General features: G+C 34.1%; 1 protein-coding gene across 2 annotated transcripts; it reads left to right on the top strand.

Annotated features, from left to right (window-relative positions):
* The first annotated feature begins 208 nt into the window (after positions 1 to 208).
* On the top strand, positions 209 to 54122 carry CA5B (carbonic anhydrase 5B). 2 transcript variants are annotated; one of them, XM_074192373.1, is made up of 8 exons: positions 209 to 288; positions 13577 to 13755; positions 23133 to 23330; positions 34804 to 34922; positions 36836 to 36931; positions 37061 to 37123; positions 46640 to 46795; positions 48787 to 54122. In XM_074192373.1, exons 2-8 carry the CDS (start codon positions 13626 to 13628, stop codon positions 48964 to 48966), a joined length of 942 nt encoding a protein of 313 aa, XP_074048474.1. In that variant the 5' UTR covers positions 209 to 288; positions 13577 to 13625; the 3' UTR covers positions 48967 to 54122. The 2 variants fall into 2 exon arrangements, with proteins under 2 accessions (XP_074048474.1, XP_074048473.1); XM_074192372.1 differs by lacking the exon at positions 209 to 288 and having other exon boundaries at positions 13235 to 13755.
* Positions 54123 to 54904: the final 782 nt, after the last annotated feature.

Genomic DNA, 54904 nt, shown 5'->3' with positions numbered 1-54904 from the left:
GCCGTGAGATTTAATTACACTTGAAGTGATTTCCACGGAGTGCCCATTAGAGGTCCGGCCTCACGGCCCCGCGCGCGCCCGCGGCCCCCGCGGCCCCCGCGCGCCCGCCCAGGCGCGCCCCCGCGGCGCGTGCCCATAGGCGGAGGAGGAGGCGGGGCGTGGCGCCGCGCGCGGAGGGCGGGAAAGGGGCGGCGGCCGCCAAGATGGCGACGGCTGCGCGGCGGGGGCGCGCCTGCTGTTAGGGAAGGGAGCGCCCCGGAGCGCGAGCACGCGCCGGAGGAGCGCGAGGTAACGGTTTGGAAAAAGGGCGCAGGTGACTGGGCGGCCGAGCTGGGGCGGGGGGAGGGGCGGCCGAGCTGGGGCGGGGGGAGGGGCGCGGCCCCAGCTTCTTCCCTTCCCCCTCACCCCTCCCCTTTTCTCCTTGGATCCCGACAGGAGGAGCAGAGCCGGAGGGCGGTGACAGCGCCACCTATCGGAGCCTGTGGCCGACCCTTGCAGAACATTTCTCCTCCCCTCTCCTTTATGTTTAATTCCCACCTTCAAGTGTCTGTTGGGGGCAAGGCACTATTTTGAGTGTTGACAGTGTGTCACACACACACACACACACACACACACACACACACACACACACACCCTCTATCTTTCAGTCTCAATTAATGGGTCATGGGAAATGAGCAGCACCCATCTCTTGACATTACTAAGGATCAACTAAGAAAATGCATGTAGAGTGCTTTGCAAACTTGAAAGTTCTGTCATCATTGCATATAGAATATCTTTTAGGAATCCTGTGACATCTTACTAGTAATACACATTTAATTGCTTGTCTCATGTCAGCATCACAAATATTGTTACTCGAGCCTATGAGATTATAACTTGTGATATAGCTCTGTTTGGGGGGGAGGGGAGTTTCCAGTTTTCTCAAAGCCTCTCTTCCAGTTCCTTAAATATTATTTATTTAATAAAAAAAATTTCCAATCTTGGGAAAACAAAACAAAATAAATGTTTATTGTTATTAATATTCCAGAAGTCAGTGGTAGTATAGAATATGCTTCCAATTAGCCAAGCCACAGGTTAGCTATATATTTTAGTTTTGGAGGGTCGATTCTATCACTCTCCATACCTCCCCTTCTACCAATCTGGATTTTTATTCTTGGCTTCAAGAATAATAGTTGTTAGGGATCACTATTAGTATTGTTATTAGGGCAACTAAGATGACATAGTTGGATAGAGCTCCGTATTTGGAATTATGAAGGTCTTAGATAGGGCTAGCTGTGGGACCTCCATGGACAAGTCCTTTAATCTCAGTTTTCTTTTCAATAAAATGGTGATAATGCTAACTGATACCTACTTCTCTAAATTGTTGCGAGGATCAAATGAGATATTTCTTACAAAGCACTTAGTACAGTACTGTGCTACATAGTAAGCACTGTATACTTGTTAGCTATTACTTTTTTTTGAGGTTTTTGCAAGGCAATTGGGGTTAAGTGGCTTGCCTAAGGCCACACAGCTAGGTAATTATTGTGTCTGAGGCCGGATATGAACCCAGGTACTCCTGACTCCAGAGCCAGTGCCCTATCCACTGTACCACCTAGCCACCCCTAGCTATTAGTTCTTAATGGTGATTGTGTGTGTAATAGTAATTTAAAAATAACTTATCAATACTAGCTATTGTTAAAGGAAAGGTATTACATTTTAGTAAATGTTATAGTATTTTTATAATTTATAACACATGTTTTTCATTAACCCCATTTGACAGAAGAAAAAACTAAGGCATAGAACAGTGAAATTTATTGACTATGATAATTTGTGCTTACCCTTGATTTTTTTTTTCTGGTAAGATTTCTTTAAATGGTACTAAATACTGTATTTCCCATATATAAGATTCACTTTAATTCTGGGGACAGAAATTTGAAAAAACAAAGCATTGCATAAAGTTATTGAACTCAGGTTTTATCGGTCATAAAATTCATACAACTCCTCATCACTCTCAAAACTCCCATTAGCTTGTCCTCGTCTGTGTTTGATGTTGAATCACTATCTCAGGATAGTCTTAGACTGCTCTCCTGTGCTCTAGTCTGTGGTTGACCACAAGCACTCCCTGGGCAAGTCTGATGCATGGACACATGCTCAGCCTATTCAGTTTCACGAACCTGAAGCACCAATTGTGACCTCCTTTGAAATCAGTAACTTCTTTTTCATCAGCAATTCTTCTTGCCTGAACCATCTTTGTGGATACAGGAATTCCAATTGCCCTTTGCTCTTCAATCCATCTCTAATTCCCTTTCTAAATCAGACCATTTTGCTGCTTTGCCTCTCATGGCCTACTTCTGCCCTGGTGCTTTCAGTAGGGCTTTTTATTCCCATAGTCAGTCTCAGATTGTTTTCTCAGTTGGAGAAGGACCAAACTGACATTCAGTAGCACGATTTCCATTCACTTTTGCAAACTGGATCACTTTTAACTTGATTCAGCACTGTATGAAAATCTTTTCTGAGCCATTTCTGGGCAGAACATGGTAAAAGTGTTACCTTATGACTGGTAACAAATGGGAAACAATGAGCACAAAGACAAGAAGTGTGAAAAATTGGGAAATGCAAGTAAAAAACTACAACTATTGTATAAGACACTTCCAGTTTTTATACTCCAAATTTTTCAAAAAAGTGTGTGTCTTTTACATGGAGAAATGTAGTAATGAACTTTTCCTTTCAGTACTAGTTCATCTTTATCCTTTTTTTTTCAAGGCAATGGGGTTAAGTGACTTGCCCAAGGCCACACAGCTAGGTAATTATTAAGTGTCTGAGGACGGATTTGAAGTCAGGTACTCCTGACTCCAGGGCCAGTGCTCTATCCACTGGGCCACCTAGCTGCTCCTTGTCTTTATTCTTAATGGGGGAGAAAGTGGATATGCTCTTTGGTTGTTTTTCTCCCCATGTTTAAAAAAAATCATTTTCTCAATCAAGTGAATTTTCTAGATTATGTAGCTATTGTTAATTAAATACTATTTAATGAACTGAAGTTTGAACACATTGAAACTATTTTACCAAAGAAAGAGTGGTTGTTCATATTTATTTTATATCAACAATCTCCCAGGCTTAAATAAATATAAAAGTGACTGACTATACAATTTAATAACATTGTACCTAATAATACCAACACAAATACATGTTATTATTTATAGTGTTTCGGTTGTGTGAAAGATCACCTCAAGTCACGTCAAACCATCACTGTTACTGTTTTTCTTCATTTATAAAGCATAGTCCCACCATACAGCTCTCAAAATTTGAGCCAAAGTTCCTCAAAAATTCTACTATTGTTTCTTCAAAAAGTAATAGTTCAATGTGTCGATCAGAAAAGAAGTTTTCTTTGTTCTTTCTCTTTGTCATCGCACAGTTTCTTTCAGACTTTAATGTTTGGTATGGATGATTTCTTCTGAATAACAATGTCATTCTCCTTAAAGGCAACACTTAAAATTCAAACTGTTTTCAGATAGCATTTAAAGTTTGTGTCCTCATAGATTTCTCATGGTCCAAAGTTAAAACTAATGCACTTTACACTCCAGGAGTGTTTTTCTTCTGTGAATAACATTTAAACTGTCACCATTAAAGATTTCAAAGCCTTAAAATTACAGTAATGTTATCTGTAGTCACTGTGGGAGAAAATGGTTTCAGGTTCTAAATTGGTGTTACAGAAATATAAGTGAAATTCACAGCTGTTGTTATCTCTGGGTATATTATGTATATTATATGTAGATTCAGATATGTATCTACATATAAAATGCATATATGTTGCCTATATAAGATATATTCAACTATTTTCAGCTCTTCAAGACAAGACCAAATGAGGCACAAAAATATAATCTTTAAGTATCAAATAAAATTAAATAAGTTTTACTTCAGGCATCTCTTCAGATCAATTCTCCTCATTCTTTACCTCTTTAGAGTGAAAGGATCAAGTCTGCTTTGCAATTCTCTGAAAGGATAATTCTGGGTCACAAAGATATTACATGGTTTGACTGATGGAAAACTATTCCCCTTTTCTCTATCCACCTTTGTTTAAACTTAAGATTTCCTTGAGAGATAGATTTTTCATCTATGGCTGTTACCACAGTTTCCAAAATAAATTTTCAGTATTTCTTTTTGACTAAGAGAATATAGAAACTGGCAGAAAAGTATTTCACCATGTTTCATCTGTCTCTTGATCAATTGCTATGGGTCTTTTCTCCCATTGGTTACTTCTTCCTAGCATTTCCATTTCCACCATATACCAACAGTTGACTATCCTGTGTCCCCCTTCCCCTTTTCTATGTTATCTTTTTTTCATTAGCATGTCTCCTTAAGCAAGGTCCTACTTTTCTTTTTGCTTGTATTATATTTAGTATTTGATACATTTTATATAGTATACATTTTTAATGGATACTTGTTGACTGACACGTTTTGGTTTGTAAATTCTGTGAACAAAAGTTTAAACTTGCTTTCAGCTCAAAATGAAGGAGTTATTACTAAAGGGAGGGATGTGCTGGAACCAGCTCCTGGAGTCAATCATTAAAATTTCAATGTGAACATTTTACATCTTGGAAATAAGCAAATGTTATAAATCATAATTTAATTTTTTGCTTTGTTGATTGTCTAGACTTTGAAAAGTGATGGAGAAAATGCTAAACATGTGGATTAAACTTAAAAATGTGTTTCCCATGTGTCTTTTCCCAGAGAACCAGTTGTTAAATACTATATCAGCATGGATTGATATGGGATTAGTAAATATCAACCAATACTGTAAAAAAACATTTATTTTATGAAGTTCCAAAAATCAACACTAGGATCAAAGAATAGAGGTTATAAAAATTTAGACAGATGTGATAAAAAATGAAATAAATATTTAATTTTTAGTGTCAATGGGAAGCCATTGAAGTTTGTTGACCAAGGGAGTTAAACTTGTACTTTAGAAAAAAATAATTTTGACAGCTCTGTTGAGGATGGATTGGATAGGGAGTTACTGAAGCAAGGAGATAAAATAGGAGGCTACTTCAGAAGCCCAGGCTTTATGTTATGAGAGTCTGAACCAGGATGTTGGCTTTGAGAGTAGAGAGGATATCTGAGATGTAGTGACAATAATTCTCTATTTTGTAATGGTTGAGTTTGTGGGTTGAAGTAGTCTGAGGAGTTAAGTATCGAGGTTGTGAACCTGGGTGACTGTAACAATAGTTGTTCCCTCAACAGAAATATGAAAGCTCTGAAATGGGGTAGATTTTGAGGAAAGGTATAATAAATGTAATGCATCTTGCAAATATATGGGCTGCTGTTTCAGATCTACCTCAAGTGGATGGAGTTCCCAGTTATAAAGTCCTGATCTCAAGGTTGTTTTCAACAGGTGGGTGGCTCCATTTTGGTGGATTTGGGAGGGTGGAAAGTAGTTCTGCTGATGATGTTGGAAAGTTCCTCCCCTGAGGCAGGACCTAGGAAAAGGTGTTGGAAATCATTGAGGACTCTGGAGGCAGCAACTGAGGCTGAAATGATGAATTGGTCTAGATATTCCAAAAAGTTACTAAATTGTACAAACACTTTGATCTTAAATGCTACTACTAGGTCTAAAAGAGAACAAAGAAAGAAGGAAAGGTTCTATATGTGCAAAAATATTAAAAGCAACTCCTTTTACAGTGGCAAAAAACCAAAAAACTAACTGGAAACTAAAAGAGTACTCATCATATAGATAATAACTGAACAAATCATAGCATAAGAATTTAATGTAATGTTATTGCACTATAGTTATCTCCCACTCAGTTGTCTGTTATCTTCAGTAACCCATTTTCCTTCAAAAATCAAATGAATTATGAAACTCACTCCTCCTCAGTAGCCCCTGGCCTTGGGGTCCTTGACTCACTATGAGAAGAAACTAAGTTTTCTTATTCCAGGGGTATTAATAATGAAACTGGCAGGAGAACAATAAACAGATAAAAAAAAATGGAACAGCTTTGTCAGCATTTCTATAGCAGTCGATTTTTGTCATCAATAACAGTGAAACTACATTTGAACTCTTAAATCCTTATTCCCCAACATGCTATATGTAAATAAAAAAAGAATAAAAGAGAGAGTGGAGGATAGACAATGGAGAATTCTTCCCAAATCCTCCTTTTAAGGGAGGACCCAATGCCATGTGGAGCAGAATTAAATGGTTGGGGTTGTCCATTGTAGCATTAGTAAATCAAGATAGAATGGTCAGGGATGAGAGATTTTGAGATTGTGACAAATGCATCATTAGCATGTCAGATAACGGTTTCTTAACTGAAGGGTAGGATTGAGGGTAGAGGTGGTAAGAAACCAAATTAGCCAAAACAACTGGAAGAATAAGGAGGGGTTAAGGGATTGATAATGACTCTTGGGGGTGAAGAAGTAAGAGCAGTGAAAGCAGTGAAAGAGGTAAAAGGATATAAGGCTGTAGTTTTAGAATGGAATATCAAATTTCACGATCTTGGAGTTTTTAATGCAATTCAAGGTGTGACATAGCTAGTGTGTAGCTGAAATGGACGAGAACAAAAGAAGACACTAGAGTTGAAGAGGTCAAGAATCTTTGTGATCTTAATGGTGGAAGGATGGTTGACATGAGTACTAGAGACCCCAGAGTGAGGACAATAAGATGATAAAGAACAGAAAATCTTGAACCAAATGATTCTTTGAAATCATGATACTAGGTATAAAGTGTTAATCTTTTATATTTTCCTTATATTCTTGGTTGGATTTAGTTGCATTTTATCCTGTGGATTTCTGGGATGATTTAGAGATGATAATAATAATAATGGCTTATATTTTTATTTACTTTACAATATACTTCATTTTTTCTTCAGTACTTCTTATATTGAGCTATTTATCAAAGGGAAAAGTGATATATTTTGGAAAAAAGAATGCTATTGGAGATAATCTTTGTTATATATTTCCTGGACAAAGAATATTAACCACAAATAGCATTTCGAGGTTTGTAATATGCTTCACATGTTAATTCATTTGATTCTCACGAAATCCTGGTTAGGGACATAGATTCTGACAATTAAAGAGCAATCATAAATGAAGATGAAGCATTTCCAAGATGATAATATAAAGTATTAGGAAATATGAATATATAAAAATCGATTAATAGATCTTCTAAACATTATATCCACTATATAAAGTATAATCACTTGCAACTTTATTTTACTACATTGTTGTTGAGGGCAAATTTTAAAATGCTTAGTTTTGCATTTCAGAATTTAGCTGTAAGCTTGTTTATAACATTTGTATCTATTTGACTTTCATAATTTATTTACAAAATCATGATTTTCAGTATCTGTAAATTATATATTTTAAAATTTTATTGATCCTTTTTGTCATTGGTACCATTGTTACACTTCAAGGAGGAAGGGGTATTGCTTCCTAAAACAGTGAAAAGCAGTGAAGGTAAATAAACAGATCTACAAAAGGATTGACTTGAGATTCAACTAAGTTTTCTTATTCCAGGTAAGAAATAATAATAATGAAACTGGCAGGAGAACAATAAACAGATAAAAAAATGGAACAGTTTTGTCAGCATTTCTATAGTAGCCCATTTTTGTCATCAATAACAGTAAAACTACATTTGAACTCTTAAACCCTTATTCCTCATTGTGCTATATGAAAATAAAAAAAGAATAAAAGGCCTTTAAGAAGTTGAAGTCAAGAAGCGGGGCTAGATTAGATCAAGTGTACACTAAGAAAATCCATGTTGGAGTCATCACAATCTTAAAAATCAGAGATTACTGAGGAAGTTGAATAAACAATCTGACTTGGTCCACTAAATTTTTTGTTATTTTATCTCAATTTGATCCACACTCTTCAGGGAAGTCTTTTCACTATTCCTGATTGATCCACAACTTCTCTTCTCCAGTTACTTATGCCACCCATCCTCTCTCTCAAAAGACAATCTCACCCTCTTGTTTGATGCCAATCATCAAGTGCTCTCTCTCCTCCTAGTTCCTTACATCATATATAACTCCAGACCCTGCCCCATTATTTTCCCTTTTTCTCCAATCTCTGCCTTTCAATTGATTATCCTATGAAAAGCTTCTATTTTTGCAGTTTTAATTTTTATAAATATCTTATTTTTATGTGACATTTGTTTTGAAATGCATTCTTTGCTTCTCCTCTATTCAGCCATCCTTTCCGATAATGGAGAATAAACATGAATGAGAAAAATATCCTTTCAGCAAAATTAAAGAACATTATCAGTCTATTTTGACAGAATATGCATCATTTTATATTCATACCTTTGCGAAGAAGGGAAAAATGTGCATTTTCTTTTCCTTTCCTTGGAAATCATTTTCTTCTAAGACCGTTAAAAGTCATAGATTGCTTTGTAGTATTGCTTAAATGTCTGTGCCCTTAATCACAGTCAGCTGTTTCCTTCCATCTGCATTATGAGAACTAATTAAATTCAAAGTTTTCAACTCATGAAAGCTGGGTATGGGGGCTTCTGGCCAGAACATTATTGAATGGTAAATTAGGTTAGAGTTGCAGTTTGGAGGATAGAGTGGATCTGACCAGCAATATCTGTTCTGAAATAATTACCTTGTGGTGATTTGCTTCTTTTTGTTCTTGTGTTGCTGTTTTTCATACTTTGTCACATTTCTTCACAAGGTGGTCAGGGGCAGGACTTAGAGCACCCTTGCACTCCAGATCTTGCTAGAAGTTTCTTTGATTGTATTTGTCAAAGAATCTTTTTGTGACATTAATATATATGCATGAAATGCCTTGTGGGAAGAAAGTCTTTTAAGTTGAATTTGGTTTTTAGGAGGCAAAACTATTTTGGTAATGTTTGGTAAATAAACATCAAAACAATATCTTCTGTGTTGTTGAAAAGTATTTTTCGGGCAGCTATGTGGTTAGAAAGAGTCAGTCTGCTATGGAATATTGTTTATGCAGATCTTCCTCTTCCTTTTTTTTCATATTTTCATCAAATATATCCTTGATGTACATTCTCATAAAGATGTGAAAGGCTTTTCAATTGTGAAGACTATTTTTCTGTTTTTGTTAGTGAATAGGATAGGACTAAAATGAAAGCTTGATATTATAGAAGAGCTACTGAAGGCTTTTCTTTTTTAAAAAACATTGAAGAAGTCTTCATATATTTATAGGCAATGGGAAGAAACAAATGTAGGATGAGAGATTGAAGATTAATAAGAAAGATGGAGGATGATTTGGGGAGTAGTTTTCAGGTTGGAAAGGATAGATTTGTAAAAATGTTATTAACTGGCAGGGGAAAGGATACATCTAAGATGAAAGGGAAAGAAAAAGAGAATGTGTTTTTAAAGATATTAAAGAGCTTCAAGGTATGAAGGAAATAAATTGAAGTAACTTTTCTTTGTTGAACTTAATATCAATAAAGTGTAAGGATTGCATATGATCCATAAATAATAATCAAAGATTTATTCTTGATAGTACTATTAGAAAATGTCAACTTCTTTTATAGCCTTATTTAAACATCTCCTAAGCCCCCCTTGGTTTTGGAACTCCTCTATAAGTTTTCTAGTGAATTACAAGTACCAACACATTTTTGTGATTACTAAGCAGTAATGTTAAATCATGCAATGACATGCCTAACTGAATTACAGTTCAAAACTTGCAAAATTCCATTGGACTCTCTTGCTTTGTGATCTTAAGAAGGATCTATGAATATTGAAGAAAGTGCAACATTTACATTAAAAAGTAGATTAGTACAGGTAAAACACTGATTTACTATGTCAAAGTTCTCATTTCTATTCATAGTTCTACACATTTTTTAAAAATCTTGAACATTTGCATGCTTTTTTTCTCCTTTTTTACTGAACTAGTACAGAAGTTTTTACTTTCAATAGCTAATTTTCTATGGAAAATAAATGATGGTTAAAAATTAAGTAAAGAATTGATTTACTATGAGAAAGAAAATTCAATCACATCTTTGCTCTTATCTATAGGACTATGTTCAGTTCAGGGTGCCACAATTTAGGAAAGACTTTGATAAGTCATAGAACATACAGAGAAGGGCAACCTGGCAGGGGTGGTGGTGTTGAACGGCCTTGAGAGCTTGCTATGTTAGTATCATTTAAAGTAACTAGGAATGTTTAGCCTATAGAAGAAAAGGTAGAGCAGGTAGAAGATTATCCTCAAGTATGTGAAGGATAGTCAACTGGAAAAGATTAGAGTATTCTTATTTGCCTAATTTATTCTTAATTGCCTGGGGCAGCTATATGGCACAGTGGCAGTCCTTCTGATTCACATTTGGCCACTGGTCCCAGATGGCTTTGGAGGAGAAAATGAGACTGGTGATTTAGCCCAGGAACCCCTCTCTCAAATCCAGCTCTTGTTCTTGTCATAGCATCACCTCCTGTGATATCATGGTTTTCTTCGAGAATGAAAGACAAGCATCATCATCGTCATCATCATCATCATAATTCTTATTTGCCTAGAACCCTGGAGTTAGGAAGACAAAACTAAGGTCCTTAGTTCCCCAGAAATATTATATTTCCTCCACAGCTTTTGTCATTAACTTGCTGAGTGATCTTGGGTAAATCTTTAGCTCTAGTTTCCTCATCAGCAAAATATTAGAGTAAAAATTGGATCATGTTGTTGCTAACATGTCTTCTAGTTGTGAAGTCCTTTGACTTATATATTTATTTTTGAAATTTAAATGAATTCAAAAAAATTTTAGAGCAAATTTCAATACCACTATATTCAAAAATAAACTGAAAGAAAATTAGAGACACACTGGGGCATGTGCTGCTTTAAATACCAATAGACTAAGCACAAAGTAGTAAGTTAAGCTGATGCAGGGAAATAATATAGAGAATTGTGAACTAGCAGAAACATACTCTCAAGCAGATGGAGGTCTCTTCTCTTGAAATTCTGCCTCCCTTGGACACTTTGTATTTCTACCTTGACTCTGTTAACCTTGGTCTGAACACTGTTGGGCAGGGAATGATGAGTTAAAACAGGACATCAAGTACCTTGAGACAGGAAGGACCAGCACATAGATTGCCATTGGAAGTTACCTGCTTTAAGGTGAAAAGACCACGCCCCAAACACCACCTGTCCAGCCTACAATGGAGGGGTATTTAACAGGATGCTTCCCCCTTCCAGTTTCCTGTTTCTTCTGCTTCCCATCCAGAAGGATGGCCTTCTTCTGGCTCTTCATTAAACCATGTGGAGCTCCATGGGCTTTACCATGTGGCCTGGTTAACCCAAGCCTCATGGCTGCCTGTTCTCTCTCTCTCTCTCTCTCTCTCTCTCTCTCTCTCTCTCTCTCTCTCTCTCTCTCCCTTACCAAACTTCAGCTAAGCCTACCAGCTGATCTGCCAGTTCAATCAGCAACCCACATAGTGGTCTTCTCTTTAAAATCTTCTTAATTTTTCTAACACTTATGTGTTGTAACTTCTTTTAATAAATCTCTACTTCTTCCACGCCTGAATTCTTGGGTCTGAAAAGTGATTCTTCACATGGCAGTAAACAGAACTCAGGTATACAAGCGGCTACAAAGTTTTTGATCGAGAAATGGCCTTCATTTGTGTCAAAATCTCCTATTCAGGAAACTCCTTCCATCTCTGCAAATGAGCATTAGTTTTGCAATTTACAATTTTAGAGAGTTACCTCCAAGTGCAGTGAGGGGTACTAACTAAGCATTCTATGTGTCAGTAAGAGGAAAGACCAGAACTTAGGCCTTCTTACCTTCCAGAAGATCTTTGAACCAGATTCCCTCTTCATCTTCATTAACTTATTATAAAATGGTCATCTTATTAAACAGAGAGATTTACTTACTTTAATTCCCTAAGAACTGTATTACTGACAAAGTTATGCAAAATGTCTAAAACTTCAATGATTAAATGGATCTTTTTTTTTTAGATTTTCACAAGGCAATGGGGTTAAATGGCTTGCCCAAGGCCACACAGCTAGGTAATTATTAAGTGTCTGAGGTCACATTTGAACTCAGGTACTTCTGACACCAGGACCAGTGCTATATCCACTGTGCCATCTAGCTGCCCCAAAGTCACCTAAATGGATCTTTCAACAAAACTCTAAGAAAATTTGTATACTCTTAATCCAGCTTTCTAGGAGTAATAGAAACTAAATCACACTAAGGTATTTGTAATTAATCGGCTGCCTTCCTCAAGATTGCAAGGATCTTAAAGTTTGACCTTAGAATATTAGGTATTTGGTAAAGAGGAAGGTAATAAAAGAAACTGGAGGTGAGAGGATACCATATAAACATCACCAGCATGATAATTTTGCCAAATCACATACACAAACTCATTTGCATCACAAAAGAAACACTGAATAGTGGATAGAATCCTTAGAGTTGGAGTGAGAAAGACTAGGTTCAAATTTTATGTTTGATACCTGCTAGCTATGTGACAGGTGGAGGGGGGGGGGGAGTCATTTAACCTCTATTCCTGGAAAAATGCTTTAGGGCTTAATCTGCTAAATCAGAAATCAAATGGAATCTGCTTGCTTCTGCTTTGCAGAAGAAAATTTCCTTATTAGGACTAAATCATGGATCTTTCTCATGTTATAATAATAACCCAGTAAGCTATCATTATTTCTATTATAGAGATAAGGAATGTAGAACACAAAGAAATGTGTTTGCCTAAAGTAAAATTATATCTTTTGGGTCCATTTCAAATACTACCTGTGGGCAATGAGAAAATCTTTTTTGGAATCACTGTGAAAGGTCAGAACTAGAGTTATAATCATAACACATCTTGTAACATTTCAAAAACTACTTGTTTTATGAAAAAAATTGATTTGTAGCTATCTTGAGTGTTTAAGGAAAAATGCATTCCATGTATATTAAATTTACAGTGAATTTTATGATGTCTATTATGTCAAAATAAATTGATTTTAGCAGTTTGTCTAAAATGAAGTATTTTTGGTAGAAAAACAATTTGTACAAAAAACAAGATTTTTTTCCTAGATAAATTGGAAGTTGACAGGATTGATCTGTTTTAGAGTTTCATTTTTCCAGAGGCATTTTAAAAATCTTAAAACTATTCAAAAGGGACATTTGCAATTGCCTCTTGTACAACTATTTCAGGAGAGAAAATTACATCAATATTTTAATGTAATGAAAATACTTATTTTTTAATATTTCAAGAATATTATGCCCATTCAAATTTCAAAGAGAGGATTTTAGTTTTTGGCCTTTTCTTAAATCCTTAAAAACCAGATTGAATAATTGATAGAGTATTTAGGCTTATAATAGAAAAAAATAAGAAAGAAACTTATTTGAGTAATATAAACAATATTTCCTTTCATATGACAGAGGCTCTTTTGTCGGAGCCCTTACTCTCAGTATCTGCAAACCCTGAGGGAATGGCAAAGCATTTCATGGGGAAATCATCAGTTAGCCCTGCCCTCCAATACATTTAGCCAATGAGTTTTGTAAGACCAGAACTGGATTAAACATTAACTTTCGTTTTAGGTACTTTTTCCCCTTGTGAGAAAAGGGTTGTAGATTAATAGTCTGATTTTGATTTCTTTGTTATTGTTGGTTGTCTTAATCTCCATTTTTCACAGCTTTTCTCATTTACCTCCTTTGTGTTATTAGGTGAACTTATTGAAACTGTTTTGGAACTGATAAAGGCTTCAAGTTAAAAATGATTGTGTTAAATAACTTGAGGGCATTTCCATACAAGCTGTTATGGAAAATGACCCAGAATCAGCGGTCTGTGCCAGTGAGAACTTGCAGCTTGTATACCTGCACATACAAAAGCAGGAATCGGGCCAGTGAGTATATGTTACTTTTCATGTTGTTGTTTTTTAATTATATTCTTAAATATCTGTTGATTTGATGTTGCTGTATGAAGTTGTAATAACAATCTTCTAATATAAAAACTATAGGTTAACATTTTTGTAGACAGGTCAAAATGGTAAAAATGATAAAAAAAAACTCATGTTCTATGATCTAAATAAAGGTGATACAGATTTTAATTATTTATTATTAGGATAAAAGACTTTCTAATTTTTTTCTTTTAGGTCTGATTTCTAGCTGTAGGCTTCGACACCTATCAATATCTGGAATTCATAAGAAATATCTAATTCAAATACTTGAAGAAGAATCATAACATTTTAAATTGTAGGTTTATTTTGTTTCCTCTAAAAAGGAATGTGTCATGAAAATAGACTGTTCTGACTCATAAATTTCTTTAAGCTGGGTGTGGTTTCTAGCATGTTTGCCTACATTCATGTTTGCCTCATTGAATTTATTTAAGAGACTGGTATCTAAAGGGGGAGATGAGGAGCCACATTTCTTTAATTAGAAATATGTTATTGTTTTTTTCTTTACTAAAAGTAGAAATTTCAAATTTAGGATCTGTTAGGTATTAGAACAGCTGTATTATTTTGCTTTGAATAAAAGGGGATAAGCAAAAATATTTTTTCTAGTTGTTTTAGAAATTCAGACAAAATTCTCTTTTTTGTTAGATACTTAAAAATACTTATGGCAGCTGTATTTCCAATGTATTTTCATATGTTTACACTTGTCTTCACATTTCCTTATGGCACACCTGAGACATGTTTTTGGAGGCAGTGCTGCTCTTTATAATTATTTTAAATTTATATTTCTTTTAACTTTTCTGATAATCCCTAGGAATCAATGGTAATTCCCTAATGTTTCTTCCATTTTCATCTAGTAGCCCATCACCCCAAGTAGCTTGGAACCTTTTTGGAGTTGTAACTCTAAGCATTTAGCTACTCTTCCTTTCTGTAGATGCAGTTGTTCTTGTTGTTTGTCCTTCATTTTTTTAGGATTTTCAAGGCAATGTGGTTAAGTGGCTTGCCCAAGGCCACACAGCTAGGTAATTATTAAGTGTCTGAGGTCGGATTTGAACCCAGGTACTCCTGAATCCAAGGCTGTTGCTCTATTCACTGCACCACCTAGCCACCCCTGTCCTTCCTTTTCAAAGAGGACTATGACATCAGGCATGTGATGCTATGACATGCAAGTGAATTGGATTTAAGTTAGGGAAGACTGTAAATTATCAACTTCACTTTCTTTTCTGAAGCCTTCTGGATCCAGTCACCAGATATAGATCAGGGCAGCTGGAGATGACCCTTGATTCAATAAGAGATGTTGGCCTTTTTATGCTAGGACTTTACCTTTATGTGTTATGTTTTATAATTAGTAGGGCCAGCTAAGTAGTGCAGTGGAAAGAACACCAGCTCTGGAATCAGGAGGACCTGAATTCAAATCTTGCCTCTTGACAGATACTAGCTGTGTGACCTTGGGCAAGTCACTTAACTCCAATTGACAACTCCAATTGTCTTGCATCCAAGACCATCGATAGTTGTCTTGATCTATATCTGGCTATTGGACCCAGATGACTCTGAAGGAGAGAGTGAGGCTGGTGACTTAGCACAGCACCCCCTCACTCAAATCCAATTCATATGCAACACCTCCCTGATGTCATAGTCTTCTTTGAGAATGAAGGACAAACCACAATATTATAATTAATATTTCAGCCTAATACAATAAACATGAATTATATCTTAGTGATACAAAGAAAAAAAAATCCAGTTCCTATCCTCAAGAAGTTTATATTTAGAATTGAAAGAAAACTGTAGAAACTTCATTTCATGCTTGGGATGCACCATTTAACAACTCTTAAATACTATATGAGTTCCCAGATATCAAGTTACTTAATAATATTGATTTTTAAGCCTATAGATTTAGCTCAAGATTAAGGAAAATTCTCTTTCAGTATTATACCCCCCCCAATTACTGAGAATTAGCCAAATTGCTACAGCTAGTATAGAGTGAGGGAAAAGAATCAACAAATATTTAAGAATATGATTAAAAAACAACATGAAAAGTGACAAGCATGACTGCTTAACTCCTAAGAGAATAAAAGTCAGGTTTTATAATATCAAGTCTTCATAAATTAAAAGTAGGGGATTAAGAACAAAATGTCTTTTGGGTGGGGAATAATGCAGAGAGAGATTTATGTTCTCATAATTTAGGATATTTCTGTTCCTCCTTTGTATGTGGTAAAATGTGTCAGTCATTGGTGATATACATGAGAACAATGCAAGTTTGCTTTTTGACATATTTAAAAGGATTTTTTTGACAGCACTCAAATAAGATAGACTCATTGCCCTTAAAGTTCTCCTAAAAATCATTCTGTTTCATAGTCTGTAAATGTAATTGTTTTGCTAATATCCTTAATAGAATGATGCAGATAACATGGCACAAAAAAAATCTCTTGTTTTTGTCCTGGTTTGACTTTTAACCAGCTATGGGGCTCTGAGTAAGTTCCTTAAACTCTGGGACATTAGTTTCCTCAGCAGTTGTTTTCTTCAGAAATTCCCATGTGGAGGAAGAAAAGGGAAGTTGTGAAAGATGCCTAAAAAGAGTTATTTAAATTCACAGGGAATAGAAGTAAGATAGTAGCAAGGAGGACAGGTAGGATTTTAAGGGCAATAAAGTTGAATACAAAATCATGACAATGTCCGAAAATTAGGAAAATCCATGCTCAGAATGAGCTGATGCTGGCAAGGAATGATAAAGGCAACAGAAAGGATTTTTGGTGATACTGAGAAAAGGAGAAGGATTAAAGGAAAAAATAGATCTGTTATTAGGTATTAGGGTGGACAAGAGAATGGTAATGACAATAGAGAAAAGGCATGATTGCTTAACTCCTATTTTTTTTTTTGCCAAGGAAAATAAATAATCTGTAGACTGTAATGGTCAGAATAAGAATGGTTGAGAGTTAAAATACCCGATGAATAAGGGTATGAGAAGAGAGAACACAGTTTCCTTGAACTTATTACTTTATGTTACCAGACTTAGACAAACTATATCAGAGGGTTGTGAAAGAAATGAGTAATGTAATTATTGAACCACTGTCAGTGATGTTCTTTTGAACATAGTAAAAGATCATAGTAAATGGGAAAGATGCCACCAGACTGAAGAAGAACATTTTTTATCTTACTTTTCAGAAAACAGAAGTGAATCTAATCTGTACACTATAGGATAGGGAGTTAAACTTTAATTTAAAAATGTAAGAACAAATCACTGTAACCAAGATCAAAAGAAATGTAGTAAATTGGAAACAATTTTTACAACTAAGATTTCTGATAAAGGACTTATTTCTAAAATATACAGAGAACTGAGTCAAATTTTCAAAAAAAAAGCCATTCCCCAATTGACAAATGGTCAAAGGCTATGCAAAGGCAATTTACAGATGAGGAAATCAAAGCAATCCATAGTCATATGAAAAAATTGCTCTAAATCACTACTTATTAGAGAAATGCAAATTAAAGCATCTCTGAGGTACCACCTCACAACCTCTCAGACTGGCCAATATGACCAGAAAAGGCAATGATCAATGTTGGAAGGTATGTGGGAAATCTGGGACACTAATACATTGTTGATGGAGCTGTAAACTCATCCAACCTTTCTGGAGAGCAGTTTGGAATTGTGCCCAAAGAGCAACAAAAATGTGCATACCCTTTGATCTAGCAATACCACTACTGGATCTACACTCTGAAGAGATTATGAAAAAGGGTAAAAATATCACTTGGACAAAAATATTCATCGCATCCCTGTTTGTGGTGGCAAAGAATTGGGAATTAAGTGAATACCCTTCAATTGGGGAATTGGCTTAACAAACTATGGCATATATATGTCATGGAACACTATTGTTCTATTAGAAACCAGGAGGATGGGGCAGCTAGGTGGTGCAGTGGATAAAGCACCAGCCTGGGTTCAAGTCCGGTCTCAGACACTTAATAATGACCTAGCTGTGTGGCCTTGGGCAAGCCACTTAACCCCATTTGCCTTGCAAAAAAAAAAAAACCTAAAAAAAAAAGAAACCAGGAGTATTGGGATTTCAGGGAATCCTGGAGGGATTTGCATGAACTAGTGCTGAGCAAGATGAGCAGAACCAGAAGAACATTGTATACCCTAACAGCAACATGGGGGTGATGATCAACCTTGATGAACTTGCTCATTCCATCAGTGCAACAACCAGGGACAATTTGGGGCTATATGTGATGGAGAATACCATCTGTATCTAGAGAAATAATTGTGGAGTTTAAACAAAGACCAAAAACCTTTAACTTAGGAAAAAAAACCTGTTATCTTTATGTAATTTTGCTATCTCTTATATTTTATTTTTCTTCCTTAAGGATATGACTTCTCTTTCATCACATTCAACTTAGATCAATGTATACCATGGAAACAATGTAAAGACTAACACACTGCCTTCTGTGGGGGGTGGAGGGAGGGAAGCAAGATTAGGGGAAAATTGTAAAACTCAGAATAACTAAAATCTTTCTAAAAAATGTAAGAACAGTTTGTTGCAACCATCTTGAAATGAAGTGGTAATCACAAAGTGATCATGACCTTATCAAGGAAAGGTTATATCAGACTAACCTTTTTGTCAGGGTTGCTAGACAGTCAGATGAGGAGAATCCTAAAGAAACACTTTCATAAGGTAGAATTTAGAAAAGCATTTAATGGAATCCCTTATGCTAACTGAATACACAAGATGGAAAGAGGTGAACTACAGTTCCATCAATACAGAGTACGTTCAATGAACAGATCTAACTGAAGTCATTAAAGGACTGATATCAGTGTGAAAAGTAGCTTCTATAAAGTGCCTCTAGTATCTATTGTTTTGTCATTGCTGTTTAGCATGGTACCTGATGCATAAAGATATAGATGTTATACTTCTCAAATTTATTGAGTTGTATCCTGGAGATATAACTTTTGAGTTGAATGGCATCAGTTATAAGATCTTTAAAGGCTAGGGCAATTAAGCCAACTTTCCACTTAAGCCATACTACCCCTAGGCATGACTGTTCAGTTGGAAAAGATTTGAGGTTTTTTTGGTAGCACTTCATATGGTTTCCAAAAAAACCTAATGCAGTCTGAGATCAATGATACTGACCAGTATTTATATGGGGGCAGTTAGATGGTGCAGTGAATAGAGCAACAGACCTAGAGTCAGGAAGACTTATCTTCCTGAGTTCAAATCTGGCATCAGATACTTCCTGGTTGTGTGAACCTGGGCAAGTCATTTAACATTGTTTATCTCAGTTTTATCATCTATAAAATGGCAGATCACTCTGGTCTCTCTGCCAAGAAAACTCTAAATAGGGAAACAAAGAGTTGGATCCGATTGAACAACAAAGCATTTATATAGTGCTTTGAAATTTGCAAAATGCAAAATATTTGTTCAATTCATTCCTTCCACAAGCCTATGAGTTAGTGCTATCGTTATTCCCATTTTACAGATGAGAAACCAAAAATTAAGAAAATTGAAATGAATTGCCCAGAGCCACACTGAGAAGCATGTGTTTAGCATAGTATAATTTTAGTCTATCTTTACTTTACCAATTCAAAAATCCAATAAAATTTATTAATGTTTTAGTGATATATCCAGGCACAGTGCTAAATTCTGGGGATATAACCACTGAAAGTAGGAAAGGGGAGGAGAGCTTGTTCCATGGAGTTGTAATCAGGCAGGAAAGCAGATACAAAATGGAGTGAGCTGAGTCCAATTTCTGCCCTCTGTAAAGGAAGGCATTGGGAGGAGTTTATTACTCTTCCTATAGATCTCCAATCAGAAGGGAGAAGAGACAGAAAGGTCCTTTCAATCTGGGCTACATGAACCACAGGGTGATGGATTAGAAATAATAAGCTTATGCTGGGATAGGTATTTTAATTTCTGGAGTTGAAGCCAGACAGAGCTGCAGATGCAAACTCTTCTTCTAATATACCACTTCTAGAATTATTGTGTTCAGTTCTGGGTACCAGTCATTGTAGGAAGTATATTGACAAAATGAAAAATCATCCAGATGAAGGTTATTTGAATCATGAAAGACCTCAAGTTCAGGCCATATACAGACTTGTTGAATCAACGGGGGACACCTATCTTGGAGAAGATAAAACTTTTAGGATATAAACAAGCCCGATTTGAGTATCTAAAGAACTGCCTCATAGAAGAAGGCTGACCAGGGATATTTTTGGTGCAGGAGGACAGTACTAGGTACAGTGAGTGGAGGTTTTAGAGATGTAGATTCCTAACAATAAGAACTATAAAATAATAGCATGAGTTGTCTTTGGAGCTGGTAGACTTTTCTGCCAGTTGAGGGCTTCAAAGAATGACTGGATGATTATTTGTTGGTAATACAATTGAGGGGATTCTTCAGCAGATATAGGTTGGACTAAATGTCCTTTCCAGCTCTGAGATTCGATGATATTAGATTTGTGGAGTGGGTGGGGAGGGGTGGGATGAGCTTTGGAATAGTTGATCTCTAATGTTCTTCCAAAGTCTAATTCTGTAATTATTGCTAATAAATATTGTACTTAACTATATTTAAGTTTTTGAATTTTTCAATTTTTTTTCCTAATCTTGCTTCCCTCCCCCCACCCCCCACAGAAGGCAGTCTGTTAGTCTTTACATTATTTTTATGGTATGCATTGATCCAAGTTGATTGTGATGAGAGAGAAATCATATCCTTAAGGAAGAAACAAGGTATAAAAGATAACAAAATTACATAATAAGAATTTTTTTAATTAAAAGTAATAGTCTTTGTTCAAATTCCACAATTCTTTCTCTGGATACAGATGGCATTTTCCATTGCAGATACCCCAAAATAATAACTAAAACTATGAAAGCTAAAGAGATCACTGAGGGAAAGTGTAGAAAGCAATTAGAAGGCAGTAAATGGCAGTAGAAATGGGAAAGGAGTCTAAAAAGAAGCAATAAGATCAGTAAGAGGAGAATCAAAAGACCACCTTCACCTAATAAGCATAATTATCTCCTGAATATATCAAATCATATGAGAAAATCCAAAGATATATAATGACAGAAATCATGTTGCTGACCTTCTGGTTGTTCATATTCAGTAAGGCATAAAACAGGGAGATGTATATTTTCCAAAATATTGGGTCTGACATGAATGATGTCCAGTTAATAATGCAAATCAAAGAGAGGATTCCCTTTAGAAAGGGAGGCTCTCTAGACACTCATATTTATGGACAACATTGTGCTAATTACATCAAACTCTAAATACATTTCATAATCTCCTAATAATTTCTTGATTCTTAACCATTTAAAATAGTTCTACCTTACTCTGCAAAGCAATTGGATGAAAAGTGCTTTCTATCTATGACACAATATAGAATTGAATAATTAACCTATAGTTATGGACCACTCATACCTATATATGTCTTTGAAAAATATAAATAATTGACAGTGAATGGGGCCACAATTTCATATGAATAAGAAAGAAAGTTGACTACCATTTCACCTTGGTCCCTCCTAAGATGGCCAGGATCCTTAACCCAAGAGCCTTAAGAATAGCAGTGTCCACTAGACCTGCTACCAGCAGAGTTCCACAGCTATCACTGAGGGAAGAAATGATTGTGGAGAAGTGGTCTGTCTGCCTTCTCCATCATTACCCGGAACAACTCCTGACCATCTGCCACGAACAGGCTGGTGAGCAAAAGAGCCCTCTGGTGGTAGCACCTGCCGGTCTTGCTTCTAATCTAGTTCTCCAGGGAAGCAATTCCTAAGAAGAGGAGACCCAACCATCCCTATCAACTGTCAGTCAGCTAGCTGAAATGGTATGGCCCTCAGAGGGAAAGACACAGGTGGCATTTACCTGCCTGGGCAAGTCAGACCACCACTACCACCATCTTGCCCATCATCTCTCTTTACATGTATTTGAATGTCAGCATTTATAAGTGCCAAGAACCATGCAAACTACTTTAGAAATGTTATCTCATTCCATCCTGAAAAATAAAACTATGTGGTGCTAAGTAATTTCATAATTTTGAGGTAGGAGAAATAAGTGTAGATGAGAATAATTTGCATTATATTCCAAGGTTTATTGGAATCTGGAGTTCAGATGCTAAACTGAAGATTTTACTTTATCTTAGAGATATTATTAGGAAGCAACAGAACTTTTTTGAGCAGGAAAATGACATAAAACTTGATTTTAGAAACATTATTTTGTCAGCTATATGGAGGATAATTTGGAGAGAGGAAACCTTATAGTTGTGAATTTGGAGGCAGGAAGGTGTTAAGGGAATTGCTCAGGGTCACATGGCTAATAAGTGTCTAAGTCAAAATCTTCATGACTCCAGGCCCAAGGCTCCTTAGCAGGCCCTGGCTCTTAAGGGTTATTATGAACTTGAAAGCAAGGACTGTCCTATTTTCTATTTGTCTCTTTAACACAGGGAAGCTAAGCAGCACAGTAGATGGAGTACTGGCCTTGGAGTCAGGAGGATCCTAGTTCAAATTTGATCTCAGACACTTGACAGTTACTAGCTGTGTGATCTTGAGCAAGTCACTTAACTCTGATTATCTCACATCCAGGACTCTTTCAAGTTGTCCTGATTCATATCTGGCCACTGGACCCAGATGGTTTTGCAGGAGAAAATGAGGCTAATGATTTAGCACAGCAACAACCCCTCATTCAAATCCAATTCTCATGCTTGTCATGGCATGATCTCCCCGATGTCATGGTCTTCTTCTAAAATGAAGGACAAATATTATTATTACTTAGCACAATGCTTTGCACATAGTAACCACCTTAATAAATGCTTCATTCATTCATTCATTCATTCCAGAGCTAGTGTTCTTTCTTTTGTACTATCCAGCCTCTTCATGTTTGCCTGTAATGAAAGGAATTCTACATTCTTTCTTGTATGGGATAAACATTTTACCTACTCAGACCAACTTGTTGAAAACTGCAAATCTTTGGTTCTTATTCTAAGGCTCCAAAATATTATTTTAAATAATCATTTGCTATTTATTCTAGGACTCCTTTCAAATTTATTGAATTTTAGAACTGAATTTTAAAATAACTTGCTTATGTAGAGAAATATCATTAGGAGTAAAGTATTTTTGTTTTAGCCAAAAGCAAAATTAGTCAGTTATCATTCTTATAAGCCATAATTAACAGGGTTCAGAGTAATGGCCTTGAAAAGAGTTCTTTTTCTCTTTCCAGTCTTTAATTGAATAAGCTTTCAAGCAGCAGGGTATTAAAATATTTGGCCTCTATGAGAAGTTTTCCTTGCCTGGAATCACTTTGTCTATGAAAATAGGTAGTTAATAGAACATCTTAATAAAAACCTATTTTTTTCCTAGTACATCCACTCTGGCAAAGTCTGAACATGACACCTGAAGGGGATCGACAATCACCAATCAATATCCGATGGAGAGATAGTGTTTATGATCCTTGCCTTAAGCCCTTAAAAATTTGTTATGATCCAAGTACATGTCTTCATATCTGGAATAATGGGTATTCTTTCCTAGTGGAATTTGAAGATTCTACAGATAACTCTGGTAAGAGAACAATATTTAATGCTTCTAATTTGAGATAAAAATTTCTATTCATTACTAATATTCTTAAAGTTTTACCAACTTTTGCATAATAAAATTATATATGAATGATCTGAACTGGTTTGAACTTAGAAAAAAATTCCCTCCTTTGGTTATCCTATTGTAAATTTTATCTCTTTAATAAAGATGTATTTTTTAATTAGAAACTGTATCTTTAGAGATGTATTTTGTCTTAATACTTGCTTTAAAGGAATTTATGAATTTATTAATGCCATTTTTGTTAATTTTGTGAATAAATTAAATGTGAAAAATAATTTCCTCAGTATACTATATGTTGAGTTTTAAAATAATTTTGTATTAAACATTAACTGTCATTTAATATTTAAACAGTATTGACTGATAAGAATTAAGTACATTTGCAATAGGACAAAGACTTTTTTTTTTTTTAGTTTTTGCAAGGCAATGAGGTTAAGTGGCTTGCCCAAGGCCACACAGCTAGGTAATTATTAAGTGCCTGAGGCCAGATTTGAACTCAGGTACTCCTGACTCCAGGGCTGGTGCTCTATCCACTATGCCACCTAGCCGCCCCTCAAAGACATATTTTTAAGTGCATTGTGTTATGGAAGTAGTTACATACTGAAAATTTGGTTTTTGTCTTTTGTTAGGTATATTAAGCAAATACAATTATTTATTATAAAAAAGAAAAACAAAATTCCTAAAGGTTCCTTAAGACAATCAACAGGTTATAATTGTTCTCCTCCTTCTAGTCAGGTAGGATATGAATCTATGATATATTTTTACAATTGGATCATAAAGCTTTCTGATTCTTGAATTTAGATTATAATCAAATTGTAAATAGGTTTCTTGTCTCCTACTCATGGCTGAACTTAATTTAAGCACACAATTTTAATTACTGTGAAGCAAGTATGTAGGGTTAAAATTATCAAAAGAAAATGGAATCACTTAACCCCATTGCTTTGCAAAAGTAAAAAAAAAAAAGAGGAAATGGAATTCTCATTAATGAATAAGGGGGAAATGATTTAATGAGTGGTTTTAAAAATTCCTAAAAGTGAAACAATAGAAACTATTGTATTTGTATTGACTGTAAATCTCTAGATGATGTGTTCCCTCCATATATCCCTGATTTGAGTTTGGAATTCTAGATCTGAATTTTGATCCATAGATCTAAAGATGGCTCCTAAAATGCTAAAGATTTCCTTCCTTTCTCCTTTATTCTATACATTTATCTGCTTAATAAAGTAGAAGCAGATTTCCTAAATCACTGATATCTTCATTTCTCTCTTATGACATTGCCTCCCACTTTCTATTATCTTATCTAATTGTCCAAAAGTCTAAAAACTTGTCCCCATTTATTCTCTGAATTCCTCAATGTTACATGGAACCTGTATTACTATTCTAACTCTCAACCTGTCTTTAGATAAATGAACCAATTCCTTATGCTCCAAATTAAGTCCACTCTGAAACTTAATCATCATTGTTACCTGATTTACACCCACATTACATATAATTTGCTTTTGCTTTTCTCATGACCTTCATGATTCTACAAATGTGAATATATCTTTAATACTTCTCATTTTTAATCTTACGTATTCTCAATCTTATTTATTGGAATCAATACAAACTGAATTAGATAATTTTGTCCCTTATGTTTTTAGTCATTGGATAAATCAACAGATTTTAAGATTTAGATCAAGAATCACTTACTTGGGCATTTAGGTGGCGCAATGAATAGAACACCAGCCCTGGATTCAGGAGGATCTGAGTTCAAATTCAGCCTCAGATATTTAATAATTACCTAGCTGTGTGACCTTGGGCAAGACACTTAACCCCACTGCCTTGAAAAAAAGAAAAAAAAGAAATCTCTTACCTGCTGCTCAGTCTCAGTTTCCTTATCTTTAAAATGGGAATAAAATAGGACCTACCTTCTAGGTTATTTTTGAGGATGTTTATACTAGATGTTTAAGAAAGCATATTTATAGCCTTTGCTTTTTAGATCACTTTCTTTTTCAGATCAAGCCTTTCCCTCTCCCTTGCCCAGCTCTTATAAAATAAAAAAGAAGGAAGTAAACCAGTTTTTCACAACTATCCAATGCATCGAGCAATTCTGATACATGCCATATTGCATGCCTACCATCTGCAAAGAAGAAAGAAAGGTGCATTTTCTCAGTTGGAAATTTTTTTTGTTTTTTTGTTTTTTTAAACAGGCAGAGATATGGAGGGAGGATTTCATTTCAGAAATGAGGGATTAACTGAACAAATGAAGACAAAAGAACAGAATAAAATGGGATAATACCTAGTAGGCTGGTTTGACTAGGATTTACTGCAGGATGTATAAAGAAGGAGGGAAGAGTATTGTGAAATTAATACCAAAAGATGGACTGGAGCTGGATCATGGAAAACCTTGAAGCCAGAATAAAGAATTTGCATTTCATCTTGAAGACAAAGAGGTGCCACTGATGAGCTATGTAAATGATATGATTACATATGGAAAATTAATAGCTGTGTAAAGGTTGGATGGGAGAGAACAGAGATCAGAGTTAGGACAACTAGTTAAGAGGCAATTATACTGGCCAAATAAGAGGTAATGAAAGACTGTACTTATTGGGAAAGAGAAGTGGATTCAGAGAAGAAATAGTCAAAAATAATCCTGAGGTTTCAAATTTAGGTGACAGGGAGGGAGATTAGTAGTGCAAGGAGATGTGTTTTAGACATGTTGAATTTAAGAAGTCAGTGAGATATGCAGATGAAGATATCCATTAGTTATTTGGAAATATCAGTCTGGCATTCAGGGGAGAGAACAGGGCTGTATGTGTATATATATATATATATATATATATATATATATATATATATATATGACATTTGTTGAGAGATAATTGAAATCATGAAAGTAGATGTAGTAACCATGGGGAAAATTGTAGACAGAAAAAAGAATTCTGAGGGCTAAACATTGGTGATCCACACTTTCTAGGCTTGTAAAGGGAGAAAGAACAAAGAATGAGCAGTCATATTCTTTGGAAGAGAGCCAAGACAGCAATGGAAACAGAGAAGAAAATATGTAAGAGGAAGGGATGGTAAACAATGTCTTTCCACAAGACAGTAAAAAATGATGAAGTCTGAAGAGATAAAAATAGCTTTTAAGAAATCATTTCCATTTTTAGAGAGAACAGGTTGAAGGATAAAGGAGAGGAGAATGGTGGGGTGATAGATAGCTTGAGTGAGCAGTGGAGTCAACAGAAGACATTATTTTAATGACAACCTGATCATATTTCTTGGCAGACTACAAAGAACCAACCAGTAGAGGAGAGATTGAAAACAAGAGAGGATATATGAAATAGACAGAGAAGGTTCATTTTTATGTTGTAATTTTTAAAAACTGGTAAATGTGACAGAGCAGTATAAAGTAATTCCACTTTTAACTGACATGCTTTTTTTTTGACTTTTTAAAATTAGTTTTTGATTTTGGTATTTAGCATGCACTCTAAGAGACCTCTCCAAATTCCAATTGTAGCTTGAGTCCCTAGGGAGCTACAGGTTCCCCAATAGCTTTTCTTTCCTCATGCTTTTATAATACTTCTATGAGGTAGGCCATTTCTGCTGAACAAGTCACTCTATTGAGTTTCTTGCTATGTTCCTCCCCAGAGTTCAACTCTCAATGGTGAGAGCTGGGTCTCTTTTGACTCAGAGTTCACCCTTCCCAGAACTGTCTCTTGCCTTGTAGGCCTGTTGGATATAGTGTCTCCTACTGGGAGAGTGGTTCCATTATAAATGCCATGCCCTCACCATAAGATGAGGAGCTATTCTCTCTCAAAGTCAAGATACTTCTATAGCTAGATCCCTTCTCTATTTCCAGGATTCATACTCTGATTCCTATCTTGACTGCCTCCTTAGATGGTGTGTTTTGATTTTTAAGGGACAACCTTAAAGAGGTAGGGGTTGATTTATTTATTTAGCCAATGGTTGGCTTTTCCCTAATTTTCACACCTTGTAGGGGTAGCAAAACATAGGCCTTTGAAAAATTACTTTAAAACCTTAATGATTCCATATTTCTATTGCTGATTCCTTACTTTCTGTGAAGCTAAGGGAAATAAATTTCTTCAAAGGAATCTTAATGAATTCCCTGTACCCTACTACAAGATTTTGTGTGCTTTCTTTTATTTTTTAAGGCATTTTTTATTTTTGGGGGGTTTTTTGCAAGGCAGTGGGGGTTAATTGGTTTGCCCAAGGCCACACAGCTAGATAATTATTAAGTGTCTGATGTCAGATTTGAACTCAGGAACTCCTGACTCTAGGGTCAGTGCTCTATCCACTGCACCACCTAGTAGCCCCCTGATTTTGTGTACTTTCAAACTCAATTATACAGTGATGGATTTGGTTTAATGCAATGGATATACCAGGTTGGCTAAAATATTTAAATTGTATACTTTGCATTTTTCTTGGTATAATTTAAAGTAGTTTGTAGATTCTTAGGAGGAGTTTTTCTTTTTTTTGGCAACATAGTTCTTGTGATAAAATAGTTCTTGTTTAAGAGGCTGCTAGGTGACACAATATTTAGATCACTGTACAATCAGGAACACCTAAGTTCAAATCTATCTTCAGATACTAGCTGTGTGGCCCTGGGAAAGTCACTTACCTGCTCTCTGCCTCAGTTTCCTTATCCTTAAAATGGGGATGAAATAGCACCTATCATCTAGGTTTTTTGTGGATGAAGTAAAGTACTTAGTTAAAGTACTTAGCAAAACTTAAAGTGATTGATACATAAATACATACATACATACATACACACACACACATATATTTATATACATATGTATATAATACTAGCTATTGCTATTATGGGTTTATCATTGACTCTTACTCTTAAACCTTTAGACATATTCACAGTACAAGAGTACCATTCTCCTCTCCTTTATCCTTCAACCTGTCACTATATAAGAATGCTAACAAAAGGAATTTGTCAAAATCATACTTAAAATTCTCTCTGTTCTGATGCTATTTATCCAGTTTAAAAGAAATTCATTCTTTTTTTGCTTTAATAATTATTTTCTTACAAAATTTTCAATCTTTAAACAACTAATTTTCTCTCTTTTCCATATTCCAGTATCTACCCTATGTTTCCTGTTTTATTTTCCATCCTTTTCTCCATGCTTTTATAAAAGAAAGAAATATACTCAGAGAAAAAGGTACATGAACAAAATTCAGCAGTTGGAAAATAAAATTCTCAAGAAAAAAGCTGAGAAAAGAATACAATGTGTAAAAAAAGTTTTTTTTTTAACAAAAGGAAGTTATAAACACAAATATCTAGAAATAACAATACAGAAGAATAGGAAGTATTGCTGCTGAATTTCCCCAGACAACTGGAAGGAAATATACAAGAGAGAGGAGTTTAGGGGAAGGTATGTAATAATTTTATACCACTATCTTCTGTTAAATTACCACTTGTGTTTAATAATAATTCATCTTGGGAATGGAGCTTAAGATGTTGTATAAATGGAAATAAATGTCTAGAAAAGGAGGTGGGCCAGTCACCTAGTGAGAATAAAAGTTAATTAATGGAAAACTCAAGTGAGATATTAAAAAAAATCATGAGGGCCTCCATCTGGAGGAAGATTTGTAAAAAACATTGGACACATAGGGTGAGAAGGTTATGATCTGTATTAGGAGAGGAAGAACTCAGATCACCAAAATCATAGTTCCATTAAAGTATTGATTTATCAGCTGCATGTGACTCCTTATATTAACAATGGAAAGAGCATTGACTGTAATCAGAGAGGATGAGTTCAGATACTATTTCTGTTACAATTTGTGTGACCTTGGGCAAGTCACTTAACTTCCCTAAGCCTCAGTTTCCTCAGCTGTAAAATGAGAGAAGTTGGACTAAGTGATCTTGTTGTTCCCCTTTAGCTCTAATCTTAGGGGTAGCTAGGTAGTGCATTGTATAAAGCACTGGATTTGGAATCATAAAAGTTAATATTCTTGAGTCCAAATCTGGCCTCAGATACTTACTAGCTGCATGAACTTAGATAAATCACTTAACCCTGTTTTTCTTAGTTTCTTCATCTGTAAAATGAGCTGGAAGAGAAAATGGTAAACCATTCTAATATCTGTGCCATGAAAACCTCATATGGGGTCACCAAGTCAGTACTACTGAAAATGACTAAACTACAATAATTATAATCCTATGATTAATTTTTAATACTTGTGTATATGTGTGTAAATGTACATTTGTCTGTAAGAGAGAGAACAAGGAAGAAAGAACAAAAGGGAAAACAACCTTTTTGATTATCCATGGATTTATTATGATCCAGCTGGGGTAAATTTTGATCTCAGCTTTGTGATATCACCACTAGTTTGGCATTACTCTAAGTAATGACATACAAAATCTTAAGTCTAGCAGTAAGTTGATGAAAGGAGGTTTGAATTCTCTTATTATTTGAATTCTCTTATTATTCTCTTACCTGAATTCTCAGGTCTATTTTAAAAAAAAAAAATTTTAAATTAAATTAGATCTTTTCACACCAAAGAGAAAGGAAGAATAAGCCAATAATAATTTATATTAGCATGAGGCACTTTTATTCATTTTCACTCTTTTTTGGGGGACATCATAAAAGGTTGAATGAGGAAGTTAAACAACTTTTTTAGGTTTTGCTGAGTTGAGTCTTCACATGATCCAGGGAAATGACACTGCAAAGAAGTGAGAATTTCTAAACCTTTAGACATACTCATGGTAGAAGAGTACATTTTAAAAATCAAACATTAATAATTTCTATCTTTCCCCAGTACAGCCATGACTGATTTAATATGGACAATATCACTCACAACTTTATAGTACTCATCATTCCACAATTCAGTTTAATAGAAAATTTTAAAAAGTATTTTCACAGATCCCAAAGGACAATTCAGCACTTGTATTCATTCCTTAGTGATTAGTATACACCCACACTGTCATATACTTCCCATCCCAGTAAATTCTGAATCCTTGGTAGACATTGTTCAAATCCTGTTCTCTATCCACTCTTGACTACTCCCTCATGCTCAGCCCAACCCTCCACCTCAGATCCTTTTCTAAAACTACACACCTCTTCCATTGTGCCTTCATCTTAAACATCTTGTCTTTTTGTACTCGCTGGGATCTGACTTCCTCAGGATGTCACAGGTTCTCATGCCACTTTTTCTAGATCTTTCTACATTTTCACCTCTATCCTTCCCCCAGCCAAACTAAAACAAAACTAGGGACATGTAATTTCTTGCTCCCCCATTGTTACTTTCAGGCTCTCCCTTTGCCATCATCATTTAGCTAACTTCTTTTCCTCTGAAATGCATTAAATCCATATTTATCACCCAGTCAAGATTCTAAGGTCTGTAGTCCACTGACTTCCAGGACACTATTATTCCTTCTTCAATGAGTTCATTGCCTGACTCATAGGCTTTGTATGTAGCTTTCTCAATGCCTGCCCTTATACTATGCATCTTAACACTCCTAAAAGCACTCTGACTTCCCAATTCCTCCACTTATTCATTTCCCATGACCTACCCTCCACCCTATCTCAGTCACACATATAGTTCTATCCTTGATTTTGCCATCGCCTAAAGTGTTCTATTTTCATGAACTCTGAAATTCCATTATCTTATAATCTGTTGTAATTCTAACTCTCCCTCTGATTTATAACTCCTAACCCTGTTTTCATCCTCAATGTGACCTCTAACTCTCAGTTCTCTTTCTAGTCAAGACCCCTGCACTAGATATTCTCCTCCCTTCCTCATATTTCCCCTGTAGAATTCAGCTCTACGAAATCTTTTTGTCTTGAGTCCCTTGTCCTTTATCCTGTTGAGGTTCTTCTCCTTCTAAGTTTTGGCTTTTTAATACTCCCACCATCTTCTCTTTGTGTCTATTTAAATGTTGCTGAATAAAACTGGATAAAAATCCTCAAACTAGGCTACCTCAGGCCACTATAAATCTCAACTGGGAAAGACAATCCTTTTATATCTACCTAATTGACTCACTAACCCACTCACCAGAACGACTTTTCCAAATCTTTTTACTTCTTCTCACCTCTCCCTTCCTTACCATCTAAATTGAGTCTTGCCCCATATTTCACTACAGACAATTGAGACCATTTGCTGATACTCTCTTCCTTATCACATCACTCAAATGCTTTCCAATACTATCTCACCCTAACTCCTGTTTCTCATGTAATGAGGTGGCCTTTCCTATCAAGACCTCTATATAAGTAAGTAATCTTATTTCATTCCATCTACTCCAGTTAATTGTTCTCTCTGTCATCTCCACTGTCACTTATCTTCAGTCTCTCCTTGTCTTCTGGCTGCTTCCTTGCAGCCTGCAAACATATCTATGTATACCTCATTCCAAAAAAAAGATAAAGTAGAATAAAACAAAACCTTGTTTGTTCCATCCATCCCCCATTAATGTTGTTTCATATCTCACCTCCTTTTTTGTAGATTGACTCCTTGAGAAGACAATCTATAAAAAATACTTCTACTTCCACACCTCTTCTCTTAACTCTTTACAGTCTGACTTCTGACCTCATGACTCAACTAAAATTACTCGCTCCAAATTAATTGACAAAACAAATGACCTTTTCTTACTCCTTATATTCCTTGATCTCTTCCCAGCTTGTAACATTGCACAACATTCTCTTCTTGATAAATCTTCAGGTACTTATCTTATCTGTTCACTCCTCAATTTCATTTGCTGGATCTTTGTCTAGGTCTTAACCATTAACCAATGAAGACCCCTGCAAAGCTCTGTCCTGGCCTTTTTCTCCCTCTGGACTATTTAGCTTGGTTCTCTCAACTTCCATGTATTCAAATATCCTTTCTATGCAGATGATCCTCAGAACTATTTGTCCAGCCCAAATCTCTTCCTAAACTTCAATCTCATGTTTTCGTTTGTCTTTTGGACATCACAAACTGGATGTCTCATAAACATCTTAAACTCAACATGTCTAAAATTGAACTCATTTTCTTTGCTCCTAAACTTTCCCCTTTTCAATTCCTATTACTCTCATGGGTACCATGCTTCAAGTTACTGCAGCATATGTCATCCTAACTCCTCCAACTTACCTCTCATATCCAATCAGTTGCCAAATCCTATCATTTCTACCCTTGTAATATATTTCATAAACATATTTCTTTCTTTGGATACAGCCACCATTCTGATGCAGGCCTTCATAACATCACACCTGAACTACTGCAATACTTTTATGGTCTCCCTATTGCAAGTCTCTTCCCTATACCAGGCCATCCTCCATTCAGCTGTCAAATTGATCTATCTAAAGAGCAAGTCTGATCAGGTCACCTTCTATTCAATCAACATCAATGACTCTATTACCTCCAAAACCAAATATATAATTCACTGTTTGGAATTTAAAGTCCTTCATAACTTCCCCTGAACCTGACTTTTCATTATATCTGACTCTATACCATATACCAAGTGACATTGGCCTCCTTGCTTGTTCTTCACACAAAGTTTGCCTGAAAACTCTCTTCATTTCTCCTTCATGGCTTCTTGGCTTCCTTCAGAGCTCCAGGAAAATCCTTTTTCAAGAAGACTGTCCTTGTCCTCCTTAAAACTGTCTCTGGTTTTATCCTGTATGTATCTTGTTTGCTGTCTCTTCAATTAGGCTGTGAACTCTTTTAGAGCAGAGACTGAATTTTGTTTTTGTTTTATGTTTTGCTTTTCCTTTTTTCTTCAACAATTAGTACAGTGCTTGGCCCATTATAGGCACTAAATAAATGCTTGTTGATTGACTTCAATATTAGTTGCAATTGCAGATTCATAGATATGCTCTACTTTACCCTCCCTGACCCCAGCCCCAACTGACAGCTCAACTAGAAGATTAGGAACCTTCCCTCCTAGTCCAAATGTCTCTTCATCTCCTGTTTTCCTATCATTTTCAATCTGTTCAGGAATACTATGAGTTCAAAATGTTCCACAATACTAAGATTTTCTTTGCTTACTAAAATTATTCTCCCTTTTCCAACTAAAATCAGTTAGAGGGTAACTAACAGGTTTCAAACCCATTGTGGGTTAGAGGAATGCTTCCTCCAAGCCCTGTGGAATGGGAAGATGAGAATAACTTATTCTACCAACCATGAAGGTGGCCAAAGTAAACACTTAGAGCTTGGCAAGGCATGGGGAAAAACTAGGGTCATCCACTACATTCCCAGTTGTCACAAGTCATCCTGAGTCCTAACTTTTATCTTACCAATGGACTTTGAAGACTTTGGAAGAGAGAGTGAGGCTGACAAATCTGTGCAATTCTGCCTTCCTGAAATCCAGTGCATACACAAGTTGCGACATTACTCATCCATGTCACTGGTCTTCTGTAAAAAATGAAAGATTAACAGCAACAATACAATTATTTTCTTCACTCCTCATTCAACCTGATAGAATATTCTAGTTTGCTTGGGAACCATACTTGTATAAATCATAACATGTCTCGTGCCTCTCAATTTATCTCCCAACTTCCTCCTGTATGTCTCTACCTGGATTCCTAAAATGTGGCATATCCCAAACCAAACTCATCTTCCCAAATCTTACCCCTTTTGCAATCTTCTTGATCTTTTCGGGTATCACCCTCCTTCTGGGCACTATCATCCTAGACTTATCTCCCCTACCTCCATATCTGGTCAGTTGCCAAGGCCTACTACTATACTATACTACTGTAGTACTACTATACTACCTCTTCCATTCATCACCTTCTCACCATTGTCATATACCTTCTGAGTTTAGTTACTTATCTTTTTTTCTTCTGGACTATAATAATAGCTTCTTATTTGGTCTTTCTGATTCCAACCTCTTCCTTCACACAGATGCAAAAAATAATCTGCCTAAGCCAGAGATCTAGCCATGTCATTTCCCTACTCAAGTCTTTAAAGGTTCCCTATTTTCTCTAGAATAAAATATAAAACATTTTAGCTTGGTATTTAAAGCTCTCTATAATTTGGCTTCAGCTTACCTCTCCAGCTGCATCCCACATTATGCCTTTTCATGTACTTTAGCTCCAGGCAAACTAGATTATCTGCTTGAAATGGATCATAAAACAATCTCCATTCTCTCCTTTGTGCTCTAGCTGTCTCTCTTCAGTGCCCTAATAACCTTTGCTGTGAAGCTTTCCTTGATTCCTCTCCTCTTATCATCTCTCTTCCCCCAGATATTTGTGAAGATATTCCCCAAGGTTTTTGATCTTTTTCTTTGCCTCTTTCACTCTTGACCCTATATTAAACTTCCCTGTATTTAAGTTCCTTGAAGGTAGGACCTGTTTTTGTCTTTGAATTCCCAAAGTAGGGCATTGTCTTGCATAGAGTAGATGCTTAATAATATTTGCTGAATTTAAAGGCTTTTCTATTAAATGGACTTATGTTGACATTTATCTGCTGCATTTCCCTGAATGAATAACAAAGTTTATGAATTATTTCTATGTTATTTCAGTCATTAGGGGAGGACCTCTGGAAAACAATTATCGATTAAAGCAGTTCCATTTTCACTGGGGAGCAATAAATGACTGGGGTTCAGAACATACTATTGACAGTAAATGTTATCCAGCTGAGGTACGTACCTTATTACAATGATCCTTTAAAACAAATTACAGACAATTATGATCTTCTTAATTCTCAATAGTTTAAACTTGATAATCAACTGATGAGTAGGAGATGCTGTGAACTAACTTCTATATGGTCTGTATTAAATAACCTGAATCTTAGAAATGTAAAAATTAAAGCTAAGAAAATATTAAGTATTTTAATGTTGGTCACAGTGTATAGTTATAATTTATTGTTGTTGCTGATGTTGAGTCATTTTCAGTCTTCATGATCTCATTTGGGGTTTTCTTGACAAAGATACAGAAACGGTTTCCCCTTTCCTTTTCCAGCTCATTTTACAGATAAGGAAACTGAGACAATAGGGTTGAGTTACTTACCCAGGGTCACACAGCTGTTAACTATGTAAGGCCAGATATGAATCCAGGAAGAATCCAATCTTCCTGACTCCAGGTCCAGCACACTATCCACTGCAACCATCTAGCTGCCTGTAGTTATAATTAAGTAATTATTATAAAAAAAAATAAATGTTTTCAGGTTCTCTAATGAAGATTGCCATCCATGGAAGACCAAAATATAATTTTGTAATGTTTATGTTAATAAAATAGCCAAGATTTTTGCCACAGTAGGCCTTTTCTATATGCAATAATTCTATTTTAAAATATTTTGTTGATACATTTGGACATGAAATTACTTGTTTAATGCCTCATAGTACCAGAACAAGGGATTTTTTAAAAAAGATCTTTGCAAAGGGAAGTTACTATTTTTTTCAGTGCTTTATTCAGCCCCTTCCTTAACCCTGGTCATATTGGATTCACAGCATTTCTTAACTTGGAGAAAAGGGGAATGGAACAGCTGTACAACTACATGTATATGCATGTGTGTATATGAATATATATCAATATATACACATATATGCACATGTTTTCACATATTTTATATATTGTATATTTATGCATATGTATACATCCAATATAATTCACATGTAAACATTTTATATGTATATGTGTACAATGAACATTTGCAAATTATAAATATGTATGTGCCTGCATGTATAGTATGTATATGTATAGATGCATATTTTCTTATATATGCATGTGTGTTCACATGTATTTTGTATAATACATATTTATATGATGTAGCATATCATATGTAGATATACAAATACCCATATGAAACCATATGTCTATAGATTTATAGTTTTATATATAATATATATATATGAATAAAGTGATATATCTGTTGATTTATATAGTTTTATATAGATCTATGACATATCTATGAAGTTATATATACACATACATATCAAGGTATATATTTGAATATAAACATGCATGTATATGCATATGCATGATATAAATCTATAGGTATATTTATATATAGCTATTTATCTATAGACATATATCCATACATTGTTATATATATAAAATACTCATCTACACCCATATCTTCATATATACACTACTTTCATACTGCCACAGCAGTCTCCTACAAATCATAAAGCGAGGATCTTTGAGATCATGCAATTTACTACAAGCTCCTTGTTTTTTTATATGAGGAATCTGAGACCCATATCAATTTCAGATGTCTGAGGTCACTCATGGAGTCAAGTAGACACACAAGCTGAAATTAAAATATAAGTCTTTTGGTAGAGCCTAACTTTAAAATGCCTAACAAATATTTGTTGATTGAGTAGAAAGATTCTCATTTAAAAGACTATGCTGAGCGATTTTCATTTTGGCCTTCAGGTCATGAGGTTTTTGAATAGGAGATGACATTTTTAGGCCTGTGCATTAGGAAGATTAAGTTCTTTTTTTTAGGGTATCTTAAAAAAATGAAATAAAATAAGATCAGTACATTATGTTTCTCTGGCTTATTTTCACCCAGTTTTCACGTCCTAAACCCCCTCTTCAATGATATTTCAGCTACATTTAGTACACTGGAATGCAGTCAAATATAATAGTTTTGAAGATGCTGCAATGGAGGAAAATGGATTGGCTGTGATAGGAGTATTTTTGAAGGTAAAGCCTTACTCCTCTGGAATTACTTGTTCAACTATTGAATATAATTATTTTTCAAAGTTTTTTACTGGATGGTTTAGATTTGTTTTTTGCCATAGTTCTAATTTTTTTAAATTTATCATTCTTTAGCTAGGTGTACATCATAAAGAACTACAGAAATTAGTGGAAGCTTTGCCAGGAATCAAACATAAGGTAATATTTTAAAATTAAGTGTATTTAAATGTTAAATATTTTTGTGTTGTCACAGTGTGTATAGTTTTATTTAAAAATAAATATTTTCAGGTTCTGTGATGAAGATTGCCTTTGAAAAACTAAATATAATTTCATAATATTTAAGGAAGTAATGAAAACTTTGCTTTAATTGGCCTTTTCTATGTGTGCTGTTTCTATGTGTAATGTGTAACTTTTTTCTTAATGCATTAGGACACGCTACTTCTCAACAACTCATTCGTAAGTAGTTGTTGATATTGTTCAGTTGTTCAGACATGTCTGCCTCTTCATGTTCCCATGGATGAGTCCATGGGATTTTCTTGGCAAAGATACTGGAATAATTTGCCATTTCCTTCTCCAATACACATAGCAATAGGTTTCCATAAAAACAAAGTCAAGGCAAGCTGCCTAATAGAGTATTATGTAGTCATATTCTGAAAAGGAATATTAATTTCTTTAATTTTTGCAAAGAATGTTGTTGTTTGTTGTTCATTTGTTTCAGTTGTACCTGACTCCTCATGACCCCATTTGGGATTTTTCTTGGCAAAGACACTGGAGTGCTTTGCTATTTTCTTCTCCAGTCCATTTCTATAGATGAGAAAACTGAGGCAAAAAGAGTTGAGTGACTTGCTCAAAGTCACAGAGCTAGTAAGTGTCTAAGATGAGTCTTTCTGATTCCAGCCCTATCACTCTATGCATTGCATTACCTAGCTTCTACTAGGTCTCATAGGACATACAAGTAGACTGATTTTTGCATCTTATTATCATGCCATAGTTCTCTGAAACCTTCACATTTGCAATCCCGTATAGCTCAGTAATATTTTATTACTTAGTTTGTTCAACCATTCCCCAATCATTGGGTTTATAATTTGTCTTCAGCTTAGAAAGAATAGCAACACAGAAGTTGAATGACTTATAGTTCTATCTTCTGCCTGTCTGCTGCCATCACTTGATGACATTTTGTTAATTCTCTAATGTAATTTTGACCTCATGAAAACAGTTCTCTCCTTTCTCCCTTTTGAATAGGAGAACTATCCTAACTTCATAGTAAATAGTCATGACAGCAACATACTTTCCTACCATCTTTTTTCCCTCTAGCTTAGACAGTTGTATTGTCTGTGTTTTTATTGCATTTTTAAAACCCTAAAACTGTTGGAACTTGTTTGGGAAGATAGATATAACTCTCCTGTTAACACCTGAGCAACTATCTGCTCCCTATCTTTTACAATATAATCATAACTACTTTGTTAGAAGGAATGAATATGAATGCGAATATGATCTTCTAATGTTTAAATCAAGCAGGCATTCTTGGGATTAGCTGGGTCCAGCTTTATTCCTGTTGTTCTGATTTACCTATGTCTTGCTATTTCTCTCTCCTGTGACCTTCACAGTAGAATTTCTTTTTCATCCAGAATCATTTTGGCTGCCTTCCTGTATTCTTCTCAAATGTCAATCTGAGTTGAAGTGATTCACTTGGTTAATTGATATGTAGATCTCTTTTCCTTCTAAGCTAGATCCTATTAAAAATACACATGTGTGTACACAATACGCACAGAAACAAAATTCATCTTTTCTATCTCTAGCTTAGGTATTTGTATCATCTTTGTTCTTACTACATTTTTAAAACCAAAGACTCTTGGTATATGTTTGGAAATATATGTGTTTATGTGTGTGTGTATAGGCATGTATGTATGTATGTATGTATGTATGTATATCTCCTGTTAACTAACAAACAACTATCCTTTCATAGTATACATTTAAATACAAGAGATGTAAAATATGAAAATATAAACCATGGTATGATGAATTATGACAGGATTCTTCAGTGATACTTATTGTTGAATGATAAAATAAATAAATAAGTTTACATTTAAATAATTGAATAAAGTTGTTTTACAATAAATATGAAAAGTATATACTTATTAAATATCATGTACCCAGAGAATAATGAAATTTTTTATAAGACAGATATTAAGTTTTTTCAAAGTTGATAGACTTCCAGAGGTTAATAAAAGATTAATTTGTGAATTTTCTCCTGCTTTAAAGTTGTATAGATCTTTACATTCTCCTACCTCATAATGTCGAAGAAATGTGTTAATAGAGAAGTTTTAAAATTTCCTTGCTCCAGATGGGTGATTCTGTTTTGGGTTGTTGCAAATCTGGATGACAACAAAGGAACCCAGTGGACCAATTACCCCATCTGTTTCTATTTTCTTCTCAGAAAACAAAAACATAGCTAGTATTAGAGGCCAGAAATGAATTCAAACCTTCCAGACTCCAAGACCTATATTCTAAATATGGTATTACCTATCTCCTATGCCAGGAAGGGTCCCTAAAATTCTGTCTATATTTGACAACTCAAACCTGATCTAAGCATTAAGACCACAGTGCATGAGAAACAGCATAGGAAAATGGCTATGATGCTGCACATGGAGTCAGGAGAACCCAAATTTAAATCCTATCTCCACAATTACAAACTAGCTCTGTATCTTCAGGCAAGTCACTTACCTTTGCATATTTCCAGTAATTGTATATAAAGTACTCTGGAACCTTTAAGTGTATATAAATCTCATTTTAAAAACAACGTAAGAAACATGGAGAAAACTCCCAAATGAATTTTATGCCCCACAAATCCAGATTCAGTGAAGGAGAATTTCAGTGACTGTTTCTGTCACTTTCTGTCTGAGGACATAATGTGCTTTCCCCATCCTAGGTGCTGATTGCTAACTCTTCTCAGCGGCTGACAGTCAGTTAAAGTGTGCAGTTTTGTCAAATTGGTCCTCTTAAAGTTCAAGTGTGACCATATTTCCCACGTCAGCCTCCCATACAGTCACCTCCATTAACTCCCCATTGTCTCTAGGATCAAATATAAAATCCTGTTTGTCTTTTAAAATCTTTCATTACCTGACCTCTTGTTTCCTTTCCAGACTCCCTACATTTTACTCTTGTCTTTGTCCTTTGGAATCCAATGTTATTGGCTTCCTTGCTATTCCTCAAACAAAATAATCTTTCAGTTCCAGGCATTATCATTGACATTTCCCCATGCCTGAGGATGCTCTCCCTCCTCAGTTCCACCTCCTATCTTCCCTGACTTCATCAGATCCCTATTAAAGTCCCACCTTCCACAAAGCAGCCTTTCTTAATCTCTTCTACCTTAGTGCCTTTCCTCTAAGATATGGGTGTGAAATCGTTTTGTCCTTCTGGGTTGCATTGCTCAACAAAAACTTGTTAAGAGTTGCAAGTAGAATGTAATTTATTTATGTCAACAATGTAACCTATATTGCCAATGACTTTAATAATAAAATATAATAATGCACATAAATGAGCATTACAGGCAGTGGGTTGGACAAACCTGCTCTAAGACCATCTCCAGTTTATTCTGTCTATATCTTGTTTGTACATAGTTGCTTGTATGTTACCTCATCCATTAAACCGAGTTTCTTTAGAAGAGAAAATGTCTTTTGCCTTTTGTTGTATTCTTAGAGCTTAATATACATAGCTGCTACATAGTAGCCATTTAATGCTTGTTGACTTTTCTTTCTTTTCCTTTCTCCCTGGCTTGTTTTCTACTGGACTTTTCTTAGGTTGGCAGCCTTTCCTTTGATTGCTAAATCCTACTCTTTGTGTTCTGGAGTCATCTAGTCTCTTGGCTGAAAGCTAGTCAACATTCAATGATATCACACCCTGATTACACTTTGTTAGCACTTTTATTATGAGTAGCTCAAAGTCAAGCTTTTAAATCCATTTGATCCTGATGCTTTGAGAATTGAGCAGATGGCACATAAAGGTTCACTACAACTCTTATCAGTGTTATAGCATGTTAATAAATATAAATATCCTTGCTATAAAATTTTCTGGTTTTTTAAGCTTTTCCCCCCTTAGTTACCATTAGACGTGTGTGTGTGTGTGTGTGTGTGTGTGTGTGTGTGTGTGTAAAATTATTCTGTACATGTTTCTATTTCTCAGTTCTTTCTCTGGATATAGATAACATCTTCCTTCATATGTCCTTTAAATGTCCTTTTATTTGGGGTATTTATTATAGTCAAAATGAATTGATCACTCAAAGTTGTTCTTAAAATAATATTGTTAATTAACTTAGGTTTAAAGGAAACTATAAATAAGGATATTTGTTGCTTGTCATTTTTAGATACAATTTTTAGATACAGTTGAAATCCCATTTTACTTTCTTCATGCTGTTTAAAAACTTTTTGTTCCCAGAAACCATGATTAGGACTAAGGATTGGTTCTTTTTAATACCTAGGACCTTTACTGTTTTCATAAAGAAAAACAAAATTTTTTAAATAGGCAAATGAACAAAGAAAATACCAGTATTTTTAAAAAATCCTAATTATGAAAAAAAATGATTATTCCAAAAAAGGAGGATCAGAGAGTACAAACTAGAAGGGACCTCAGAGATCATTTAATCTAACCCTCCTATTTTACAGTTGGAAAAAAATCAGACCCTAAGGTTAGTTATTTGTCCTACCCCATTGGGAGATAAATAGCCAGTCTGGAATTTGAAACAGGTCCTATGACTCCAGCACACTATGGAAATATATTAAATGGTATTATACATATATAACCTATATCAGATTACTTACTATTATGGGGAGAGGGGAGGAAAGGGAGGAAGTAGAAAAATATGGAACTCAGCTTACAAAAATGTGAATGTTGAAAACTATTTTTGCATGTAATTTAACAAAATAACATTAAAATAGAAGAGCTCATATCCTCTTTTATAGACTTCTATAGAAACTATTAAACTCAGAAGAAATGTAATCATAAAAAAGAAATATAATCACAAAGTACTTTCTTTTTAACTTTTTAACTCTTTTTAATGTTTATTAGATTAGAGTTTAAGTCTGCCCTCAGACACAAATTGGCTATGTGACTTTAGGCAAGTTGTTTAATCCCTGTTTGCTTCATTTTCATCATATCTAAAATAGGGACAATAACTCCAATCTCCCAGAGTTGTTGTAAGGATCATATGAAATAATAATTTTAGGGTGCTTAATAGGGCTTGATACACAGTAGTTATATGTAAATGTGAGCCATTAATATTATTAACAAGATATAAACACAATTCATTAATACAAGGTAACTCAAAAGTCCTAGCACATTTATGTTTTAATAACTTCATAAGCATAGATTATATAGACTTACAGAAAACAAAATTTGAAAATTTAATTTTATGAATTTTTTTATAATTATTTTGTGAATTTTAAATAATAAATGTAAAACTTTTATTTTAACACCTTCTCATGCATTGCATGTGCAACATTTTCTGAATGGCACTTTCTTAGTCTAGTAGATTGATAGAAGTTCTTTTGCTTATCCACTTTGACTTTTTCTTGTGTGACTGTGTCAAAACTATCATGTATCCAAACCATTTGAATGATCTTAAAGATAAGAATACAAATGCAATCCTTTTAATCCCCTGAGTAGAACCCAATGAAAGTTTTTACAAAGTTTGAAAATCACCTAAATACATATGTTTGTGTATATCCATGTTTATGTATATGATAATATATATACATACATATAGAATCATGAGATGGTTATTATATTGAATTTGAATTATAAACATATCAGTATTTTAAATTGTTAAAAATTAACCTTTTACATTTTTTGTAATTTTATAGCATTTGCACTACTGCTTTTTTAAATTTAATTTTATTTTGATTTTCAATTCTAATATTTCTCCTTTTCCTTCACCCCTCCCCCATCAACTGAGAAGGCAAGAAATATAATACCCAATATACATTTGAAGTCAGGCAAAACATATTTTTACATTAGTCAAGTTCTAAAAATACATCTCATATTATTAAAGCTTAAAACTGCATTAAGAGTTTTAGGATACTTTATTATTATTATTATTATTATTATTATTATTATATTATGGTATAATTCTTTGTTTTACAATTATCTAATGTTCTTTTAATTTAATACTGTATTATACTTATCTTTGTGTATCAACTTTCTTCCAGACCATAAGCTCCTTGAAAGTAGGAATCAAATTTTATCTAAATTTTATAGCTTCTTCAGTGTATATGAAGCATATGACTCCTCTGAATACAATAGTGTCTACTAAATATATAGGTATATATACATATATATGTATAAATATATGTATGTATATTTTCCATATTAGCCATGCTGCAAAATAAAACATAGACCAAAAACCCCAAGAATAATAAGTACAAATAAAGTTTAAAAAAGTATGCATTGATCTTTATTCAAACTCCATCCATTTTTATTCTGGAGGAGAACTTTTTTTTAATCATTAAGTTTAAGTCCTTTAGAATTTTCTTAGATCATTGTCTTGATTAGAATAACTAAATCATTTTCAGTTGATCATCATACAATATTACTGTTATTGTTAAAATATCCTCCTGGCTCAGTTTACTTCACTTTGCATTAATCCATATAAGTTTTCTCAGTTTTTCTGAAACCATCCTAATCAACATTTCTTTATGGCACTATAGTTTTGCATCACAATATTATACCGCAATCTGTTCAGCCATTCTCTAGTTGATCAGTATCCCTCAAAGTCCAATTTTTTGCCACCACCAAAGAGTTGCTATAAATAATTTTGTCCATTTGGGTCCTTTCCTTTTTGCTTTGATCTCTTTGATATGTAAACCCAGTTGTAGTATTGCTTTGTAGTAGTTTTATAGTAGTCCTTTGGGCATAGTTCCAAATTACTCTCCAGAATGACTGAATCAGTTCACAGTTCCACCAACAGTAATTAGGGTTCCAATTTTCCACATCTCCTCCAAAATTTTTCATTTTCCTTTTGTGTCATAGTCATCAATCTGATAGAGGAAGGTTGGTATCTCAGAGTTATTTAAAGTTGCATTTCTCTAATCAATAGATTTAGAGTATTTTTTCATTTGACTAAAGATAGGTTTGATTTCTTCTTTTAAAAACTTTCCTTAAAATCCTTTGTCCATTATCACTTGGGTTTGATTTGTATTTTTATAAATTGGGCTAAGTTCTCTATATATTTGAGAGAAGAGGTCTTTATCAGAAAAACTTGTAAAACTTCTTTTCAAGTTTCTTGTTTTCCTTCTAATCTTAGTTGCATTGGCCTTGTTTGTATAAAACTTTTAAAAAATTACTTATTTTATATCTCATAATGTTTTCTATCTACTGTTTGGGCCTAAATTCTTCCCTTATCCATAGATTCGATATGTAAACTATTCCATGCTTTCCTAATTTGTGAATGCTATTACCCTTTATGTCTAAATCATATTTGACATCATGTTGGTATACATTATGGTCTGCCAAACTTCTTTCTAGTGTTTCCAGCAATTTTTGTAACATAATGAGTTATTGTCCCAAAAATTAGATCTTTGAGTTTATCCAAAAACTAAATAAATAAGACCATTTACTACAGTATATTGTACACCTAATCAATTCCATTGATTCACCACTCTATATCTCAGTTAGTACTAGATTGTTTTGATGATGATCAACTTTTAATACAGTTTGAGATTGGATAGTCCTAGACCACTTTCATATTTTTTTACTGATTCCTTTAATATTTTTTCCAGATGAATTTTATTATTTTTTTCTAATTTTATAAAATAATTTTTGGAAATTTGAATACTATGGGTCAAATAAGTAAATTAATTTAGGTAGAATTATTATTTTTATTATAGTGACTCTGCCTGCCCCTAGACAATAATATTTCTTCAGTTGTTTAAATCTGACTTTATTTGTGTAAAAAGTGTTTTGTGATTTTGTTCCTATAATTCCTGGTTTATTTTTGCAGGAATAATCCTAAGTATTTTATATTGTGTGCAGTTATTTTCAATGAAATTTTTCTTTATATCTCATCCTGCTGATCTTTATTGGTAATATATATATATATATATATATATATATATATATAGAGAGAGAGAGAGAGAGAGAGTGATGATTTATATAGATCTATTTTATATCCTTCAACTTTGCTGAATTATTCATTGTTTCATTTAGCTTTTTAATTGTATACAATCATATTATCTGCAAAGAGTGATCTAAATATAATTTTGAATGAAATAATACTATTAATATGATTTTAAAAACCTGCTAAATTCTTCAAACATTTTAAAGCACATATTATGTACAAAGTACATGTTCTGGATAATCAAAGACAGAAAGGAAACAGTCTCTTTTCTTGAGAAGTTCCTTTAATTGATAATTGTTTTACTGAAGTTTTTTCTTAGTCACTGATGTAATAGAAAAAAAGTTTTTCTTAATCATTCATCTAGAGAAAGATAGTTGAGATGCAATTCTAACACAGACGCATCTAAATAAATGGCTTTTAAATAAAAAAAATATTTATTAAGAGGTGATGAGGACTTGAATTAGGAGAAAAGGAAACGGATGTGAGATATCATGAAAGTATGTCAATAAGACTTGGCAAATAATTGAATGTGAGTTGGTGGGAGGTGGGAGGTGGCAGACAGAGTGGGAGGGAAAATGAAGAGTCAAGTATAACTTCTAAGTTGTAAATTTGGAATAGCGATACCATTGACATAAATGGTGAAAGTTAGGGGGAGTATAAACCCTCTTTTAAACATATTGAGTTTGAAATATCTATTGGACCCCCAGATTGTGATGTCCAGTAAGTGGGTAGCAATGTAGAACTAAATTTCAGGGGGAAAATTAGGACTTGATTCTGTAGGGGAAGAGCAGCTAGGCCACACAGTAGATATTGTTGTTTTTCCTTCATTTTCAAAGAAGACCATGACGTCAAAGAGGTGATACCATGAAAAGCAAGTCAATTGAATTTGTGTGTGTGTGTGTGGGAGTGTTCCTGTGCTGAGTCAGCAGCCTCACTTTCTCCTCCAGAGCCATCTGGAGGAGCCTGATATGGATTAGGATGATTGGAGATTATCCTGGATGTTAAGTGACTTGCCCAAAATCACACAGCTAGTATCAAGTTTCTGAGACCAGATTTGAACTTGAATTCCCTTGGTTCCAGGGCCCAGTGTTCTATCCACTGTGTATAAATAGAAGGTGGAGCCTAGAGTCAGGAAGACCTGAGTTGAAATCTGGCCTTAACCTCTTACTAGCACTCTGATCCAGACAAAGCATTTTCACCCTGTTTACCTCAATTTTTTCATCTGTAAAATGAGCTGGAGAAGGAAATGGCAAACCATTCCAGTATCTTTGGCAAGAAAACTCCAAATAAGGTTATGATGGGTCAGACATGACTGAAACAATGGAACCACAATAATAAATAGAGGCAGGGAATCAATTGAGAAGTCATTATAAACAACAAAAAGATCCATAAAACTTTAAAAACTCAAGATCATCTGATTTAAAACCTGTACTTTTGCTTTATTCATTGAAAAATTGAAGCTCCTCCTATAAATATCCTCCATAGTATTTGAGTGCTTGAAGTTGTTTTCCTGATTGTGAAGTGAAGGATTACTGCATTAGTGAAAGTGAAAATTTTCCTGAATTTTAGTAGTAAAATTTTAAGTATACAAATATTTTGTTTAGGATTCACTTGTTGAATTTGGAACATTTGATCCTGCCTGTCTTATGCCAACCTGCCCAGATTTTTGGACCTATTCAGGATCTTTGACCACTCCACCACTTTCAGAATCTGTCACTTGGATCATAAAAAAGCAGCCTATTGAAGTTGATCATAGTCAGGTAATTTTTTTACACTTCATTTAAAAAAAATTCAGTCACCAGGATAAAAGAAAGTGAAATATAGCATCATTTTAACATTATTAGTTATGATTTAGAAATGGTGTTTAAAATATGTTATTCTAAGTTTTGTTCACTTTTATTTTTTAAAAAAGCTAGCCAGAAATCATGTGAGAGTCTAGTATTTTTTAATTCATGGAGATATAAAGATGTGAATTTTACTGGGGGAAAGGAAATAGTGCCAGTTATGTGCTAGTCATTGTTCTAAACTTTTGATTCCTACAACCTTCATGAGGTAATTGCTGTTTTTAATTCCCCATGTTTCTGAGTTAACTTATACAAGCAGAAGTAAAGTGACTTGCTCAGGGTCACACAGTATGTGTCTAAGGCTGTATTTGACTCAGGTTTGCCTGACATCAGAGCTCTATTCAGTGGGCCAGCTAGCTAGCTACCTGAGAGACAGGGAAAGGTCTGTATCTTAGGATCAAGAACTCTAATGTCGTAACTCTTTGGGGAAGCTTAAATACTGGAGCTTTGCAGGGTATAGTATGGAAGAAAATGTGTGATGCAGAGGCATCCTTTGAACTTATAGGAAGACAGGATATGGCAGTACTCCTTGATACTTTTAGCAATATAGCATGGACTCAGACCTTGTAATGATAGTGATCAGGCTTCTAAGGAGACATTTTGGGTAGAAAGAGTATCATAAAAGCTGAGGCTCATTGTTGTCATGAAGTTGATTGAAAATATAAATAGGAATGTAAAAAGTTGAGATAAATAAATGGTTAATAGATCTACATTGTAACATTAAGAAGAGATGGTAGGAGAGTTCAACATGGGACCCATCTGAACTCTCCCAATGTTCTAACACTTCTAATCAAATTTTGGAGTGACAGAGTCAACAAAAAAATAAAAAAAAAATATCCATCCAGCTAAGACAACTCAGCAGTCCACAAGATAAGTCTGTAACAAGGGTATAAGAGCAATGATGTAATGATAATCAACTGTGAAAGACTTGGCAACTCTGATGAATATAGTGATCCAAGACAATTCCAAAAAATTCATGATGAAAAAAAAATGCTATCCATCTTTAGAGAGACAACTGATGAACTCTGAGTACAAATCGAAGAATAATTTTCTTGCTTTATTTTTGGGTTTTTTATAATATGACTAATGTAGAATAATGTTTTTACATGGAAAGAAAAAAGAAGAGGTAGGAATGTTTGGATACATTTCTCAACCTCTGAGATTGATGTCTATGACGCTAATTCTACAAATATCTCTTGGTTGTATCTTTTGGAGATAAAATGCCAAGATAGATGGACCATAAATCTGATCTCAACATATACTAGGCTTTATATTTGAAGGTAACACTGATTGAAAATTTCTTATCTAAAAATATCTTTAACTGAAAATTATGAGAATTGTTTTGCTTTTTAGATCAGTTTCAGGGCTTGTTTGTGGTTATGCCCCTCAAGACAAGTGGTTGATCAGAATGAAGACTTTTATCAGAGATACTTTTTCTTGATTGCTTTATACCAAACTGTATCACCAGCCTGTTTTGGTTAAGTACACAATCTTTCAAGGGTATTTTTTTTTCTTTCTAGTGCCTTTGAAGCCATTGATTACTATGTAGGGTTGCTTAACAGTGTCTTTTCAGAGGATAGGCAACCAGTCTATTGGGATGCTTGCTTGCATATGAATTTTTGTATGGTATTATTTTACTGCAAGATGTGCTAAACAAAAAAGAAAAGAAATGAGTGTAACTACATTAGTTTTTCTGGCAATGATGACAGGTTACTATTAGTCATTAATTATTAACATTGTTAGTAATCTTTCTGTGTGTTCTGTTTTAATTGGCTAAAACATGTCTAATTACTGCTAGATTTGTGTTTTGCTCTGTATGCAATTTCTGATTTGCCAAATATGAACACTTCTTAAGCAATTCTTTTTTCCTTCTGAAAATATTTTTATTGACTGTCTCTCATTCTCAGCTTGAGGCATTTCGGATGCTACTTTTTACTTCAGCTGGGGAGAAGGAAAAGAGGATGGTTGACAACTTTCGTCCACTTCAGCCCCTGATGAATCGAACAGTACGTTCTTCCTTTCATCATGATCATATATTGAATTTGCAGAAAAGAGGCAAACAACAAACACACCACATTGCTCCGTAAAGATATAGCAAGATAATATCATATTTCAGTATATAATCCACTTCTGAGCTTTTGCCATAATTTTGAAAGGATTTGGATTTTTCTTTTTAGAGCATATATCTCAATGTGTATTATTTTTAAAAGATTATTAGTTGTAAACTGTTAGGGAAGGTTATAACATGGATCATTAAGGTCATAGAATATGAAAGTGTCTTCTATAGATATCTTGCCTGTAACTTTGCTAAACTTTTTTAGAGATTTTAAAACTTTATTTGAATATATTTATCCTCATAAAGTAAGTTCTTAACAAAGCATGTAAAAGTTATATAATTAACTTTAAAAACATTATAAAAGTTTTTTGTGATTGTGAAAGATCAAATTTCATAGAAAAAAATGGAAAAATATGTGTGTTATAGACAAGTTAATTTTTTCATACTGATATTTATAAAAAGGAAAAGATTACAATTTTAATCAGAATTTTATAAATCATACTATTCTTATTAATATATATTAGGATATATTTCCACAGAGCAAAAGAAATAGATTGGAAAATTGATGTAATATATACATTTTGCATCAGTGAAGGTCTGAACAAATCACAATCTTTCTCAATTATATAATGAATTTCAAGATGAAAGGTGGAAAGCATTTTAAACTTGGTTATAATTAACTGATTTAGTATGTAGTGTTTCACCCTGCAGTGCACTCAAAATAACAAATTCAAATTGAATTGCTAGTTTAGAAATAGTTAATGGTGATTTTTTATTTTTTTCCACTTCAGTTATTTATGGATGGATTGCCAAAATCTTTATTGAGAATGTCTTTTACTTTTCTCTTTTTTTCCTGATTTAAATTCTACCTTTTTCTTGATGAAAAATCAAAATAATTTTACTGTTTTACACTAGGAGTCTGATGCTGACATCTTACCTCAAGATATTTTGCCTATAACAATATCATTTTTCTTATAACCTATATGTTTACATTATGACTCAAGTTTCACAAAATGTTTTGCTTTCCTTACTAGTTACAGTAAATGACATAATTACAGAGTATAATAGTGATTTATGGTGGGATAGGATATCTCCGGGCCATAGGCTGTATTGGTCTGGCATTGCCAAGGCAACTGTAGGAGGGGACTGACTCAAAATTCAATAAATCTCGTTTTTTAGGGGTGAATTAATTAAATGTTTGATCACATATAGTCCTCAAATGATCCAAATGGCCTCTGGCAGAAAAAAAATTCCCCTCCTCTCGTTTATGGAAACAAAATATTCAGTCAAATTTCAGATTTAGGCAATACAACTGAAGAATTATTTTCTTACTTCCAATTTTAATATAATTTCCTTGTAGGTCATTTTTGGAAAAAAACAAATATATAATTCATAGTATATAAAACTGCTTTCATATACAGGTTTTACACCCCAACACTTGCCCTCATGCAAGGGGACTTCAATAGATATATTGATGTTCTTTAATTTCCCAGTTTTTTAGGCTACTTATTTCCTATGGCCTACTCCTACTCAATTACTCATAGAGTGTCTTTCGTTTGATTTTGTCATCATTAACAAGATAAGCACTTCCATTTTCATGAATTCTAAAATTCCTCCATCTTATTCCGTTTTCTCATTATTTCTCATGGTCATTCTTCATCCTCTTCATGACTTCTATTCCTTTTACTCTTCAATTCTTTACTAGGTTGTTTTTTGGCTTGCCCAAGGTCACACAGCTAGCTAATTATTAAGTGTCTGAGGCCAAATTTGAACTCAGGTACTCCTGACTCCAGGGTTGGTGCTCCATCCACTGCTCCACCTAGCCACCCTATACCTTCTTCTTAATCCTTTTTCCTTCTCAGTTGAGGATATTGACTTTTATTTCACTGAAAAAAATTGAAATCATTCACTAAGTGCTCCCTTTTCTTCATGCTATATCAAGCTACATCTTCTTTCACAAACACCTCTTTTATTCTGGTCTCAGATGAATGTGGCGACTCCTCTCGTCTTTTTTTTTTATTTTTTTTAGGTTTTTGCAAGGCAATAGGGTTAAGTGGCTTGCCCAAGACCACACAGCTAGGTAATTATTAAGTGTCTGAGACCAGATTTGAACCCAGGTACTCCTGACTCCAGGGCCGGTGCTTTATCCACTGAGCCACCTAGCCGCCCCTAGGAATATACTTTAGATAATATTTTCTTTATTTTTCAGCAACTTTGATAATGCAAAGGTAGCAGAAATATTAACAAGTTAAAATAATGTAGTATTTTTTGGCCTTCTTTAACAATTACTTTTTACATTTCATACTTTTATAATTTGTTGATATTTATGACAGGTGAGTAATCTAAAATCTTATAAATATATACAGTATCTACAAGTTGTTTTGTTGCATATATGGTTAGAACATAGATCCTTAACATATCTTTATTTTGCCATTCTGTTGCCTATTTCTTAAAAGTTGCTTGTGGGACAGCTAGGTGACACAGTGGATAGAGCACCGGCCCTGGAGTCAGGAGGACCTGAATTCAAATCCTACTTCAGACACTTAATAATTACCCAGATGTTTGACTTTGGGCAAGTCACTGTAACCTTAACTGCCGTACCAAAAAAAAAGTTGCTTATTAATAGTTTTTGGGTAGGTATCCAAACTTGAAAATTTACCTTTAATTTTAGAACTAGAGAGATGATATTTAATTAATATGCTAATTTTCTACAGAGATAACTGAGGATATTTGTTCCTATATTAAGTTGCCTTACTTGGGGTATTACCATCCTAGGTATTATTAACCTTTTTGACAGAAGCAAAATATTAATGTTTCAAAGATACAAAAAAGCATTTTTACTGTTCATTTTATGTAACTTTTAATGCACCTTTACATGCAGTGTATCATATAGCATCAAATACTCTACTTCAGACAAATGAAAAGACCCTCACAAAAATCCAAGTGCAAAGCTAAGTATAGTAGACATTACATATTGGTAAAAGACCCAAAATATAAGAATCAGTCTTTCCCCCATCCTGACGGAGAATATTCTTTTTCACACTTTAATTTTTTATTGATTTTACTGATACCTTCATTTCTAAATGTATCCCTCTCAATTTCTTTGCCAGTGATCCATTTTTTGAAAAAAGATGAAGAGAAATGGGAGGGGGGGACATTCAGCAGAAATTAATACACTAGAGTGGAACTGACTGTAATATTTTGTATTTATAGTTCTTCATTTTTGCAAAGAAAGGTTATGTGTTTTTTCATCTCTTCTTCAGGTAACAGTTATATTAACTTCTCATTTTGGATAAATGTTTTTATGTTTTTCTAACTACACACTGGCTCTGCTTACTACCATTTGTTACAGTTCATATAAGGCTTCTTATATTTATTTCTTCACATTCATTTCTTATAACACAACAACATTCAATTATATTCTTGTACTCTGAACATTCCCTAATTGCTAGATAGCAGCCACAAAAAGAGCTGCTATATTTTGTGTACGTGGGGCCCTTCTTTCCCTTGATTCCTTTGGGTAACAGACCTTGGAAATAAGACTGTGGGTCAAAGACATGGATGTTTGAATCAATTCAAAATTCATAGTTTACTTTTGTATCTGTTTTTCTTTAGTCTCTTTGCCATTTTTCTGGATATAATATAAAATCTTGTTTCAAGGTGATGAATATTCTTGATTCATAATAATACGTTGAAGGGTAAGGGCTTTCTGTAAGTGTCCAATTTTGCTATACCTATGTATATCTTTAAATATATACATATGTATGTATGTATACACAATGCATGTCTATCAAGCCAAACAGAAATGGTGAGTGCCCTGAATTTGCTAAGCTGAAGAGAAGAAATGCTTTACTCTCCCACATTCTTCTAATGATAAAATAAAAAAGTGTTCACTGGTTAAATTTGTCTATGTTATAGTGAAGAATTGTTTAATTGCTGACATGTCTATTCTCAGTCTAATGGTGTATTTATGCAGTAACTGAAAATATCTTAAAAATTAAAGTCTTATAAATAATAGACACAGTTTATCACTTTGTCAAGCTCAAAAAAAATCTGCTGTAGAAATAGCTTTTATTGGTTTTGATTAACCAATGACAGCAGTTGTTGGTTTTGATTAACCAATCAGTGAGTATTTATCCACTCTATTTATTCACTCTTTTGTATCTAGACTATGCTAGAAAGTTCATTGATAGAAAATTGGCATATTTAATCTACTAAGGTGTTCTTTGTACTAATGCCATCCTTTACTAGTACAGTTATGCCAATTTTCAATACAGTATATAGAGCATTTCCAATCTTTGACTACTGCCATTACTAGTTTGACTAGCTACATGTAAAAATAAAATAAAAATTTCTTCATGTTTGCTACTTTGTACATTGGTGGATTTGATTATTTGCTTCACATGGAACATTCTGTTGGAAATACTTTATGATATTTAAACCTTTTCCACATAGCCAATTTTAACAACTTTGACTGAAACAAATAAATTGATGGTATTTATCTTGCTGAAATTGACCTCAAACAAATTGATCCAAAACGCCCAATTGTTTTGGTGGTGGCCCCAGATAGGTACAGGGACTGGACTGTCATTTTATATAAATCTCTCTCTAACAATACATGTTGGCACCGTCTCTACTACTTTAGAGCTTGAGAGTTTAACACTCTGGAAAATTAAGTGATTTGTCCAGGATCCCAGGGTGAGTATGTGTCATAGTCAAGATTTGAATCCATGCCTTTCCGACCTTTGGACCTGCTATTCATTATACTTCTCATGCCTAGATATTATACATTAGTCTTCTTTTGAAAAAGAGTGGTGTTCAAAAATTTCCCAAATGGTATATGTTTTAATATTAGTAAATAAATCTCTTGCTTAGTCTGTAACAAACAAAAGTGATATATAACAAAGGAACAGTCTACATTCTAGAAAATTTTAAAAGAGCAGAAAAACATCTCTAGTTCATTGAGTAGATTCTCCATTCGAGGATTTATGAAAAGATATGGAAAAGGCACATGGGATGAAATGAAAATAAAGGGATAAACAAATTATGGATCAATTGAAATATGAAAGTAGATGTTTCACTGTATTTAAAACACTATAAAATATATTTTGACATTCAGCTTGCATTGTCTATATTTAATCAAATTGAAAATTTCTCAAGATATGTTTCCAAAATTGGTGGCATCTTATCATAATGATTATTAAATTTTTATCAAAATTAAAATAGGAATCCATTATGTTTATTCAGAAGATAAAAAGGATTTAATGTTAACTTTTTAAAAATTAGTAAAACAGTTAAGACAGTTACTGTTTTCACAAATCTTTTGGTTAAGCAGTCAATCTTATTAATAAAATATAATTGTACTATATAAAATGTACATTGTCTAGGGGCAAATAATCTAAAATTTGTTTTTAAATAGTCATGATTATATTTTAAGGACATTAGAAATAAAATTTCATATTCAGATTGCTGGCATATTCAATTTCCTCCAAATACTTTAAGCCCTTGAAGGTTAGAGGGCTATATATCTTTTTCAATTTCTAGCAAGCAAGTGTTGGATATGATACATAGTAAAAATTTACTACATCTTATTGGATTGCAGTGAATTTATGTAGAAAAATGTAGGCTTTTCTGTTACAAGGGATGATATAATTATTTTCCCTTTGCTTTAAATTGTTAAAAAATTAGTTTTAACTTTTTATTAAATATTATTATGGATAATTATTATAATTTGATAGCTGAATTAACTTTTGTGTAATACTTCTGGTGAAATTAGCCTCAGGTCTTACTTACAGCTTCTTCTTTGAAAATGAATTACTTATATAATTAATAGTAAAGAAAGTAAAAATTATATTGCCATAGTAAAATACTAAAGGTCAATTTACATTTTTAAAATTAAACATTCTTGCTAGTAAACAAACTCAGAAGTTCTTTCTGAAAAATAAATTTCCAAGTCATAGACACAGTAG

The sequence above is a fragment of the Macrotis lagotis genome, chromosome 6 (genome assembly GCF_037893015.1).
Source record: "Macrotis lagotis isolate mMagLag1 chromosome 6, bilby.v1.9.chrom.fasta, whole genome shotgun sequence".
Lineage (NCBI taxonomy): Eukaryota > Metazoa > Chordata > Mammalia > Peramelemorphia > Peramelidae > Macrotis > Macrotis lagotis.
Note: the sequence above shows the minus strand (reverse complement) of the source record. Positions and strands in the feature narration are given on the sequence as shown.

Coding starts and splice junctions, on each gene's coding strand:
- CA5B (XM_074192373.1), top strand. CDS start 13,626: ATGATTGTGTTAAATAACTTGAGGGCATTTCCATACAAGCTGTTATGG. Junction 13,756..23,132: donor CAAAAGCAGGAATCGGGCCA/GTGAGTATATGT, acceptor TTTTTTTCCTAG/TACATCCACTCTGGCAAAGT. Junction 37,124..46,639: donor TGCCAGGAATCAAACATAAG/GTAATATTTTAA, acceptor TATTTTGTTTAG/GATTCACTTGTTGAATTTGG.